The following is a 72,089-nucleotide window of genomic DNA, read 5'->3' on the forward strand; positions in this document are numbered from 1 at the left end:
TATCCGCTATCCAACCAACAACCTTTTGACACTGCTCTGGGTCAAATAGTGGTGTGCTGCGGTCCCCTAGAAATTGGGACAGGAAGGTCAGGCGAGAAGATGTGGGTGTTTGTTGTGGCACAATTTCGGTTTGCCCACGGCCTTGTCCTCGGCCTCTGCATGCACCATTATCATCACGTCCAGTTCCCCGTTTCTTGCCACGTGCCTTGCCCATTTTAAATAGAGGACAGTATCTTCCATGCTCACTACAAATGCCTGAGTTTGGAGCTAACTTAGATGTGATTCGTGTGATAGAGAAAACAGAGTTTTAAATACCTGGCCTGTAGGTAAGTAGTTTGAACAGCAAACTGCGGTGAATTGCTTCAATGACACACTAAAGGAATTTTTTAATGGAGGCCAGAAATGGCAGTATTTTCTGACAACGTATATGTGATCCGTTTGATGGAGGAAACACAGTTTTAAATACCTGGCCTGTAGGTAAGTAGTTTGAACAGCAAACTGGTGTGAATTGCTTCAATGACACACTAAAGGAAATTTTTAATGGAGGCCAGAAATGGCAGTATTTTCTGACAACGTATATGTGATCCGTGTGACGGAGAAAACACAGTTTTAAATACCTGGCCTGTAGGTAAGTAGTTTGAGCAGAAAACTTCGGTGAATTGCTTCAATGACACACTAAAGGAAATTTTGAATGGAGGCCAGAAATGGCAGTATTTTCTGACAACGTATATGTGATCCGTTTGATGGAGAAAACAGAGTTTTAAATACCTGGCCTGTAGGTAAGTAGTTTGACCAGCAAACTGCTGTGAATTGCTTCACTGACACACTAAAGGAAATTTTTAATGGAGGCCAGAAATGGCAGTATTTTCTGACAACATATATGTGATCTGTGTGATGGAGAAAACAGAGTTTTAAATACCTGGCCTGTAGGTAAGTAGTTTGAACAGCAAACTGCGGTGAATTGCTTCAATGACACACTAACGGAAATTTTGAATGGAGGCCAGAAATGGCAGTATTTTCTGACAACGTATATGTGATCCGTGTGACGGAGAAAACACAGTTTTAAATACCTGGCCTGTAGGTAAGTAGTTTGAACAGCAAACTGCGGTGAATTGCTTCAGTGACACACTATTGGGAATTTTTAATGGAAGCCAGAAATGGCAGTATTTTCTGACAACGTATATGTGAACCGCTTGACGGAGAAAACAGAGTTTTAAATACCTGGCCTGTAGGTAACTAGTTTGAACAGTAAACTGGTGTGAATTGCTTCAATGACACACTAAAGGAAATTTTTTATGGAGGCCATAAATGGCAGTATTTTCTGACAACGTATATGTGAACCGCTTGACGGAGAAAACAGAGTTTTAAATACCTGGCCTGTAGGTTACTAGTTTGAACAGTAAACTGGTGTGAATTGCTTCAATGACACACTAAAGGAAATTTTTAATGGAGGCCAGAAATGGCAGTATTTTCTGACAACGTATATATGATCCGTTTGACGGAGGAAACACAGTTTTAAATAGCTGGATTTCTAGCGCTCTAATATGGAAAGGACCTGGCTGTATTCTGCAGTGCCAACAAGCAAATGGCGCAGAAACAATGGTGTTCTCTGGATTGCTTTTTAAGCAAATAATGAGGATTAAGATCCAAAGAAAAGTATTCCTGGCCCCTGAGACCTGGGCCTTTGTATAGAAATATCTAACAGCAGCAGAAGGCAGAATTGGAATGCAGCCTTTTGTGCTATATGCACTGCAATCTGCTATATGCACTGCCTGCCTATGGACCCTGTCTGCCTGATATCTCTGCAGATAGATTAGTCCTCAGAAGGACTGTTTGTTAAGATGGATATGTGTAATGTACTGTTTTTCTCCCTACACTACCTAATACATAAGCAAATCTGTCCCTGACGCAGCAGCACCTCTCCCAAAACAAGCAAATAGCGCAGAAAAATGGTGTTCTCTGGATTGCTTTTTAAGCAAATAATGAGGATTAAGATCCAAAGAAAAGTATTCCTGGGCCCTGCCTACACTGTCTGATCCAGAGTGACTGTGACGAGCATGGTGGCGCCAGGTCTGATATAGACCTGATGATGCTGTGTGGCCAGCCAATCACTGTAATGCCCACAACCAACATGGCTACAGCATTACAGTGCATGGCAGGCAATCCCTGCATGTTCATTGGCTTTCTAAAGAGCGCCAAACATGCAGGGAGTGGACCCGAGTTCCCGCCCGAGCAACCCGGAAATACTCGGTGAGCGCCGAGCATCTCGAGCAATGAGAGGCTCGGGCGAGCACCGAGCAGTAGCGAGCATGCTCGCTCATTACTAGTATTTAGCCTTAGTCCTCCTTCACACAAACTTTTTTTCTGTGTTTTTAAATACTTATAAAAAAGTCAATTGATATCTGTTGTTTCACAAATTTGTGGGCACCTATCCAATTCCTCGAACTAGGTGCACCCTAGGATATCCCTGTCCCTCAGGTTACCCCAGATGGTGGAGACGCCGGGGTCTCGTACCTTGCTATGCTCCTAGTGTATGTTAACCCTTATCTGTTCTTTCCCCCACCCAGTGAGGTGTGAGGCCAAAGTGAATTGGGAAACAGTAACCAGACAGACAGGGGTAAACAGACAGGGATAAAATAAAACTGCAATCATACAAATATACTCACAAATCAACAGAGTGGAAATTAAGGGTACCGTAGCATGGGTAAGCCAAATGGGATAGGATTAGGATAAGCACACAGTACCAAATCCACGCAAATATCTCCTGCAAACTACACCAACGACTGCTACTAATTCAGAACTCTCCTTCACCTCTAAACCAGGAAGTTGTAACCATCACTGGAACTCCCAAGTGCCAGTGGCGAGCATATATACCAGAGGGGAGTGGCCAACACAGAACAGCTGAGACAATTCAGGATGAAGAGCTCCAGGATACCAGCTGAACTAATTAACCCTTGCAATGACAGAGCAAGGAAAATCTGCACTGTTTATTAGGATGATTAAGCAGTTATAATTAGTGCAGGAGTTTGTGTAGCCAGACGCCGCAATCTTCTGGCCCCTCTCTGACGCAGTATCTCCGTGACACATTTTTGATGTTTTTTTTTTCTTTTTAGCAAAAAGCCAGAAAAAAAATGCCATTAAACCAAAACATGGCAGCATCACTTAACAAACCCAAATGCATTGTATGCAGAGTATTTTACATTTTTAGACAGATTTTAAAGAACATCTGCAATGAAAACAGCATTTTTAGCTTTAAATTTGTGCAGTTCATTTATTTATTCATTTATTTAACTTGCTTATTTAGCACCATTAATTCCACAGCGCTTTACATACATTATTGGCAATGTCCCCATTGGGACTCACAATCTAAATTCCCTATCAGTATGTCTTTGGAGTGCGGGAGGAAACCGGAGAACCTGTAGGAAACCCAAGAAAACATGGCAAGAACATACAATCTCCTTGCCGATGTTGCTTTACATCATTGCTCTCAACTGTATCGGCATCAAAGATGCCGATACAGTTGAACATGTGATGATGGGCGTGGCGGCCCAGTGCCAGTGCTGGTACCGTCCCCCCGGCTTACAAGCTCCATAGCAACCACGAGGCCTGCCACCATTGGCGATATGCCACTGGCTTCAAAAACTCCTTTAACATGTGTGCTGGGAGCTTTCGCCCGCGTATATATTTTCACAGACACAATGTAGTTACTCATAGAGCAGTTGCCAATGCAAAACAAAGTTGATTAAAGGGAATCTGTCAGCAGGTTTTTGTTACCTCATCTGCGAGCAGCGTAATGTAGGAAAAGAAACCCTGATTTCAGCGATGTGTCACTTAGATTACTGGGTGCAGCAGTTGTGAAAAAGAGTTTTTAGATTTAGCATGTAGCAGAGCTGAAAAGCTGCCCCCGCCCACATCAGGCTCTGTATGTATTGTCTATTGACAGTGCGTTGCTAAGCAGTGCTGGGGCGGAGTTTGACCAGGACGCACAAAAGCTTTAGTCCTCTACTGATAATCTTGCTGATAAAACACTCATTTTATATACACAACAACACACAGCCTAATAAGGCTAATATGTGACACATCACTGAAATCAGTGTCTCAACCCCTACCTTATGCTATCCTAATGTTACATAGCAAAAACCTGCTGACAGATTCCCTTTAAATATTGCCGGGATTAGTTCAGCACAGAATGACTGTTCAACCCAACTACAGGCGCTTGGTGCACCCTTGGCGTGGCCAAACATTTCAGTCCACTTTCCCACCTGCTTGTTTCCTCTTACCCCCACCCTCCTCTTTGACAGCTCTGGCTTTATAGAGAGAGGAGATAGGGGGGAAACAAATAGATGAGAAGGTTCACTTAAATGATTGGTTTCGCCAAGGTTGCACCGATGTTACATGCACACCGCTAAGTTCAGATAGGGGCCAGACAGGTTACATGAATTATTTCGAATCCTGGGGGAACTGTTACTCAGGGCGACCATAGATCATGTTCGGCAGCTTCTCTCAGTCAGACAGGGGTATTGACCCTCAGGCACAGACACGTAGGTTGTTTCACTTGATGACCAGACACACTTGACATGAGTCCTTATAAACGATAGAACAGTAGCATTTAATAAGAAACTTGCCAGTGCAAGTTAAGTCTTATGAGCAACAGGCTCCAGTGACAAACAGTACAGTTTCCTTAGCAGCACAGCAGTTCAAAGTCTTCCCAGTAGTACAGGACAGCACAGTTCTAATGCAAAGGCACATTAATGAACACAGTATTCTTTACAGCACAGTGAGATGAAGGAGGGGGGGGGCTTGCTGAGGGAGATGATCCCTGTGACACCATTTCTTCCAGTCCTTATCTTTCTGCCTGACAATACTGTGCACTGTTAGATCAGGAACTCTACCTGACCTGTGCTTAGCTTCACTCCTGACTTGAATCCTTTTCACTTGCAGGGGCGCTTCTGTGAGATACAGAACACACACACAACCTTTCTCTTCTGCTCCAGCCAGACAGTAAACAACTTCCCCACAATACTACTGGGCCTCTGCTAAAACACTCCCCTTCTACTGTGACTGTGTTAACCCCTCTAGCTGCAGGATACTTCTGGAGCACAACACTTCCTGTCTCATGTGCTTCCATACAACCTCTCGGTAGTGAATACCACTCAAGTGGGCTTACCTGGTCGACAGGCAGAGATACCGGTTTCCAGTCAACTGTCCTTTGCACTTGACTCAGTTCACCAAGTGTCTCATACGTCAGCATCACGGGCCTCCTCACTTCTCGAGTCGACATCCTCCTGGTGGGTTGTTCCTCAGAGACCACGGGTTCTTCGGTAGCAGAAGTTTCTTCCGCCGCACTCATTTCCCATGCTTCCTCAGATGCTCTTGGAGCTACCTCTGTAAGTTCCTGTACTTCTCTTGAGTAGCTTGGTTCCGAACGGTCTGGTAATTCCGCTCCTCCTGAGTGTCAATCAATCTCTTCAGGGACCGGTGTTTGATCATCAGATCTGAATTGGAATTCATCTGAACTCCGTGGTACGAACTCTGGAGCCTCAGGACTTAGTTCATTCTCCTGAGGATGGTACATCCCTCTCCTTGCCGGTCCGAGAAATACAACAGTGTGTGTTCTTCTTCATCGGAACTTTCAAGGTCACTATCCACCTCCAGAGCTTCAGTCGATCTCGGACGATGTCGGTCTACTTCTGGGAAGTCTTGTTGTGGTGGGAGATAATCACAGGGTAGTAGTAAATTCTGATGGACTATTCTGGTTTTCTTGTCCCCCGTTTCCAATCAGATTTCATACACTGGGCTGTCATGAGCTTTCCTCCATACACTGGTCTTCCCAGTACGAATGAAGTTTTCCTGGACCGCCTTTATCGCATGCGTTCTTAACTAGCATCCGGCTTCCCAGTGCCAATTCTGCTCCATAACATTTTCAAGCATAGTACTCCTTATTTTTGCTCTGTCCTCGCGTAACCATTTTGGACGCTATGTTGTATGCCTCTGCCATTCGTTCCTTCCATTTCCGAACGTACTCCGAATATGTTCTGTAAGTCTCTGACACGGGAGTATCGAACATGATGTCATTTTGCAGTCTTGGCGATCGTCCATACAATAGTAAAAAGGGTGAGTAACCCATTGCCTCATTCTTTGTACAGTTATAGGCATGTACCACTTTTGACAGAGAACTAGTGTTGAACGAACATGCTCGACACTGCTGGGTACTCGCTCGCGCATCACGCTACTCGGGATGTTCGGCGAGCACCAAGCATTTCCGGGTTACTCAGGCGGGAGCTCGGGTCTCCGCCCTGCATGTTTGGCGCTCTTTACAGTGCCAATGAACATGCAGGGATTGCCAGCCAGTCACTGTAATGCCGCAGGCATGTTGGTTGTGGGCATTACATTGATTGGCTGGCCGCACAGCGTCACCTCGAGTATTTAAAACCGGGCGCCGCCATCTTGGACACAGACGGCTGGGATCAGACAGTGTAGGGACAGCGCTGCTGATTTAGGGAGAGATATATACTGTGAAATAGTGAGTGTAGGGTCTGTAAAGGCTGCCAGATCAAGCAAACAGTCCTTCTCGGGACTAATATCCATCCCAGATATCAGGCAGGCAGGCAGGCAAGCTGTATAGGAGACGCAGTGGTTATACCAGCAAACGCTGCATTACAGTCCTGTGTGCTCCTGTTGCTGAAATTGCTGGACTTAGCTCCAGGTCTCGGGGGCCAGGAAAAATCCTTTTTTTTTCATCTAAATCCTCTTTTTTTTCCTCCTTCACACTGTACAAATACCTATCTTATTAACCTTTCGGTGCCCCCCTCCCAAAAAAAATAAATAAAAAGTGTGTCTGTGACAGTTCAGACACAAATATATCTGTTGAAAATAGTCTGGTGTAGGCCAGAGAAACAGAAGTGTGGTTTTGCAGTTCCACGGTTCAAACCTCTGTATTATCCAGTTTTGGGCCATTTGTATCTAAAAAAAAACAGTTTGAGTGTGTCGCTCACTGTTCAACCGTATATATATATATTTAAAAAAGTCTGGTATACACCAGTAATTTCTTACTGTGGTTTTGCTGTTCCACGGTAAAAAATCTCTATTATCCTGCTTTTGGAATTTCTTGCCGTTAAAAAAAAAAACCTAATAGTGTCTCCCTGATTTTTCAGACACAAATATATCTGTTGAAAATAATCTGGTGTAGACTAGAGATGAGCGTTGTTCTACTCGAGCTGTTCGCCAATCTCAAATTCGAGCTGTTTTGGGCGGTGTTCGAGCCGTTCGGCGAACACGAACAATTTGAGAAAAATTCGGCTGTTCGAGGTTATGTTCGATAACTGTTCGTGCACCAAAATCATAACTGGATTTTTTCTCAGTAATGATGAAAATTAATGTTAATACGCAGTTTGAGTGTACAGCGGGGTGGGGGGAGGGGCAGGGGATGGATCTCTGCAGGAACAATGAAGATCTCCATTTTTTTTTCTCTTTCCCGCATTTGCAGTGGGGAGGTGCAATCTGTCAGCCTATCATCAGCGCACACACGGAGCGAAGTGCTTTTTTTCACACAAGCAAGGGCATGTGTCATTGGCAGTGTATGTCACATGTCCTTGCCCTATAAGACCAAGCCATTTTCCCCGTCGCCACCATTTTCTCACTGCTGCAGCTGCGTGTTAGACGGCACCGCTGTTGCTGTGTGCGCTATACCTTGTTAATTTCAAGCCAATTTTCGCACAAATATACAGATAGCTTGGGAGTAGGGAATAGTTGTGATTGCAGTCCTTTTAAGGACTAGGTTACAGCATTTCCTACGACTTTTATCAGGGAGGTCTGTGCTCTTAAATAGATAGGTTGTGGGAGTAAAGACTAATTGTAATTGGAGTCCTTTTCAGGACTAGGTTACATGAGTTCCTATCAGTTTTTGCCAGGCAGGTCTGTGCCAGTGCTGTGCAAGTTTTTTTCACAGCATTTGGCTGAATCTAGCAAAGCTAATCCTTTTTGGCCTATTGCAGAGTGTGTTAGTCAGTGGAGTAGCCTATCTGTGTTGCAAGATATAACACCTGTGTATAGAATACCAATTTTTTCACTGCACCTAGTGAAGTAAAATCTTTTGGGCATAGCATCATTCTATTAGTCCATCTATACTGACCTCCATCAGGTTGCAAACTGAATATAATTTTTTTCTGCATCTAGCTCTGAAAAAATATTTGGGCTTCTAGCAGTGTGTGGGACTTGGTCTATTAGTCCATCTATACTGACCTCCATCAGGTTGCAAATTAAAAATAATTTTTTTCTTCATTTAGCTCTGAAAAAATATTTGGGCTTCTAGCAGTGTGTGGGACTTGTTCTATTAGTCCTTCTATACTGACCTCCAGCAGGTTGCAAATTGAATATAATTTTTTTCTGCATCTAGCTCTGAAAAAATAGTTGGGCTTCTAGCGGTGTGTGGGACTTGGTCTATTAGTCCATCTATACTGACCTCCATCAGGTTGCAAATTAAAAATAATTTTTTTCTGCATCTAGCTCTGAAAAAATATTTGGGCTTCTAGCAGTGTGTGGGACTTGGTCTATTAGTCCATCTATACTGACCTCCATCAGGTTGCAAATTAAAAATAATTTTTTTCTGCATTTAGCTCTGAAAAAATATTTGGGCTTCTAGCGGTGTGTGGGACTTGGTCTATTAGTCCATCTATACTGACCTCCATCAGGTTGCAAATTAAAAATAATTTTTTTCTGCATCTAGCTCTGAAAAAATATTTGGGCTTCTAGCAGTGTGTGGGACTTGGTCTATTAGTCCATCTATACTGACCTCCATCAGGTTGCAAATTAAAAATAATTTTTTTCTTCATTTAGCTCTGAAAAAATATTTGGGCTTCTAGCAGTGTGTGGGACTTGTTCTATTAGTCCTTCTATACTGACCTCCAGCAGGTTGCAAATTGAATATAATTTTTTTCTGCATCTAGCTCTGAAAAAATAGTTGGGCTTCTAGCGGTGTGTGGGACTTGGTCTATTAGTCCATCTATACTGACCTCCATCAGGTTTCAAATTAAAAATAATTTTTTTATGCATCTAGCTCTGAAAAAATATTTGGGCTTCTAGCGGTGTGTGGGACTTGGTCTATTAGTCCATCTATACTGACCTCCATCAGGTTGCAAATTAAAAATAATTTTTATCTGCATCTACAGTACCTCTGAAAAAATATTTGGGCTTCTAGCAGTGTGTGGGACTATTTGTATTAGTCCATCTATACTGACCTCCATCAGGTTGCAAATTCAAAATAATTTTTTTCTGCATCTAACCCAGCCAATAGTTTTGGCCTAATACCACAGTTTGGCCACTCAGCTCTGCTCGGTTACCATCCATTGTTTTTTTGTGCAAACAACTCCAGAGTTGTGAATTAGTTAACCACCAAAATGAGTGGAAAAAGGCCTGCTGCTGGTGGAAAGGGGAATAGGCGTGTTGGGAAGGGGAAAAAAGGTTGTGTCCGTGGGGTAGGTGTTAAAGCAACAGTAACATCTGCAGAAGAAAGACCATCTTCCAGCCAAACTAAAATGTCTACTTCTTTTAGCGGACAATGTGATAAGATCCCTTTCTTACGGCCACGCCAAACGCTACAAATTCCAGATGAGGCACAAAAACAGCAGGTGCTTCAACGGATATCAAGTGCTCCTTTAAGTGGGCTCTCCTCCACATCAACTTCAACATCACAAATACTCCAGTCCTCAAAGGTGTCACCCAAATCGCACTTGCTTCCTCACAGCTCCCAAATCTCCAGCTGCCCATCTGAGTATGAGGTAGAACAGATGGTTGAGTCTGCAGAGCTGTTTACTCATACTATAGCCTGGGAATCAGAGGTCGACTCCAGCGCTTCTGTGAATCCAGACGAGGAAATGATCTGCACTGATGCCCAGAATCTTTATGAGTCGGATCCAGGACCAGACGCAGAAGGTTCTGACCATAATGTAGACCCTCATTCCCAAACTGTAACTCCTGTTGGTGGAGACAATCAGGAAGACGATGATAAGACTCAAATACCTGATTGGAGCGACAACTTTAGTTTTTTGTCAGGGCAGGAACAGGTTGGCTCTGAGGACGACGGGTGTGATAACGCACAGGGTGATGATGATGAGGTCGGAGATCCCACTTACTGTCAACCCACAGTCAGCCAAGAGATGAGGTCAGCAGAGGAGGTGGAGGAAGATGCTAGTGACGACGAGGTCAGGTTGCGCCTTCCTGGACAGAGACGTAGTACTGGAAGCACGTCAACAACTGCATCCTCAAACACAACTCTGCCTCTCACCACAAGTCGTGGTGGCTCTTCAGGTCGCATGGGTGCTAAGCCTTGCATAGCCTGGGCATTTTTTCAGATCGATAAAGATGACCCAACTCGTGTTATCTGTAACATTTGTCAGCAAAAGCTAAGTAGAGGCCAAAAAATACATAGTTTGAGTACTTCATGCATGAACCGGCACATGGACATGGAGCATAAGTTGCAGTGGGAAGCTCAGTGTGCTACAATGCGGCCTAGCCGGCCGGGCCAATCTCCGTCTGCCATATCTTGTGCATCCGTGGCCTCTTCATCCTCTGTGACTGGGGGGACAGCAGTCACACCTGTTTTGGGGCGCAGACCTGCCACCTCTTTACCCGCAACAGCCAGCGTGATTGGCAGGTCATCATTTTCTTTGGATGTGGTAACACCAGCTGGTGTTGAGCGCTGTCCGACATCGATAGCACCACCTTTGGATGAAGGCAACCAACATGTCCGCCTGCATCTTCCTCACAGACCGGCAGTTTGCCGGGGACACCCTTATCAACCCCGTCTAAGCACAATAGCCAGCCCTCGGTCCCTCAGATGTGGACAAGTAAAAGACCATTTCCTCCTAGCCATGAGAAAGCTAAGAGGTTGAATTTCACCATCTGCAAGCTCTTGGCTACAGAAATGCTGCCTTTCCGCCTGGTGGACACAGAGGATTTTCGAGACCTTATGTCCGTCGCAGTGCCCCAGTACCAGATGCCCAGTCGGCACTACTTCTCAAAGAAAGGTGTGCCTGCGCTCCACCAGCATGTCGCACACAACATCACCGCTTCTTTGAGAAACTCTGTGTGTGACAGGGTGCATTTCACCACAGACACTTGGACGAGTAGGCATGGACAGGGGCGTTACATGTCGCTGACTGGGCACTGGGTAACTATGGTGACAGCAGGACAAGGGGCTGCTGTCCAAGTCTTGCCGTCCCCACGAGTTGTGCGTCAATCCTCTTTATGTCAAAGTTCCTCCACTGCTTATGCCTCCTCAACCTCCTCTCGGTCTTCCACCTGCACCCAAAGCCTGTCTGGTCATGCCACAAGCTTTCTAACTGCGCAGAAGGGATCCTGCACACCTCCTTACTATGCTGGCAGTAGGGCTCAACGTCATCAGGCGGTTTTTACATTGAAATGTCTGGGAAATGTGAGTCACACAGCTGAGGAGTTGTGGTCAGCTCTGGAGAACCAATTTCATGAATGGTTGTCTCCACTGGACCTGAAACCAGGGAAGGCCGTGTGCGACAATGCTGCAAACCTGGGTGCGGCCCTTCGCCGGGGCAATGTCACACACGTGCCTTGTATGGCTCACGTGTTGAACCTGGTTGTCCAGCAATTTTTAGCCCACTATCAAAGACTAGATGGCCTTCTGCAGAGGGCACGGTCGCTGTGTGCTCACTTCCGCCGTTCGCATCCCGCAGCTCAGCGACTTACATCTCTACAGAAGTCGTTGGGCCTGCCACTTCACCGGCTAAAATGCGATGTGCCTACCCGGTGGAATTCAACTCTGCACATGTTGCAGCGACTGTGGCAGCACCGACAAGCCCTGGTGCAATACGTTCTGACGTATAGCCTGGGCCAACGAGATTCAGAGGTGGGGCAAATCACACTGGAGGAGTGGTCTCAGATCAGGGACCTATGCACCCTTCTGCACAGTTTTGAAATGGCGACGAAGATGTTTAGTGCTGACGATGCCATTATCAGCATGACTATTCCGGTGATTTACATGCTGGAGCACATGTTAAACAGAATTCGGAGTCAGGTGGTGGCACAAGAGGAGGTGGAGGAAGTAGAGGAGGAGGAGTTGTATGCGGAAGGGCTAACATCTGCAAGGTCCAGACGGTCGGCAGCACCAAGGCGGCAGGCATGTGAGGGTGGGGGAGATGGTTTTACCAGGGCGCATGGTAGCAGCCAAACTAGTGAGGAAGGTGCAGGAGCCCAGGAAGAAGTGGAGGACGAACTGATGGAAGACTCATCAGATGAGGGAGACCTTGATCACATTTCTGTTGTGCGAGGTTGGGGGGAGAGGACAGAGGAAGGAAGCATGATTGTTACCTCGCCACCAACACAACAGGGACTTGGTGCTCCTGGATGCGCAACACACATGAGTGCCTTCTTGCTGCACTACCTGCAACATGACCCTCGAATTGTGAGAATTAGAAATAATCCTGACTACTGGGTTGCCACACTGTTAGATCCCCGGTACAAAAGTAAATTTGCAGAAATTATTCCTGCCATAGAAAGGGATGCACGCATGCAGGAGTATCAGCAGAGACTGTTGCAGAATCTTACATGTGCTTTTCCACAAAATACCAGTGGTGCACGTAGTGAATCTCACAGTTCCAACTTGCCAACCGTGGGACCGTCAAGTGTTCAGCACTCAAACCGTAACAGAACCACAGTATCTGCTGGTAACATCAATTTTGCGGAATCATTTCACCACATTTTTAGCCCATCCTTTGCAAGGCCACAGGAGACAAGAAGTCTGACACATAGTCAACGCCTAGAGACGATGGTACAGGAGTATCTCCAAGTAAACATTGAAGCCACGACTGTGTCACTGGACCCTTGCTCTTTTTGGGCTTCCAATCTGGATAAATGGCCGGAGCTAGCCACTTACGCCTTGGAGATCTTGTCATGCCCCGCAGTCAGCGTTCTGTCTGAACGTGTGTTCAGCGCTGCTGGTGGTGTGCTGACAGATAAGCGCACGCGGCTCTCCACTGATAATGTAGACAGACTCACGTTCATAAAGATGAACAAATCATGGATCCGAAACGACTTTTCTACCCCTGTGTCATCCTGGGGAGAGTAAAAGCTTGATGATTGGTTAAAATCACCCTACCAACCGTTTTAAGCTTTCAAATTACTAATCATGTTTATCTGTATCTTGACTGGAAAATAATTTGGGCTTTGTAGCAGTGTGCAGCACTGATCCTATTAGGCCATCTAAACTAAAGCTTCACCAGATTTAAAATTAAAAATAATTTTTAGCTGCATCTAGCCCGGAAAATAATTTTGGGGCTCCGAGATGCGCAAGGCACATAAGTGCCTTCTTGCTGCACTACCTGCAGCATGACCCTCATATTGTCAGAATTCGAAGTAATCATGACTACTGGGTTGCCACACTCTTAGATCCCCCAAACTTTTCGATCAACCTTTTCATTTTAATAAAGACCAAAAAAATGGTCATTTTTGAAATTATAAGCATTAGCAGGTTGTTAGAAACTGAAATCAAACAGTTTTCAACTCAAAACTTTATTCTAGGTGATGTTACATTTTCACATAGGACCCCTTGTTCGAAAGGAGCTTCTGAACTCTCTCGTCCATTGAATTTGTCAGGTTTTGGATGGTTTCTGCTTCAATTGTTTTGCATGAGGACAGAATACCCTCCCAGAGCTGTTGCTTAGATGTGAACTGCCTCCCGCCATCATAGACACTCCTTTTAATGATGCTCCAAAGGTTCTGAATGGGGTAGAGGTCAGGGGAGCATGGGGTCACACCATAAGTTTGTCCCCTTTTATGCCCATATCAGCCAGAGATGCAGATGTTTTATGTGCAGCATGAGATGGTGCATTATCATGCAGAAAAATGATCTTGCTGTGAAATACACGGTTCTTCTTCTTGAACCATGGCAGGAAGTGCTGTTTGAGAAAATCCACATACATTATGGAGTTCATCTGTAGCGCCTTCAGGGATCCTAAAGGGGCCGACAATCTCTCTCCCCATGATTCCAGCCCAAAACATTACTCCACCTTCTCCTTGTTGGCGCTGTAGCCGTGTTTGCGTGGGGTGTCCATCAACCAGCCATCCTCCACTCCATCCATCTGGACCATCGAGCGCTGCACGGCACTCATCCGTGAACAAAACAGTTTTGAAATCAGTCTTCATGTAATGTTTGGCCCACTGGAGCCGTTTCTGCTTGTGTGAAGTGGATAGAGGAGGTCGACAGGATGGCGCATGCACAGCTGCAAACCTCTGAAGGACCCTGCATCTTGTTGTTCGGGGGACGTTGGAGGCACAAGCAGCTTCAAAAACTTGTCTGCTGCTATGACAAGGCTTTTTTGCCGCTGCTCTTTCAACCTGACGTAATTGCCTGTAGGAAAGAGTCCTCAATTTTCCCTTATCAGCACGCACACGTGTGTACTGTGAATCAGCTACATACTTCTTGATTGCCAAGACACTTCATCCTGATCATCGCACAATGTTGATTGTAGTCATGCCTTGACCTAAACACTCCACAATTTGTTGCTTCTCAGCAGCCGACACATCCTTTTTCTTTCCCATTTTGGCAGAAAATGTAGGCTGCTTAATAATGTGAGAGAGCCTTCTTAAGTAGTCTTGCCTTTCATTGGACACACCTGCCAAACTAATTAGCACAGGTGTCTGCAATTGCTTACAGTGATATAAAGAGCCCTGACACACATCACCATCAATGAGTTTAACTGACAAACAAACAAATTCTTCCCTTATCACTCCTAAACACTTTTTGTATAATAATTTGGAACGCAGTGTACATGTGCTTTTCCACAAAACACCAGTGGTTCACGTAGTGAATCTTACAGTTCTAACTTGCCAACCGTGGTCTGTATGGAGTTGTTCAATAAAGGGCCCAAAATTAAGATAACATAGATGGGAGAGGTCTCTATGAATAGGAATTCCTAAGTATTTGATACCCTGTGAGGGCCAGGCAAAGGGAAAGTTGGACTGGATGGAATCCTATATGGATTTGGGGAGGGAGACATCGAGGGCCTCAGACTTCGCTGCATTGATTTTAAAATTTTACCATGTAACAAAGTGATCTATTTCAGCCATAACAGCATGGATGGATATATGTGATTGAGTGATATATACTAGGACATCATCAGCAAATAGAGAGCACTTGTACTCGGTGCCTCCCACCTCAATCCACCTAATATTGGGGTTATGGCGAATTGATGAGAGCAGGTGCTCCGTCACTAGGATGTATAAGAGAGGGGACAGAGGACATCACTGCCTTGTCCCATTGGTGATTGTGAAAGGTGATGAAAATGTTCTGACGCACCCCCTGGGCCTTGGGACACCCGGAGCCGGACCCTTTTTGGTGGATGCTGGTGGTTGTAGTCTTCGTGGCGGCGACCCAGTTCCGTGGCTCAGGGCGGTCAAACCAGTGGCGGAACTATTTATGTGGTTTTCATGTTTAAATGTCCGACTACGCCACCCGTGGATTGCGGTCAGAGTGAACCGCCGCTACAGGGCAGACCACTGAGGCTGGTGTTGTGGGTGCAGCAGAGCGTAGCATAACTCCCCACGGGAGGAGTATAGCCTCAGGGCAGTGTATGCGGAGGATGGGGGTGATGGTGCAGGGCAGCAGCAGTAACGACACGGAGTCAGTGATGCAGTTCAGGGCCTTTACTCACAGTTCTTATTATCCAGACCACGTCTGCAGGTAACGGCTGCCCACGTCGTACTGTGCTCACCAGGTGAGGGGCTCAGACAACTCCCAGATAACTTTGGAGCACTTCACAGGACCCCCTTTGTGTGTCCTTTGTCTGGCCTTTCTTACCAACACTTCTGTCCGGCTGCCTCGGGCCTCCTCTTGGTAAACTTGGCGCCAGTTTCCCTGACCCTATGTGGTGCCTTCCTAGCGGGTGTAGCGAGGGGCTGCGCCACATAAAATGTCAGAGCCTCCGGTTTCTAGCTGAGGGTCGTTTCCTGCCTCCACTAGTTCGGGGACCTGTCTCCCCCTTTGGCCTGACCCCTCCACGCAGGTGGATTCGGGCGTGCGGTGGCGACTCGCCCGTCCGCACCCCTGGGATCCCTTCATTCCTCGTTCCTGGAGCCTTCTCCGCTCCTCTTCCTTCCTTCTCCCTCTTCCAGGCCTGGGCCTCTGTTACTAGGCCCGCCTCCGGAGCAGAGCTCATGCAGAGCCCCTGCTCCCTGCCACTTCTGCTCAGACTTCTCTGCACTGAACTAAGATGGTGCCCACCTTTTATACTCCCTTCTCAATGCACCCAGGAACTGCTTCCTCCCTGCTCCTGCACTACAGGGTTCCCCTTCCTCAGTGTTCCCTCCCCCCACTCCAGCCAGGGACAGGGACTGTCGTGCCCATCTCAGGGGCATATTGGTCGCCCTGCCCCACGGCAATGTGGTGTAATGCATGCAGGTGTCGGGTCCTGATCCACACTCCATCCTTACCTGAGAGTGAGATATCACACCTCTGGGTGAGGTGCAATACGTCTGTAGCAACCGAGCCCTCAGGGTGCTACAGTTCCATTTATCTTCAGCCTAGGTGACGTATTGCGATACAGGGCCGTGATTTTGGCTATAAAAGGGTCCCCTAGACCCCTACCCCAAGCTTTTTAAGAGAATCATATATGGCGTGCCAGGAGACTCTATGGAAAGCTTTCTCAGCATCCAACGAGAGTATCTAATTACAAATTTTTAATTGCATCTAGCCCAGGAAATACTTTGTGCCTAGTAGCAGTGTCTGCTAGTGAGCGGATTATCCCGGCTGTTAAGCAAGCTGCACCACCTGTAGTTTAGACACTTAATTTTTTCAAAGGAAATGCTTCGGGACCATGGGATACTTAGTGAAGAGCATCAGGAGGCACCCCAAGGCATAGGGGCTGGGACTGGCAGTAGGATGCCTTGCGGTGGACAGCCGAGCTCGATCCTTATAAAAGCTTTTTAACTGCAGCAGCTTTAGTGGACGCTACTGGAGCTGGAATTACCGCGGCTGCTGGCATGAGACTTGCCCTCCAATAGATCCTTGTAAATGGATTTAAAGTGTATTCATTCAAATTAGAGAGACAATTTAAATTAAAAAGCTTAGAGCTGCCTCCACCACAGGGGGGCTCGCTCGACCCACCAGCGGACAGGCACCAGTATTGGGAGAGGGGGGCTGGCCGTCAGGTTTCACCGCGGCTCTGGCACAAACCCGGCGACACGGAGGTGGCACGGGCAGGAGCGGACTGGCCGTGTCGGCTTCTCACTTTTTGGATTTTAGAAGGGCATGACATGCCTATATCTGTGTCTCCCCCTCCTTTTACTCCTCCACCTCTTTTATTTTCGCATGAATATATGTACTTGTCACTTTTCCATGTGTTAGTTATGTCTTCTGAGCAGTTTGTCAGCTTTTGGACACCTTTGAAGGTGTTTTCTATGTGTTTCTATGTGTTTTTGTTTGCCTGCCATTGGTTTTAACGGTGTTCGAAGGTGTTCGACGAACAGTTCGACGAACAGTTCGGCGAACACACGGGTGTTCGACGAACCGAACCGAACTCGAACACTACGGGGGTGACTCAACACTAGTGTAGACTAGAGAAACAGAAGTGTGGTTTTGCAGTTCCATGGTTCAAACCTCTGTATTATCCACTTTTGGGCCATTTGTATCTAAAAAAAAACAGTTTGAGTGTGTTGCTCACTGTTCAACCGCAAATATATATATTTTAAAAAGTCTGGTATACACCAGTAAATTATAACTGTGGTTTTGCTGTTCCACGGTAAAAAATCTCTATTATCCTGTTTTTGCCATTTTTTGCCGTAAAAAAAAACTAATAGTGTCTCCCTGATTTTTCAGTCACAAATTTATCTGTTGAAAATAGTCTGGTGTAGGCCAGAGAAACAGAAGTGTGGCTTTGCAGTTCCACGGTTCAAACCTCTGTATTATCCACTTTTGGGCTATTTGTATCTAAAAAAAAAACTGTTTGAGTGTGTCGCTCACTGTTCAACTGTATATATATATATTTAAAAAAGTCTGGTATACACCAGTAATTTCTTACTGTGGTTTTGCTGTTCCACGGTAAAAAGTCTCTATTATCCTGCTTTTGGCATTTTTTGCCGTAAAAAAAAACCTAATAGTGTCTCCCTGATTTTTCAGACACAAATATATCTGTTGAAAATAGTCTGGTGTAGGCCAGAGAAACAGAAGTGTGGTTTTGCAGTTCCACAGTTCATACCTCTGTATTATCCACTTTTGGGCCATTTGTATCTAAAAAAAAACAGTTTGAGTGTGTTGCTCACTGTTCAACCGCAAATATATATATTTTAAAAAGTCTGGTATACACCAGTAAATTATAACTGTGGTTTTGCTGTTCCACGGTAAAAAATCTCTATTATCCTGCTTTTGGCATTTTTTGCCGTAAAAAAAAACCTAATAGTGTCTCCCTGATTTTTCAGACACAAATATATCTGTTGAAAATAGTCTGGTGTAGGCCAGAGAAACAGAAGTGTGGTTTTGCAGTTCCACAGTTCACACCTCGGTATTATCCACTTTTGGGCCATTTGTATCTAAAAAAAAACCTGTTTGAGTGTGTCGCTCACTGTTCAGCTGCAAATATATATATTTAAAAAAGTCTGGTACACCAGTAAATTATAACTGTGGTTTTGCTGTTCCAAAGTAAAAAATCTCTATTATCCTGCTTTTGGCATTTTTTGCCGTAAAAAAGAAACTAATAGTGTCTCCCTGATTTTTCAGACACAAATATATCTGTTGAAAATAGTCTGGTGTAGGCCAGAGAAACAGAAGTGTGGTTTTGCAGTTCCACGGTTCAAACCTCGGTATTATCCACTTTTGGGCCATTTGTATGTAAAAAAAACAGTTTGAGTGTGTCACTCACTGTTCAGCCACAAATATATATATTTAAAAAAGTCTGGTACACCAGTAAATTATAACTGTGGTTTTGCTGTTCCACGGTAAAAAATCTCTATTATCCTGCTTTCGGCATTTTTTGCCGTAAAAAGAAAAACTAATAGTGTCTCCCTGATTTTTCAGACTCAAATATATCTGTTGAAAATAGTCTGGTGTAGGCCAGAGAAACAGAAGTGTGGTTTTGCAGTTCCACGGTACAAACATCTGTATTATCCACTTTTGGGCCATTTGTATCTAAAAAAAAAACAGTTTGAGTGTGTCGCTCACTGTTCAGCCGCAAATATATATATTTAAAAAAGTCTGGTACACCAGTAAATTATAACTGTAGTTTTGCTGTTCCACAGTAAAAAATCTCTATTATCCTGCTTTTGGCATTTTTTGCCGTAAAAAATAAACTAATAGTGTCTCCCTGATTTTTCAGACACAAATATATCTGTTGAAAATAGTCTGGTGTAGGCCAGAGAAACAGAAGTGTGATTTTGCAGTTCCACGGTTCAAACCTCTGTATTATCCAATTTTGGGCCATTTGTATGTAAAAAAAAACAGTTTGAGTGTGTCACTCACTGTTCAGCCACAAATATATATATTTAAAAAAGTCTGGTACACCAGTAAATTATAACTGTGGTTTTGCTGTTCCACAGTAAAAAATCTCTATTATCCTGCTTTTGGCATTTCTTGCTGTAAAAAACAAACCTAATAGTGTCTCCCTGATTTTTCAGACACAAATATATCTGTTGAAAATAGTCTGGTGTAGGCCAGAGAAACGGAAGTGTGGTTTCGCAGTTCCACAGTTCACACCTCTGTTTTATCCACTTTTGGGCCATTTGTATGTAAAAAAAACAGTTTGAGTGTGTCACTCACTGTTCAGCCGCAAATATATATATTTAAAAAAGTCTGGTACACCAGTAAATTCTAACCTACAGCCACATCTTCTCGCTCCCACTTCTTGACCGAATTACTAGGGAAGCACAGAACAACACCATTATTGCGAACTGATTCAGTGTGAACAGGTGATTAATTGAATAGCAGATAATACTTCCAGTTACCTGGGCACCACCACCTCCGGTCTGTCTTCCACACAGTCAAATCTTAATAGCCGTGAGTCTCGACCGCATACTCCTCCTCACCCTGATGCTCCTTCATCCCACTATGCCGAGTATCGTCAGACAGCAACTGATCCCACACTTGGACACTCTGAAGAGCTGTTCACTGGTCCATTTCCAGATTTGTGCCCCTCGCCTGCTCCGCTTGAAGTGGTGGAAGAGGTGATCCCATGTAGCGATGTCCAAATATTTGAACAGCCACGGCCACAGGAAGTTGACGCTGGCAATTTGTCATAAGAGGTGGACAATGACGAGACACAATTGCCAGGAAGTGAGGAGGAAGATCGTGGTGTGAAAGTGGAAGAGGAGGAGGTGGTGGATGATCTAGTAACTGACCCAAAGTGGCAGGAGCACATGCAGAGCGAGGCCAGCAGCACACAGGGTGAGGGAGGCAGAGTACCCCAACAGGCAGGAAGAAGCAGTGTAGTGGCCGCACAAAGAAGGCAGGCAACAGTTCTCCGTAACACCAACATGAGGGACGTTACCAGTACAACCTGTAGGTCTTCCAGAGTCTGGAATTTTTTTAAAGACTCTGCTGATAACCCCAAAAAGGCCATTTGTACCAGCATCAGCAGGGGTGACAAAACTACCAGCCTGACCACCACCAGCATGATCAGGCATATGGCAGCAAATCACCCGACTTTGTGGGGCGAACCCAGGGTCCACGACCAATGTCAGCGGGTGTCACCACTGCATCTTCCGCTGTTGTGCGTGCAATAGAACCCCCCGTTGTGTGTGCAAGGCAATCCCCTGTCTATACTGCATGCAAAGATGCCCCCTCTTCTCAGTCTTCACTTGTTATGGCAGTTTCTCAAGAAACAGCATCAACGTCCACGTCCACGTCCCACCGCAGCATTCAATTGTGCATATCCCAGACCTTTGAACGAAAACGGAAATTCGCAGCTAATGCCCCACAGTCCTAAATTCGCACATTTCACGACTGCTTGCGTTGGAAATGCTGCCTTTTAGGCTGGTGGAGATGGAATCCTTCCGCAACCTTATGGCGGTGGCTGTCCCTCGGTACTCGGTCCCCAGCCAACACTATTTTGCCCGGTGTGCCATCCCCGCACTACAAAAGCACGTGTCCCAAAACATCTGCCGTGCCCTCAACATTGCAGTTACTGGGAGAGTCCACCTGAAAACGGACACGTGGACAAGTGCTTGTGGCCAGGGACGGTACATCTCCCTGACGGCACACTGGGTAAACATAGTGGAAGCCGGGACCCAGTCGGACCTTGGGACGGAACACATCCTCCCCACACCGAGGATTGCGGGCCCTATGTCAGTCAGAGTTGCCCCCACAGTGTACAGCTCCTGCGCATCATCCTCCTCTTCCTCCTCATGTTCAGCCTCCATCACAGATATCACCACATCAGTTACAAGCTGGAAGCACTGCAGTACTGCCTCCGCCAAGCGGCAACAGGCTGTGCTGAAACTCATAAGCTTAGGTGAGAAACCTCACACTGCTTGTGAGTTGTGGACAGCTGTGAAAGAGCAGGCAGATCTGTGGCTGAGACCACTGAACCTACATCCAGGCATGGTCATTTGTGACAATGGACGTAACCTGGTGGCGGCTCTGAGGCGAGGCGAGATCACACACGTACCATGCCTGGCTCATGTGCTTAACCTCGTGGTTCCGCGGTTTCTTAAATCGTACCTCGAGTTGCCAGATCTGCTCATCAAGGTACTCCGCCTGTCTGCTCATTTTCGCAAGTCGGCTACAGCTTCCGCAGCCCTTGCTGTGTTGCAGCAGCGTTTGCAGCTTCCGTCATACCGACTGGTGTGTGATGTCCCCACACGTTGGAACTCTACCCTCCACATGTTGCAAACGATTTGTGAGCAGAAGAGAGCAGTTGTGGAATACCAGCTGCAACAAGGCTGTCGATATTCAGGTCAGACTCCACACATAAGACCTCAGGAGTGGACCTGGATGTCTGACATATGTACCATCTTGACAAACTTTGAGGAGTCCACCAAGATGGTGAGTGGTGATGACGCCATCATTAGCGTCAGCATTCCACTTGTCTGTCTTTTGCAACACTCTCTACAGAGAATTAAAGAGGAGGCATTGCTGCCAGAGTATGATGAGATGGATCAAGAAGCCATAGCGGTCGATTACACACAGCCCAGCCTCATCTCATCCCAACGTGCATTGTGCGACAATGAGGGAGAGGAAGAACAGGAGCTTATATCATGCGCTGTAGACGGTAGTACCTGTACAACTGTCATACCGTCAGTTCAGCATGGGTGGCCTGAGGACAGGGGGGAGGAGGAGGAGGAGGAGAGCATGGTCAGTCGTCATCTTGGTGAGGACACGGAAGTCTTGCCCGTTACCAGTCTGGCACGCATGGCTGACTTTATGTTACGCTGCCTTAACCGTGACCCTCGCGTTGGTAAAATATTGGGTGACAGTCATTACTGGTTGGTGACACTTTTAGACCCCCGCTACAAGGAGAACTTTCACTCTCTTATTTCTGAGGTGGAGAGGTCTACAAAAATGGGGCAGTACCAGAAGGCCCTTGCTGCAGAAGTGTTAAAAAATTTCCCATCTGAACACGCTAGCGGCAGAGGTCACAGTTCGTTGCCCAACCAAGGCGTACATGCGAGAAAGACGCAACTCCAATCCAGCAGAGGCAGGGGAACACTGTCAACGTTCTGGGACAGTTTTCTCAGACCCTCCGTTTGGACAGACCCTGAGGCGCGGGGTACTCTCACAAGGAGTGGAAAGTTTCAAAAGATGGTGAGGGAGTACCTTGCTGACCGTACCAGCATCCTCCGTGATTCCTCTGTGGCTTTTAATTATTGGGTATCCAAGCAGGAAACTTGGAATGAACTCGCTCTGTACGACTTGGAGGTCTTGGCCTGCCCTGACACTAGCGTGTTATCGGAGCGTGTTTTTAGTGCCGCTGGGGGAATTATAACTGATAAGCACACTTGCCTGTCAACTGACAATGCTGACAAGCTGACCCTTATCAAAATGAACAAGGGCTGGATGGGGCCAGACTTCTCATCACCACCAAATGACAGCAGAGTAACAAAAAGTCAAATCCACTGTGTTATTTCAGGAGGTGTATTCACATGCACCGCTTCACACCCACACATGGGTATACGCTTCCTCATTTCGGCTGTTTTATGTTCTTCTCCTTATCCTCAGCCTCCACCACCACTATACAAACAGGGTGACCGTGGTGCGTGTTGCCATTATTGAAAGTTCCTCTGTCCTTATTTTTGTTAGCTTTTGCTTGGAAGGCATAAGCAAAGACTGTGGGAGACCCACTCCACAATAATGGGAATAATATTTTTAAGATGCTGTACTGTATGGCTCTTGTAAGTGGTATTAAAACCGTCTTGTTAAGCTACTGTGACCTCCACGTCTCTTCCGAGGGGCATTAAAACCGTCTTGTTAAGCTACTGGGACCTCCACGTCTCTTCCGAGGGGCATTAAAACCGTCTTGTTAAGCTACTGTGACCTCCACCACTTTTCCAAGGGGCATTAAAACCGTCTTGTTAAGCTACTGGGACCTCCACGTCTCTTCCGAGGGGCATTAAAACCGTCTTGTTAAGCTACTGGGACCTCCACGTCTCTTCCGAGGGGCATTAAAACCGTCTTGTTAAGCTACTGTGACCTCCACCACTTTTCCAAGGGGCATTAAAACCGTCTTGTTAAGCTACTGGGACCTCCATGTCTCTTCCGAGGGGCATTAAAACCGTCTTGTAAAGCTACTGTGACCTCCACGTCTCTTCCGAGGGGCATTAAAACCGTCTTGTTAAGCTACTGTGACCTCCATGTCTCTTTCGGGGGGCATTAAAACCGTCTTGTTAAGCTACTGTGACCTCCACCACTTTTCCATGGGGCATTAAAACCGTCTTGTTAAGCTACTGTGACCTCCACCACTTTTCCAAGGGGCATTAAAACCATCTTGTTAAGCTACTGCGACCTCCACCACTTTTCAAAGGGGCATTAAAACCGCCTTGTTAAGCTACTGGGACCTCCACGTCTCTTCCGATGGGCATTAAAAGCATCTTGTTAAACCACTCTGAACTCCACAGCTCTACCAAGGGGCATTGAATGTTGTTATTAATTAACTCTAACCTCCACGACTCTTCGAACGGGCATTGCATTTCCTCCTAATTTTTGGCAGCTTTTGCTTGGAAGGCATAAGCAAAGACTATGGGAGACCCACTCCCCAATAATGGGAATAATGTTTGTAATATGCTGTACTGCATGGCTCTTGTAAGGGGCATTGCAAGTTCCTCCATCCTAATTTTTGGCAGATTTTGCTTGGTAGGCATAAGCAAAGACTATGGGAGACCCACTCCCCAATAATGGTAATAATGTTTGTAATATTCTGTACTGCATGGCTCTTGTAAGGGGCATTGCAAGTTCCTCCGTCCTAATTTTTGGCAGCTTTTGCTTGGAAGGCATAAGCAAAGACTATGGGAGACCCACTCCCCAATAATGGGAATAATGTTTTTAAGATGCTGTACTGTATGCCTCTTGTAAGGGGCATTAAAACCGTCTTGTTAAGCTACTGGGACCTCCACGTCTCTTCCAAGGGGCATTCAAATCGTGTTGTTAAGCTACTGGGACCTCCACGTCTCTTCCGAGGGGCATTAAAACCGTCTTGTTAAGCTACTGTGACCTCCATGTCTCTTCCAAGGGGCATTAAAACAGTCTTGTTAAGCTACTGTGACCTCCACGTCTCTTTCGAGGGGCATTAAAACCGTCTTATTAAGCTACTGTGACCTCCACCACTTTTCCAAGGGGCATTAAATCCGTCTTATTAAGCTACTGTGATCTCTACCACTTTTACAAGGGGCATTAAAACCATCTTGTTAAGCTACTGCGTCCTCCACCACTTTTCCAAGGGGCATTAAAACCGTCTTGTTAAGCTACTCCGACCTCCACCACTTTTCCAAGGGGCATTAAAACCGTCTTGCTAAGCTACTGTGACCTCCACGTCTCTTCCGAGGGGCATTAAAACCGTCTTGTTAAGCTACTGTGACCTCCACCACTTTTCCATGGGGCATTAAAACCGTCTTGTTAAGCTACTGTGACCTCCACCACTTTTCCAAGGGGCATTAAAACCGTCTTGTTAAGCTACTGCGACCTCCACCACTTTTCAAAGGGGCATTAAAACCGCCTTGTTAAGCTACTGGGACCTCCACGTCACTTCAAAGGGGCATTAAAAGCATCTTCTTAAACCACTCTGAACTCCACAGCTCTTCCAAGGGGCATTGAAATGTTGTTTTTAATTTCCTCTAACCTCCACGACTCTTCCAACGGGCATTGCATTTCCTCCTAATTTTAGTCAGCTTTTGCTTTTCAATGCAAAGGCAAAAACTAAGGGAGACCCACTCCCCAATAATGGGTAGAAGGTTTTTAGTACGCTGTAATTCACGTCTGTTTCAAGGGGCATTGCAGTTCCTCATAATTTTTGGAAAGCCTTCCATTCACTGCTTAGGCCAGCAATGTACAGGAGACCCAGTTGCTATAAATGGAAAAAACGGTTTAGTTAAGGCCCTCTGACCTCCATATCATTTCCAAGGGGCATTGGAGTGCCTCGGAATTTTTGGTAGGCATTCCACTCACTGTATGCCCTATAACTGTTTAGCCCAACCGCTCCTTTTGTTACAGAAACATATCCTACAAGACATATGTGGTTGACTGGCCTGATATTGATGTGAATGGTCCCTGTTCCTCCTGCTCTTTCTCCTTTGCCATCACCTCATCCATCATTTATCACCTGAAGCTTTGTTTTAACGGGAGTCATAGAAGTGGGATAGTAGCAGGAAAACATCCAGCAATCCTCGGAGGAGGTAGGATATGCGCCAAAACGCTGACCACCTCAGGCCTAGCCGTTACTACATACATGCGCTTGCATTCCAAGAAAACAAAGCAGATGCTAACTTCTATCATCATCATCATGCTCCTCACCTTGGCACTCTTAACTCCCCTGATGGAGAAGCCAGGACCCTCCGGAGGAGTCTGGTTCTATGGAGGGCTCGTCCAATGCTGCCCTAAAGCAGACCAGGCGAAGAAATGTGTGTGGGAAGGTGACAGGAGAAATAGGGGCTGCTGGGGACCGTTTATGGACAACCAGCCGCCCCCAGGTGGCTGGGGACCGTGTGTGGACACCCGGCTGCGGGGTGGCTGGGGACCGAGCGTGGACACCCGGCCGCCGGGCGGCTGGGGACTGAGTATGGATACTTCGCTGCCGAAGCAGCCATGAGGTAGTGGCCAGCTTCGACCTCCTCCAAACTAAAAGGCCCCATTTCAAGTGCAATCTAGCAGTATGGCATTGCAGCCTGGGGGTGGGTGGGTGGCAGGCTGCACACTTACGCTTGCATTCCAAGAAAACAATGCAGATGCTAACTTCTATCATCATCATCATGCTCCTCACCTTGGCACTCTTAACTCCTATGATGGAGAAGCCAGGGCCCACCAGAGGAGTCTCTGGTTGTCTGGTGGGCTCGTCCAATGCTGCCCTAAAGCAGGCCAGGCTAAGAAAAGTGTGGGGAAGGTTCCCGGGACAAATAGTGGCAGCTGGGGACTGAGTATGGAGACCTCGCCGCCAACGCAGCCATGAGGTAGTGGCCAGCTTTCGCCTCCTCCAAACTGAAAGGCCCCATTTCAAGTGCAAGCTAGCAGTATAGTATTGCAGCCTGAAGGTGGGTGGGTGGGTGGTTGGCTGCATATTTGCGCTTGCATTGCAAGGAATGGAGGAGGTACACTTGAACACTGCCCTGGGACAAGGACTTGCACGGGGATAGTTGCAAGTCTGCATCTTCTGATGCGGCAAGGATCACTTCTGATGGGCACACTTTTAGGCAGTGACCTCGGTGTCAGAGATGCTTCCAGGGGTCTTCCCCATGCTGTTCCCATGTCTTTTCAGCACTGTATGCATGTGTCACACAGCACATGGCCAGATAAGGTTGCAAAATGTTAAAATGACATTTCCCGGTGAATGCATTTGTCACGGTTGAAAGTAATACAAAAGTGCAAAAACACATAAAAAATGCTACTTGTGAACATTGCCCAAGGTGTGGAGGAGTATTTTTTTGGGGTTATCTATTTTACCTTATACACAAGTCTTTACCATGGAAAGGAACTTCCTTAACATACTTCACAGGAAAGCAGTTTCAGTTTCGTTTTTGAACGTTTTATTGTGAGCCCTTAAAAGTGACTTAATACATCTGATCACGTTGTTGACAGCAGTGACCTGGGGGTCAGAAATGCTTCCTGGGGTGATCCCCATGCTGTCCCCATGTCATTTGAGCACTGTCACTATCGTTTTGGGCACTTGTTAGACTTTTAAAAGACTGCCGGGGGTGCCGCCGCAAAAATGCTCGGTCTCCCATAGAATAGCATTGGACTCGTTGCTTGGGTCGAGCACCCGAGCATTTTAGTGCTCGCTCAACACTACAGAGAACTCTTCTAGTCTTTCTTCTCATCAGCTATTAAAGTGCGCAACATCGACAATAATGGCCGGTTAAAACGTTCCACTAGCCTCTCTGGGTGCAGGGCCGGGATCAGCACCCGGCGCACCTGGGCAAGTGCCGGGGCCCTAAGCAGGCGGGGGGGGGCCCACTCACTGTCGGGCACCCCGCTGCGCTATGGGACCCATGAGTGGAGAAGAGCGGTGTCAGCGCCCACTGCCCCCCGCTTGCTCAGGGCCCTGGCAGCCATTGGCACAATACTTACCCCTCCCCGTGCCTCCGCAGCAGACCCGGGGTCTTCCGTAGCTGCTGCACTGTGATGTCTCAGGTCAGAGGGCGCAGTGACGTCTTTACACCGCGCTCTCTCCTGAGCCGTCACAGGCAGCGCAGAGCGGGAAGACGCCGGCGACACTGAGCAGTCCAGAACAGCGACAGCAGGTGAGAAGTGAGGTATTTGATTTTTTTTTTTTTTATTGTATGGAGGCATGAGGCAATATATGAGGGGAGGGTGACAGCCTGCGTGGGGTATTAAAAGGGGGAGGAGTGACATACTGCATGGGGCATTATAAGGGAGGGGGGAGAGGTGATATCCTGCATGGGGCATTATAAGGGAGGGGGGAAGTGACATCCTGCATGGGGCATTAAAAGGGGGGAAGTGACATCCTGCATGGGGCATTATATGGGGGGGAGACATCCTGCATGGATCATTATAAGGGAGGGGGGAGTGACAGCCTGCATGGGGCATTAAAAGGGAGGGAGTGACATCCTGCATGGGGCATTATATGGGGGGAGTGACATCCTGCATGGGGCATTATAATGGAGGGGAAGTGACATCCTGCATGGGGCATTAAAAGGGGGGGTGACATCCTGCATGGGGCATTATATGGGGGGGAAGTGACATCCTGCATGAGGTAGTAAATAACTTTCCCACAATACTACTGGGCCTCTGCTAAAACACTCCCCTTCTCCTGTGACTGTGTTAACCCCCCTAGCTTCTGGGTACTTCTGGAGCACAACACTTCCTGTCTCATGTGCTCCATACGGCCTCTCGGTAGTGAATACCACTCAAGTGGGCTTACCAGGTCGACAGGCAGAGATACCGGTTTCCAGTCAACTGTCCTTTGCATTTGACTTGGTTCACCAAGTGTCTCATACGTCAGCATCACGGGCCTCCTCACTTCTTGAGTCGACATCCTCCTGGTGGGTTGTTCCTCAGAGACCACGGGTTCTTCGGTAGCAGAAGTTTCTTCCGCCACACTCATTTTCTGTGCCTCCTCAGATGCTCTTGGAGCTGGGGTAGGGAGGGGGGGTAGTGACATCCTGCATGGGGCATTATAAGGGAGGGGGGGTAGTGACATCCTGCATGGGGCATTATAAGGGAGGGGGGTGTGACATCCTGCATGGGGCATTATTTGGGGGGAAAGTGACATCCTGCATGGGGCATTAAGAGGTGTGACATCCTGCATGGGGCATTATAAGGGGGTGTGACATCCTGCATGGGGCATTATAAGGGAAGGGGGGTAGTGACATCCTGCATGGGGCATTATAAGGGAGGGGGGGTGTGACATCCTGCATGGGGCATTATTTGGGGGGAAAGTGACATCCTGCATGGGGCATTAAGAGGTGTGACATCTTGCATGGGGCATTATAAGGGGGTGTGACATCCTGCATGGGGCATTATATGGGGGGGTGCCAGTAGCATATGCTTATCTCAAAGATTAAGCCATGCACGTGTAAGTACACACGGACGGTACAGTGAAACTGTGAATAGCTCATTAAATCAGTTAAATCAGAACTCGTGTAAGAAGTTCCAGGCCAATTTCTTCAACAAGAGCAAATGTCTGATTGTATGATCATCTGATGGATTTTTTGTCTGATGCTGATACATAGCAGCTCCCAGTCCAACTTGAGAAGCGTCACAATGAAGAACAAATGGTAAATTGAAATCAGGATATCCCAAGATGGGTGGTTTTACCAGGTAGTCTTCTAGATCTTCCAATACCTCCTGGTGGTCTGCTGTCCAGAGAATGGGCTGTTGGGATGAAACAACGTGGTTTCTTTTAAGCCCTGTCCTACCCGGATTCTTCTTTTTCTCCGTGCGTGTTGTTGTCTCTGTAGTCCCCCCCAAGAGGAGGTATAGTGAGGCGACAATCCTGCAGAAGTTCCGAACATAAGTACGATAGTAGGAGAGGAATCCTAATATCTGCCTCAACTCCCCAACGGTAGAGGGCCGCTTGTCTTTTAAGGCCAGTACCGGAGCTATTTCTGCTGGGTCCATGGTATATCCTTCTCCGGACACAATTTTCCCTAGAAATCGGACTTGTCTTTTGAACAGTTCACACTTCTTTGGGGTCAACTTAACTCCGTGTTGTTGATACCGTTGTAATACGATCCTCACGTGTTCAACAGTTCAACATGCTCCTGGAAGGTTTTGCTGTGTACCACATTGTCATCCAAGTACGGCTGGCGGATATCATTCCTCAATTCTTCTAAACATGCCTCCATGCTCCTCTGGAATTCTGCTAGAGCTGAACTGAGCCCAAACGGTATGCGGATCCATTCATATAATGCCCACAGTGTGATGAATGCTGTCAAGGGTCTACTTCACTCTTCGACAAACCCTTGGTTGTATGCCTTAGCCTGATCGAGGACAGAGAACAAGATGCTTCCTGATAGGCTATCCAGCTTATCTTGGATCTTTGGTATTGGGTGTCGATCAGGTACTGACTTTCGGTTTAGTTCCCGGTAATCACAACAGAGTCTCAACGTATCATTTTTCTTCCTAACACAGACAATAGGAGAGGAATAAGACAACTTTGACTTTTGGATCCAACCTCTGTTGATGAGATCTTGTAAATATTCTTTCACTTCATGATGTAATGGTTTTGGCACAGACATGTAACTTCTGGTTACTGGGGTCGTGTCTTTCAAATTGATTTTCAAATGCAACGACAGGATACAGCCTACATCAGAGTCATCTTTGGAGAACGCATGACACTCTTCTCTCAGCATCTGTTTTGCTACCGCTAGATCTTCAGCAGACAAGTGTCCCAGGGGTACTGGGGGATCTCAGGACCCCGAGGTGGGTTGCACAATTTCCTCCCCTGGGCAACTCTTGTTCCTTGGTGGGGAGACAGAATTCACTGAAGACCCCTGGGCTGGTCTCACACTGGCTGGATATACCGTTTTAACGATTTTGATGTGACCTGACACAGTCTTTGGATCCAGTCTAATTTCATGTTTCGTAGTATTCATCACAGGTATGGTCACTCGAACAAACCCACCAATAGGAATCGTAAGCACAGTCTCACCTTGAATTAGGCCTTCTGGAAGTTCTGAGGAGTCTTTTGGCACCAACAGTCTTTTCTGGACTTTTCTTCCCGGTTCTACCCGGACTCCACACCTCACCCCCACCATTTGGTTTGCAGGGATGATGGTTGGGCGCAAGCCTACCTTGACTTCTTTTAGGTCCATTGTATTTTCCACCACGGCATTGGGTATGGCTAGCAATGTGGCGATTGCATAAACCACCCCCTCAGCGATCTCATCATTCTGGTAGCCTTTCTGTAAACCTGCATCGATCTGGTGCAACAAGTTCCTATAAGACAGTCTCTTTTTCTGTTCACACTCTCCAATCTGTCCCAGGATCTTGAATTCTTTCCTTATGGTGATTTGTGGTGTTAGAGAGGAATGTCTCTCTGATTTATCTAACCCGAGCAGGTTAAAGGTCCTGTCTGAGTCAACCATTCAGAGATTTTGGTCGATTCCTGCAGGGCTGTTGTTAGGGTTTTGAATTGTTGTGTCAATTTTGGTAATTTTTTGGTTATTGGTGCCACCCCTCCATCCTCCAACTTCAACCTGGTTAGAAACTGTGTTAGTTCCTGGAGGAATGTCCCCATGATGTCTTCAGCTTCTTTTTCCCCCAGCTCATCCATTTTTGCATTAATGGCAGCTAACAGTTGCCTGCGGTTGTATGCTTTGGAAATCTGTTCTACTGACATCTTTATATGTTCTTCTACTGTTCTCAATTCTTCACAGGTTAACTGAAGAAGCAGCTCACTAATTCTGTCCATTTGTATTTCCCCATTCATTGCTGCTAGTGCTGCTAGTTAGCGCTGGTCCCCTTTAACTGGTGTAGTTGAGTTGCGGTGCTGTGCTGCTGTGTTTTTCCAGACACTTTTCTTCTTCTCCCTCTACACACTAATTCCCGCTCAGGATTCCCCGTATGAGCCACGCACACTGCTAGGTTCAGATAGGGGTGAGACAGGTTACATGAATTCTTTGGAATCCTGGGGGAACCGTTAGTCAGGGTAACCATAGACCATGTGCTGCAGCTTCTCTCAGGCACACAGGGGTATTGACCCTCAGGCACAGACACATTGGTTGTTTCATTTGATGACCAGACACACTTGACAAGAGTCCTCATAAACGGTAGAACAGTAGCATTTAATAAGAAGCCGCACAGCCAGTGCAAGTTAAGTCTTATGAGCAACAGGCTCCAGTGACAAACAGTACAGTTTTGTTAGCAGCACTGTCTTCCCCGTAGTACAGGACAGCACAGTTCTAATGCAAAAGGCACATTAATGAACACAGCATTCTTCACAGCACAGTAAGATGGAGGAGGGGAGGGGGGGTTTGCTGAGGGAAATGATCCCTGTGACACCATTTCTTCCAGTCCTTATCTTTCAGCCTGACAATACTCTGCACTGTTAGTTCAGGAAATATACCTGACCTGTGCTTAGCTTCACTCCAGGCTTGAATCCTTTTCATTTGCAGGGGCGCTTCTGTGAGGTTCAGAACACACACACCACCTTTCTCTTTGGCTCCAGTCAGACAGTAACAACTTCCCCACAATCCCCCTGGGGCTCTGTTAAAACATTCCCCTTCTCCTGTGACTGTGTTAACCCCTCTAGTTGCTGGATGCTTTTGGAGCACAACACTTCCTGTCTCATGTACTTGTGTTACTTCTAATAGTTGCTGAATTATTTTAAAGCAACAGCACTCCTTCTGCATGTCACACCGAGCGTCTGTACTTGATTTGAACAGTTATTCTGTGCCCTTTAACTATCAAATGACTTTATATAACGGTATAATTTCCTGGGAACAGCGCTTCCTTATTAGTGTTGACGTAAGTACAGGAATGTACAGCAGTCCTTGGTGACTCACTAAAATCCAGTGATGAATGAAGAACATTGTGTGAAGAGCAAAATCATTTTCCTGCCAATCCCGTACTAATCACAACAGTAAACAATGCTATATCACTCCACTGATAAAAATATTTCAATGAATCCGACAATTGGAAATGTCCGATTGATATCCTTTTAAAATATAATTGTGGTTATTTTTCCCCTTTTGTTCTAATCTTTATGTGTACATCACTAAGATTTTTTAAGAATGTTTCATTAAAGGCTATATTTAATATAGTACATTGTAGGGTGAGCTTCTCAACAACTCTATATGTTTACTTTAAACTGGTAAGAAGCACACACCTAGAAGCACATAGACAAAGCCTCTGCTTCCTGATGACGCTTTGTTTGACTATCCCAGCATGCACTGGGGTTCTCAAACAAAGCTTAATCAGAAAGGAAGCAGGAAAAAAAATAGAATAGCAATCACATAGTGTAGTTGGGGAAGGATAGGGAATTTTTAATGAAAGCATATTAGAAAATTGTTTAGATTATGGAACTAAATAGATAGGGATTTAAAATGAAAATTGTTTTGCCTTTAAGTCACCCCTTTAATTGTCGAATTTCAAAAGAACTAACATTTTATTTTTCAGGTTAGATAGCAAGCGGCGCTGAATTTATCCTCATTAAACACCAATCAAACAACAGGCAAAGGTGTCTAATGACTCCAAAGTCAGTAAATTAAGTGATCAATTGTTGCACTACATCTAGGATTCAGATACAAATCAATCATGAGTAGAGTTGACAAGTCACACAAGCCTGTTCCAGTATTAACCCCTTAACAACCTTGGACATATAGGTATGTCCAAGGTCGCATCCCCCTATTTGGCATAGGCTCCAGCGATGAGCCCGCACCTTTTCGGGCACATGACAGCTGATCTGATCAGCTGACATGTGCCCCTAACAGCTGCGGGTGGAATCGCGATCCCCCTGTGGCTGTTAACATGTCAAGCTCCGACAGCGGCAATTAACATGCACGCGCAGGAATCACATCATAAAACCCGCCCATCGGTGGCCCACGATCATGTGATGGGTGCACCGATGGGGGGTTGGCAGTTGGCATGACAACCCAGGGTCTGCAGGACCCCTGTCATTATCATAGCCAATCTGCTATGAGCGCCGCCCAGCGGTCGGCATTCATGGCAGATGAGCACTTTTGTTACACATAGCAGGGCTGATGCCCTGCTATGTGTAGCAAGCCGATCGGAAAATCGCAGCTTCTAGACTATTGAAGCAAGAGTAAAGTGAAAAAAAATGTTTTTAAAAATATTAAAAAATATAAAAGTTCAAATCACCCCATTCAAAATAAAACTATTAAAAATCAATCAAAATACACATATTTGGTATTGTCGCGTTCAGAATCGCCCAATCTATCAATATGAAAAAATAATTATCCCGATCGGTAAACGTCATAACGAGAAAAAAAATCAAAACTCCAGAATTAAGTTTTTTTGGTCGCCGCAACATTTCATTAAAATGCAGTAACAGGCGATGAAAACATTGCATCAACCCCAAAATGGTATAAATAAAAATGTCAGCTCAATGAGCAAAAATTAAGCTCTCACACAGCCCCAGATCCTGAAAAATAGAGACACTAAGGGTCTCGGAAAATTGCACCAGTTTTAATTTTATTTTTTACAAACATTGGATTTTTTTTAATCACTTAAACAAAATAGAACCTATACATGTTTGATATCTATGAACTCGTAATTACCTGGAGAATCATAATGGCAGGTCAGTTTTAGCATTTAGTGAACATGGTAAAAAAAAAAAACTATTGTGGAATTGCACTTTTTTGCAATTTCACTGCACTTGATATTTTTTTTCCTGTTTTCCAGTACATGATATGGTAAAACCAATGGTGTCGTTCAAAAGTACAATTAGTCCCGCAAAAATAAGTCCTCACATGGCCATATTGATGGAAAAATAAAAAAGTCATGCCTCTGGGAAAAAGGGGAGGAAAAAACAAAAACGCAAAAACAGAAAAACCCAAGGTAGTGAAGGGGTTAAATGCCACATTTTCGCCATAAATTGTATGCTAAAAAAAAATCAATTCTCCCATTGTTTTTGTACTTTTTTGCCCCACTAAGGGACTTAACCAAGTATACGTGAATGCTTTGAATAACATATTGTAAAGCACTATTGATTGCAATGCTATTATGATATGAGCAGGCAATCTATTAAGACTGATATGGTCTAATAGTTGACATATTCATGGAATATAGTCATTTGAAAGGTCTGTAAGGCCATAATAGAACATTGGATTTCATCACATGGGGCTGATAGAGGGAGCCCCTACCTTCATCAAACACCTTAGATGCTGAGGTTGCCAAAGACCAGGGCATCTAAAGTTTTATGATTAGAGACCAACTTTATTGTATAGCCATAAAAAGGCAGGTGATCAGAAAAAACACCCTTAATGGTCATCGTGGTAAAAACACAAGTGGGTGATGTTAGCATTGTGACAAAGTCACTGGTAAAGTGTTGGAGGGGAGATAGGTTTCCCTGAGGTTATTAGCCTCAGTGAATTAAAACCATTAAGTTTCCTCCAGCATGTTATGTGCAAGGAGGGGTTAAGTCACCATTTTTAAAGGGCGTGTTTTTATGAGAGCAACCATAGAGTGGGCGGGAGGTTGTTCTTCCTATCTCCACCCCAGGGTGTGGTATGGGGTTTAAATACTCGGCTGAGGCATTGAGTGTTCAGTGTTTGGAGAAGAAGCTAGCTCCAGAGAGGAGCTTGTGTGTTCTGTCTCAAGCTGAACCCTGTGTTTGCTGGACTCTGAATGGGTGGATCCCCGCTACCACAAGGACAGTGTTTGGTATCACCACTTTGTTTTGTTTTCCTGTTTTGCCCAAAGGACCGTGTTTGTTTTACTTCCCATGGTTTAGGCAGCCTAATAAATCTGGGAAGAATTTAAAGAGACAGTGTTCCTGTATACCTCTATGTGAAACCAAGTGAACCGATCTACCACAGATGGCTGTAGAAGTTCAGGCAAGATCCCCAGGAGGCACGTGTAATGGCTGAGGACAAACCGCATGTCCTGAATAAAGGAGGCCATAAGCCAGGAAACGAAGACAGACAGTATGGAGGACCTGGTCAAGAATCTTGTGCTAGCCCAGCAGGAGACAAGCAAGCTAATATTGCAACATATCCACCAACAGCAGCAGCACCAACAAGACCAGCTCAGACAGCAGCAACAGCGGATGAAGTTGCTCGCAGAGGCGGTTCGTGGGAGGCCGAAGACCCCTCCCCCAACTCCAGGTGATGGCTCGTATGTCCGGAAAGCGGTAAGACGATGTCACGGGTGTGTCAGAGGTGACAGACAGTCGCCCTGCAGTGGGTTGCAGGAGATCTCCACGGCCACGTTTGGCATTGCAGACAGCTGCTTAGATAGGAGGCTGTCTTTAGGACCGAGCAACTACCTCTCTCTTGCTAGTTTGCTCTCTGGCCTGGGTGTATATTTACCTGGTGTGTCTGAGAGGGCTTCTCCGGTTATATTCATTTCTACTTGTGAAGCTTAGTGTGGCACCCCAGGGGTCTGGTCTCCACAGTAATAGCAATGTTATGTCTGAGAGCAGGTGGGAGGTCTCTTGGTCAGGAATCCTATGCATGCCACACCTCCTGCCCAGTCCTGGGAGGGGAAGAACTCCCCCTATATAAAACTGGGGCTGAGGCAGGGTTAGTGAGGAGAAGAGTAGAGAGAAGAAGAGGAGCAGCTTAGGAAAGAAAGATCAGGAGCTCAGTGGGAGCAGTGCTAAAAGGAATCAGGGGCTGGCAGCTGAAGAGCTCGCCCTGATTGAAGAGTTACCACCGGACCCGGAGTCCGAGGCTGTGGGGATTAACCCAGACCCAGCAGCAGAAACCGACCGGCAGGGGATTTCAGGTCCTCTGGCCAAGAAACCCGAAGGCACGGTCACACGCGTGGGACCAGCACCGCCGTCGTGGAGCGGAAGCCACTAGAAGGCCCCGAGTCACCGGCCATACGGGTGAGCACCACACGGTACACTCAGGGACGTGGGCTACCTTTACCCGCCTCTAGCAAGGAAGCCAGAAGAGTACAATTAGTTGGGGAGGCCTACAACTCCGCCTGGCCAAGGGGGATCCCATCTGCTCAAGGACTGACCAGGCCCCGACCGCTAGCCAGTACTCCGGGAGGGTCTATCTTTGTCACCAGTAAAGACCCTGAACTACACCGCATCGTCTCTGAGTGGTTCCTACTACCCCCATCATCCACGTCGGCTGCCCTGAGGCCATACCCCTCCCGTTGGGGGTTATACCATCCACGCTGCACCATCCTTCCACCGGCCTCAGCGGTCTGCCCTGCAGCGGCAGCTCCATAGCTGCATTCAACGGGTGGCGTAGTCGTCCTACATCTACTGCTAAAATACCGCCACTCAGCTTGACTCCCTGGGCACGGACCGGGTCACCGCCACGAGACTACTACCCCTATCAGATCTGGCTCCGGGTAGGCTCCCGCGTGCGCAACGCTACTCAGCACAGGCCCAGGGGCGCGTCAGCTTTTGGCGTAGTCGGCAGGATTACGTGCCCGCAACCGCCGGGTACTGCGTGCCTGAAAAAGAGACTTTTAAATTAACCTGTGGTGAAGATTCCCGCCATCCGGCGCCATCTTCAGCCTTCTTCCCGCCATCCGTGAAGTTTTCCCGCCATCCGGCGCCATTTTCAGCCTTCTTCCCGCCTTCCGTGGAGTTTTCCCGCCGTTGGATGCCATCTTGAAGACGCCGCGCGGGAAGAAGAGGGGCGTGGACTCCAAAAGCGCGCGAGAACTGAAGCCCCGCCTCACGTCCAGACGTCGCGTAAGGTCCTGGAAGGAGCCCAGCAGATGCTGACGTCACAGGAGCGCAACGGAAGGTCCTCAACCCTGACGATCCACTGCGGAGCCGCGGCCTACGGAAGAGGATCATCGCAAGGTAGGCCACGGTCCACTAGGGGGGAGGAAGATGTCGGATACGGAGGAGAGCTTCACTGCCTCAAACCCCGCCAGCGCCAGCGCTGCTGCAGTCATGCCTTTTACCATGCCCTATATCCCGGGAGCAGCCTGGCTACCCCAATACTCAGGGGAGTCACATACCCTGAATGACTTTAGAGAAAAGCTGGATAGCCTTTTCCAGGTGTACCCCCTCACAGAAGAGCAAAAAGTGAGCATCCTGGTGGCCCAACTAACCGGGACAGCCCAAAGGGAGGTAAAGTCCTGGCCACCTGGGAGGAAGAGGACTGTCGCAGGGATACTAACCCGGCTGAGGGACACCTTTGATACCCGCACCTCAGCCGAGATTAAGCTTAAATTCTATGGGTGCAAGCAGCGAGCACATGAGAGTATAAGGGACTATGCACTAAACCTACAAGAGGCCCTGAGAGCCATTAAGCAGACCGACCCCGACAGCGTGGGAAACGAGGACAGGCTGTTGACCGAACAATTTATAGAGGGACTATATTGCAATGTCCACCGAACCCAGTTGCGGGCCATAGCCTTACAGGATCCTCATCTGGACTTTGCACAGTTCAAGGACAGAGCCATCCGGGTGCTCCGAGAACCGGCACCGGGTGGCGTTGTGACCCACAGGCGCCCAGCTATCACTTACCACCAGGAGGCGGCGCCCTTGTCGGCAGGGCCTGTGGGGGCTGATGCGCAGGCTTTGAACAATGACCCGGCTCCAGACCTGCACCATCAGGTCCAAGAGCTAGCTAAAAGCGTTGCTGCGCTAACCCGAACTGTGCAGTCTTTACAGGTTTTCACTCCAGGGAAGATCCAGCTGGCATCCGGACCGGATGACATCCCGTGGCGTCGACCAAGGAGGACCCCACCGGCCAGAGGAAGACCCAGCGACCGATACAACGAGGACGGACAACCTATCTGCCGCCGCTGCAATCAACCCGGACATATGGCAAGGTACTGTCCTTTAAACTGGCACAACCTGGGGTAGAGGGCCAACCCCCAGGAAAAAGATCACCAGGCCCATCGAGCTGGCGCGACAAATATGTGGGAGGACGTCCAGTCTTGCCTGTGGTACTGGATGGCATTCCTATGAGTGCCCTACTGGACACCGGGTCACAGGTCACCACCATCCCGTACGTGCTCTTCAAGCAGTACTGGAATGACTCGGATATAACCCGCTAACCTGACGACGACTTGAGTATCATTGCCAGCAATGGTCAACCCGTGCCGCAGATCGGATTTAAAGAGATGACCATTAAAATCGGTAGAGTCGAACTGGCAGCACAGGGGCTGATCATTGTGGACATTGACAAGCGCGAGAGTCACCCAAAGATAACTCTAGGAACTAATGTGATTGAAAATTGTCTTGCAGAGGTGATTTTCATTTTACAGCAGGTTGCCAAGAACGCCAGCTCCGGCCAGCAGCGAGTGCTCCAGAAAGAGATCCGGGCACTGATGCGACGGCAACAAGTGGAACTCTCCGGCGGTGAGATTGGTAGCGTAAGAATGTGTGACCCTTTCCCTATTGCCATGCCCCCGAAAAGTGAAATGATGATTTGGTGCCGGGCAGCTATTGGTCTGAGAGGTAGAGATTACCAGGCCATGGTAGAGCCAGTCTACTCAGACAGTAGGCCCACCATTTTGACAGCCCGGGGGGTAGTTGATGTACGCCATGGGAGGGTACCCGTTCGCATAATAAATATTGGGAAAAGGGAAGTATACCTGCCCCGGTATGCTACGCTAGCCAAATTATATACTATCAACCAAAATTCTATACAGTCTGTGGAACCCTTGCCTCCATCTCATCCGGAGGAAGGTAACGGCTCTGAGAAAATAATGGAGGATTGGTGTCAGCAACTACATTTGGGTACTGACTCCACTCCCTCCCACCAGAAACAGGGAGTCTACCGGGTGGTTCAAGAGTACGAGAGAGTGTTTAGTAAACACCCGTTAGACTTCGGGCGAGTCAAGGGGGTAGAATACCACATCCCCACGGGAGACCATCCTCCCATAAAAGAGAGGTATCGGCCCGTACCCCCTGCACACTACCAACACGCCAAGGGGATGCTTAGAGACATGAAGGAGGCTGGGGTAATCAGGGATAGCTGTAGCCCCTGGGCAGCTCCACTAGTCTTGGTCAAAAAGAAAGACAACACCATGAGAATGTGTGTAGATTACCGGAAAATTAACCGTATCACACACAAAGATGCGTACCCCTTACCAAGAATAGAGGAGTCTTTGGCTGCTTTAAAATCTGCTAACTTCTTCTCCACCTTGGATCTCACTAGCGGGTCCGCATTCACCACCCCGATGGGACTTAGCGAGTTTACCTGCATGCCGTTTGGACTCTGCAACGCACCAGGAACCTTCCAGCGATTGATGGAGTGCTGTCTGGGACACCGGAACTTTGAGACGGTCCTGTTATACCTGGACGATGTCATCGTCTACTCCAAGACCTACGAGGACCACCTGAAGCACCTGGCGGAAGTGTTTGAAGCTCTGGCAAGTTACGGCCTAAAGGTGAAACCTTCCAAGTGTCACCTCCTGAAGCCAAAGGTGCAGTACCTGGGACATGTGGTGAGTGCTGACGGAGTGGCTCCCGACCCTGATAAGATCACCGCAATTAAGGAATGGCCAAGCCCCTCCAGCGTAAAGGAAGTGAGGCAGTTCCTCGGGTTGGTAGGCTACTACCGAAGGTTCATTCCCGGTTTCACCAAAAAGGCAGCTCCTATGCAGGACCTCCTGATAGGCCAGTCCAGGAAGGCCAAGAACCAGAAGCCGCCCTTCAGATGGGAGAAGTTGGAAGAAGAGTCCTTCCGCCAGCTGAAGATGGCCCTCACGGGGGATGAAATCCTGGTGTACCCTGATTATAGCCAGCCCTTTATCCTCTACACCGACGCCAGTAACATCGGGCTAGGAGCCGTACTATCCCAGATCCAGCAGGGGAAAGAACGGGTAATTGCTTACGCCAGCCGAAAACTGCGACCCACCGAAAGAAACCCTGAGAATTACAGCTCATTTAAGCTAGAGTTCCTGGCAGTGGTGTGGGCAGTCACCGAACGCTTTAAGCACTACCTCGCTTCTTCCCGGTTCACCGTGTACACGGATAACAACCCGTTGACACACCTGGACACTGCAAGACTCGGTGCCCTAGAGCAGAGATGGATGGCCCGCTTGTCCAACTATGAGTTTACAATCAAATACCGGGCAGAACGCTCCAATACCAACGCAGACGCCCTGTCCAGGATGCCAAACCTACCGGACGTAGGGGAAGATTCAGAGGAACTGGAAGAAGTTGAGCTCCCCGCGTTCCACCGTCATGGGACTATCCAGTATTCCCACCGTGTAAGAAGTAAGCAAACCGCTACGTTCAACCCCTTACCTCATTACAACTGGGTTGAGACGCAAGACAGTGACCCTGCCGTCCGTCTGGTAAAGGAGATGCTGACTCGGCCAGATGCACGCCTTGACCCAGACGCTCCGGAGGAAGCCAAGCAACTGTGGGCTGAGAAGAGTCGACTGTTCCTTTACAAGGGAAAGTTGTGCCGCAGAATGGTTAACTCCCGGACGCATGAACTAATCTGGCAAGTAGTGGTGCCAAGAAGAGACGCAGCTATGGTGATGGAGGCATACCACGACGGAGCTGGGCATTTCGGATGGAAGAAGCTGGAGTTCCTGCTGCGCGGGCGGTTCCATTGGGTAGGCATGAGAGGAAACATCGAGAGGTGGTGCAGAGACTGTGGCCCATGCAACTTAAGAAGGAGGGACCGTGCCAGCCAGAAGACTCCCCTGCGGTCCATCATCACCAGACAGCCGTTGGAACTGGTAGCCTTGGATCATGTAAAACTGACCCCAAGCAGAAGTGGCTACGTCTACGCGTTAACCATCGTGGATCACTACTCCCGGTTCTTGGTTGTCGTCCCCGTCAAGGACTTAACGGCTCACACAGCAGCTAGAGCCTTCCAGCAGCACTTCTGCCGTCCGCATGGATACCCGGAGCAGGTGCTGACGGACCAGGGACCTGCCTTTGAAGCGGAGGTCTTCCAGGAGTTCTGCACCCTGTATGGATGCCGGAAGATAAGAACAACACCCTATCACCCGCAAACTAATGGACTTTGTGAGAAAATGAACCAGGTGGTGATAGATCTCCTGAAAACATTGCCCCTGGAGGAACGCAGTCTGTGGCCTGAGAAGCTGCCCGACCTGGTGGACCTATACAACCACATCCCTGTAGGTTCCACCAACTGTACCCCGGCTTACCTAATGAGGGCAAGACCTGGTAAGCTTCCTGTTGATCTGGAGATGGGAGTCCTGACTAGTGTTGAGCCACCCCCGTAGTGTTCGAGTTCGGTTCGGTTCGTCGAACACCCGTGTGTTCGCCGAACTGTTCGTCGAACTGTTCGTCGAACACCTTCGAACACCGTTAAAACCAATGGCAGGCAAACAAAAACACATAGAAACACATAGAAAACACCTTCAAAGGTGTCCAAAAGCTGACAAACTGCTCAGAAGACACAACTAACACATGGAAAAGTGACAAGTACATATAGTCATGCGAAAATAAAAGAGGTGGAGGAGTAAAAGGAGGGGGAGACACAGATATAGGCATGTCATGTCCTTCTAAAATCCAAAAAGTGAGAAGCCGACACGGCCAGTCCGCTCCTGCCCGTGCCACCTCCGTGTCGCCGGGTTTGTGCCAGAGCCGCGGTGAACCCTGATGGCCAGCCCCCCTCTCCCAATACTGGTGCCTGTCCGCTGGTGGGTCGAGCGAGCCCCCCTGTGGTGGAGGCAGCTCTAAGCTTTTTAATTTAAATTGTCTCTCTAATTTGAATGAATACACTTTAAATCCATTTACAAGGATCTATTGGAGGGCAAGTCTCATGCCAGCAGCCGCGTAATTCCAGCTCCAGTAGCGTCCACTAAAGCTGTTGCAGTTAAAAAGCTTTTATAAGGATCGAGCTCGGCTGTCCACCGCAAGGCATCCTACTGCCAGTCCCAGCCCCTATGCCTTGGGGTGCCTCCTGATGCTCTTCACTGAGTATCCCATGGTCCCGAAGCATTTCCTTTGAAAAAATTAAGTGTCTAAACTACAGGTGGTGCAGCTTGCTTAACAGCCGGGATAATCCGCTGACTAGCAGACACTGCTACTAGGCACAAAGTATTTCCTGGGCTAGATGCAGTTAAACATTTGTAATTAGATACTCTCGTTGGATGCTGAGAAAGCATTCCATAGAGTCTCCTGGCACGCCATATATGATTCTCTTAAAAAGCTTGGGGTAGGGGTCTAGGGGACCCTTTTATAGCCAAAATCACGGGCCTGTATCGCAATACGTCACCTAGGCTGAAGATAAATGGAACTGTAGCACCCTGAGGGCTCGGTTGCTACAGACGTATTGCACCTCACCCAGAGGTGTGATATCTCACTCTCAGGTAAGGATGGAGTGTGGATCAGGACCCGACACCTGCATGCATTACACCACATTGCCGTGGGGCAGGGCGACCAATATGCCCCTGAGATGGGCACGACAGTCCCTGTCCCTGGCTGGAGTGGGGGGAGGGAACACTGAGGAAGGGGAACCCTGTAGTGCAGGAGCAGGGAGGAAGCAGTTCCTGGGTGCATTGAGAAGGGAGTATAAAAGGTGGGCACCATCTTAGTTCAGTGCAGAGAAGTCTGAGCAGAAGTGGCAGGGAGCAGGGGCTCTGCATGAGCTCTGCTCCGGAGGCGGGCCTAGTAACAGAGGCCCAGGCCTGGAAGAGGGAGAAGGAAGGAAGAGGAGCGGAGAAGGCTCCAGGAACGAGGAATGAAGGGATCCCAGGGGTGCGGACGGGCGAGTCGCCACCGCACGCCCGAATCCACCTGCGTGGAGGGGTCAGGCCAAAGGGGGAGACCGGTCCCCGAACTAGTGGAGGCAGGAAACGACCCTCAGCTAGAAACCGGAGGCTCTGACATTTTATGTGGCGCAGCCCCTCGCTACACCCGCTAGGAAGGCACCACATAGGGTCAGGGAAACTGGCGCCAAGTTTACCAAGAGGAGGCCCGAGGCAGCCGGACAGAAGTGTTGGTAAGAAAGGCCAGACAAAGGACACACAAAGGGGGTCCTGTGAAGTGCTCCAAAGTTATCTGGGAGTTGTCTGAGCCCCTCACCTGGTGAGCACAGTACGACGTGGGCAGCCGTTACCTGCAGACGTGGTCTGGATAATAAGAACTGTGAGTAAAGGCCCTGGACTGCATCACTGACTCCGTGTCGTTACTGCTGCTGCCCTGCACCATCACCCCCATCCTCCGCATACACTGCCCTGAGGCTATACTCCTCCCGTGGGGAGTTATGCTACGCTCTGCTGCACCCACAACACCAGCCTCAGCGCTCTGCCCTGTAGCGGCGGTTCACTCTGACCGCAATCCACGGGTGGCGTAGTCGGACATTTAAACATCAAAACCACATAAATGGTTCCGCCACTGGTTTGACCGCCCTGAGCCATGGAACCGGGTCGCCGCCACGAAGACTACAACCACCAGCATCCACCAAAAAGGGTCCGGCTCCGGGTGTCCCAAGGCCCAGGGGGTGCGTCAGAACATTTTCATCACCTTTCACAATCACCAATGGGACAAGGCAGGGATGTCCTCTGTCCCCTCTCTTATACATCCTAGTGACGGAGCACCTGCTCTCATCAATTCGCCATAACCCCAATATTAGGTGGATTGAGGTGGGAGGCACCGAGTACAAGTGCTCTCTATTTGCTGATGATGTCCTAGTATATATCACTCAATCACATATATCCATCCATGCTGTTATGGCTGAAATAGATCACTTTGTTACATGGTAAAATTTTAAAATCAATGCAGCGAAGTCTGAGGCCCTCGATGTCTCCCTCCCCAAATCCATATAGGATTCCATCCAGTCCAACTTTCCCTTTGCCTGGCCCTCACAGGGTATCAAATACTTAGGAATTCCTATTCATAGAGACCTCTCCCATCTATGTTATCTTAATTTTGGGCCCTTTATTGAACAATTCCATACAGACCACGGTTGGCAAGTTAGAACTGTAAGATTCACTACGTGAACCGCTGGTGTTTTGTGGAAAAGCACATGTACACCGCGTTCCAAATTATTATGCAAAAAGTGTTTAGGAGTGATAAGGGAAGAATTTGTTTGTTTGTCAGTTAAACTCATTGATGGTGATGTGTGTCAGGGCTCTTTATATCACTGTAAGCAATTGCAGACACCTGTGCTAATTAGTTTGGCAGGTGTGTCCAATGAAAGGCAAGACTACTTAAGAAGGCTCTCTCACATTATTAAGCAGCCTACATTTTCTGCCAAAATGGGAAAGAAAAAGGATGTGTCGGCTGCTGAGAAGCAACAAATTGTGGAGTGTTTAGGTCAAGGCATGACTACAATCAACATTGTGCGATGATCAGGATGAAGTGTCTTGGCAATCAAGAAGTATGTAGCTGATTCACAGTACACACGTGTGCGTGCTGATAAGGGCAAATTGAGGACTCTTTCCTACAGGCAATTACATCAGGTTGAAAGAGCAGCGGCAAAAAAGCCTTGTCATAGCAGCAGACAAGTTTTTGAAGCTGCTTGTGCCTCCAACGTCCCCCGAACAACAAGATGCAGGGTCCTTCAGAGGTTTGCAGCTGTGCATACGCCATCCTGTCGACCTCCTCTATCCACTTCACACAAGCAGAAACGGCTCCAGTGGGCCAAACATTACATGAAGACTGATTTCAAAACTGTTTTGTTCACGGATGAGTGCCGTGCAGCGCTCGATGGTCCAGATGGATGGAGTGGAGGATGGCTGGTTGATGGACACCCCACGCAAACACGGCTACAGCGCCAACAAGGAGGAGGTGGAGTAATGTTTTGGGCTGGAATCATGGGGAGAGAGATTGTCGGCCCCTTTAGGATCCCTGAAGGCGCTAAAGATGAACTCCATAATGTATGTGGATTTTCTCAAACAGCACTTCCTGCCATGGTTCAAGAAGAAGAACCGTGTATTTCACAGCAAGATCATTTTTCTGCATGATAATGCACCATCTCATGCTGCACATAAAACATCTGCATCTCTGGCTGATATGGGCATAAAAGGGGACAAACTTATGGTGTGACCCCCATGCTCCCCTGACCTCTACCCCATTCAGAACCTTTGGAGCATCATTAAAAGGAGTGTCTATGATGGCGGGAGGCAGTTCACATCTAAGCAACAGCTCTGGGAGGGTATTCTGTCCTCATGCAAAACAATTGAAGCAGAAACCATCCAAAACCTGACAAATTCAATGGACGAGAGAGTTCAGAAGCTCCTTTCGAACAAGGGATCCTATGTGAAAATGTAACATCACCTAGAATAAAGTTTTGAGTTGAAAACTGTTTGATTTCAGTTTCTAACAACCTGCTAATGCTTATAATTTCAAAAATGACCATTTTTTTGGTCTTTATTAAAATGAAAAGGTTGATCGAAAAGTTTGGGGGATCTAAGAGTGTGGCAACCCAGTAGTCATGATTACTTCGAATTCTGACAATATGAGGGTCATGCTGCAGGTAGTGCAGCAAGAAGGCACTTATGTGTCTTGCGCATCTCGGAGCCCCAAAATTATTTTCCGGGCTAGATGCAGCTAAAAATTATTTTTAATTTTAAATCTGGTGGAGCTTATTATAGATGGCCTAATAGGATCAGTGCTGCACACTGCTACAAAGCCCAAATTATTTTCCAGTCAAGATACAGATAAACATGATTAGTAATTTGAAAGCTTAAAACGTTTGGTAGGGTGATTTTAACCAATCATCAAGCTTTTACTCTCCCCAGGATGACACAGGGGTAGAAAAGTCATTTCGGATCCATGATTTGTTCATCTTTATGAACGTGAGTCTGTCTACATTATCAGTGGAGAGCCGCGTGCGCTTATCTGTCAGCACACCACCAGCAGCGCTGAACACACGTTCAGACAGAACGCTGGCTGCGGGGCATGACAAGATCTCCAAGGCGTAAGTGGCTAGCTCCGGCCATTTATCCAGATTGGAAGCCCAAAAAGAGCAAGGGTCCAGTGACACAGTCGTGGCTTCAATGTTTACTTGGAGATACTCCTGTACCATCGTCTCTAGGCGTTGACTATGTGTCAGACTTCTTGTCTCCTGTGGCCTTGCAAAGGATGGGCTAAAAAAGTGGTGAAATGATTCCGCAAAATTGATGTTACCAGCAGATACTGTGGTTCTGTTACGGTTTGAGTGCTGAACACTTGACGGTCCCACGGTTGGCAAGTTGGAACTGTGAGATTCACTACGTGCACCACTGGTATTTTGTGGAAAAGCACATGTAAGATTCTGCAACAGTCTCTGCTGATACTCCTGCATGCGTGCATCCCTTTCTATGGCAGGAATAATTTCTGCAAATTTACTTTTGTACCGGGGATCTAACAGTGTGGCAACCCAGTAGTCAGGATTATTTCTAATTCTCACAATTCGAGGGTCATGTTGCAGGTAGTGCAGCAAGAAGGCACTCATGTGTGTTGCGCATCCAGGAGCACCAAGTCCCTGTTGTGTTGGTGGCGAGGTAACAATCATGCTTCCTTCTTCTGTCCTCTCCCCCCAACCTCGCACAACAGAAATGTGATCAAGGTCTCCCTCATCTGATGAGTCTTCCATCAGTTCGTCCTCCACTTCTTCCTGGGCTCCTGCACCTTCCTCACTAGTTTGGCTGCTACCATGCGCCCTGGTAAAACCATCTCCCCCACCCTCACATGCCTGCCGCCTTGGTGCTGCCGACCTTCTGGACCTTGCAGATGTTAGCCCTTCCGCATACAACTCCTCCTCCTCTACTTCCTCCACCTCCTCTTGTGCCACCACCTGACTCCGAATTCTGTTTAACATGTGCTCCAGCATGTAAATCACCGGAATAGTCATGCTGATAATGGCATCGTCAGCACTAAACATCTTCGTCGCCATTTCAAAACTGTGCAGAAGGGTGCATAGGTCCCTGATCTGAGACCACTCCTCCAGCGTGATTTGCCCCACCTCTGAATCTCGTTGGCCCAGGCTATACGTCAGAACGTATTGCACCAGGGCTTGTCGGTGCTGCCACAGTCGCTGCAACATGTGCAGAGTTGAATTCCACTGGGTAGGCACATCGCATTTTAGCCGGTGAAGTGGCAGGCCCAACGACTTCTGTAGAGATGTAAGTCGCTGAGCTGCGGGATGCGAACGGCGGAAGTGAGCACACAGCGACCGTGCCCTCTACAGAAGGCCATCTAGTCTGGGATAGTGGGCTAAAAATTGCTGGACAACCATGTTCAACACGTGAGCCATACAAGGCACGTGTGTGACATTGCCCCGGCGAAGGGCCGCACCCAGGTTTGCAGCATTGTCGCACACGGCCTTCCCTGGTTTCAGGTCCAGTGGAGACAACCATTCATGAAATTGGTTCTCCAGAGCTGACCACAACTCCTCAGCTGTGTGACTCACATTTCCCAGACATTTCAATGTAAAAACCGCCTGATGACGTTGAGCCCTACTGCCAGCATAGTAAGGAGGTGTGCAGGATCCCTTCTGCGCAGTTAGAAAGCTTGTGGCATGACCAGACAGGCTTTGGGTGCAGGTGGAAGACCGAGAGGAGGTTGAGGAGGCAGAAGCAGTGGAGGAACTTTGACATAAAGAGGATTGACGCACAACTCGTGGGGACGGCAAGACTTGGACAGCAGCCCCTTGTCCTGCTGTCACCATAGTTACCCAGTGCCCAGTCAGCGACATGTAACGCCCCTGTCCATGCCTACTCGTCCAAGTGTCTGTGGTGAAATGCACCCTGTCACACACAGAGTTTCTCAAAGAAGCGGTGATGTTGTGTGCGACATGCTGGTGGAGCGCAGGCACACCTTTCTTTGAGAAGTAGTGCCGACTGGGCATCTGGTACTGGGGCACTGCGACGGACATAAGGTCTCGAAAATCCTCTGTGTCCACCAGGCGGAAAGGCAGCATTTCTGTAGCCAAGAGCTTGCAGATGGTGAAATTCAACCTCTTAGCTTTCTCATGGCTAGGAGGAAATGGTCTTTTACTTGTCCACATCTGAGGGACCGAGGGCTGGCTATTGTGCTTAGACGGGGTTGATAAGGGTGTCCCCGGCAAACTGCCGGTCTGTGAGGAAGATGCAGGCGGACATGTTAGGTTGCCTTGATCCAAAGGTGGTGCTATCGATGTCGGACAGCGCTCAACACCAGCTGGTGTTACCACCTCCAAAGAAAATGATGACCTGCCAATCACGCTGGCTGTTGCGGGTAAAGAGGTGGCAGGTCTGCACCCCAAAACAGGTGTGACTGCTGTCCCCCCAGTCACAGAGGATGAAGAGGCCGCAGATGCACAAGATATGGCAGACGGTGGTTGGCCCGGCCGGCTAGGCCGCATTGTAGCACACTGAGCTTCCCACTGCAACTTATGCTTCATGTCCATGTGCCGGTTCATGCATGAAGTACTCAAACTATGTATTTTTTGGCCTCTACTTAGCTTTTGCTGACAAATGTTACAGATAACACGAGTTGGGTCATCTTTATCGATCTGAAAAAATGCCCAGGCTATGCAAGGCTTAGCACCCATGCGACCTGAAGAGCCACCACGACTTGTGGTGAGAGGCAGAGTTGTGTTTGAGGATGCAGTTGTTGACGTGCTTCCAGTACTACGTCTCTGTCCAGGAAGGCGCAACCTGACCTCGTCGTCACTAGCATCTTCCTCCACCTCCTCTGCTGACCTCATCTCTTGGCTGACTGTGGGTTGACAGTAAGTGGGATCTCCGACCTCATCATCATCACCCTGTGCGTTATCACACCCGTCATCCTCAGAGCCAACCTGTTCCTGCCCTGACAAAAAACTAAAGTTGTCGCTCCAATCAGGTATTTGAGTCTTATCATCGTCTTCCTCATTGTCTCCACCAACAGGAGTTACAGTTTGGGAATGAGGGTCTACATTATGGTCAGAACCTTCTGCGTCTGGTCCTGGATCCGACTCATAAAGATTCTGGGCATCAGTGCAGATCATTTCCTCGTCTGGATTCACAGAAGCGCTGGAGTCGACCTCTGATTCCCAGGCTATAGTATGAGTAAACAGCTCTGCAGACTCAACCATCTGTTCTACCTCATACTCAGACGGGCAGCTGGAGATTTGGGAGCTGTGAGGAAGCAAGTGCGATTTGGGTGACACCTTTGAGGACTGGAGTATTTGTGATGTTGAAGTTGATGTGGAGGAGAGCCCACTTAAAGGAGCACTTGATATCCGTTGAAGCACCTGCTGTTTTTGTGCCTCATCTGGAATTTGTAGCGATTGGCGTGGCCGTAAGAAAGGGATCTTATCACATTGTCCGCTAAAAGAAGTAGACATTTTAGTTTGGCTGGAAGATGGTCTTTCTTCTGCAGATGTTACTGTTGCTTTAACACCTACCCCACGGACACAACCTTTTTTCCCCTTCCCAACACGCCTATTCCCCTTTCCACCAGCAGCAGGCCTTTTTCCACTCATTTTGGTGGTTAACTAATTCACAACTCTGGAGTTGTTTGCACAAAAAAACAATGGATGGTAACCGAGCAGAGCTGAGTGGCCAAACTGTGGTATTAGGCCAAAACTATTGGCTGGGTTAGATGCAGAAAAAAATTATTTTGAATTTGCAACCTGATGGAGGTCAGTATAGATGGACTAAGAGAGAAAGTCCGACACACTACTAGAAGGCCAAATATTTTTTCAGAGGTAGATGCAGAAAAAAATATATTCAGTTTGCAACCTGATGGAGGTCAGTATAGATGGATTAATATAACAAGACCCACACACAGCTAGAAGCCCAATATTTTTTCAGAGGTAGATGCAGAAAAAAATATATTCAGTTTGCAACCTGATGGAGGTCAGTATAGATGGACTAATAGAACAAGTCCCACACACTGCTAGAAGCCAAAATATTTTTTCAGAGGTACTGTAGATGCAGATAAAAATTAGTTTTAATTTGCAACCTGATGGAGGTCAGTATAGATGGACTAATAGAGAAAGTCCGACACACTACTAGAAGGCCAAATATTTTTTCAGAGCTAGATGCAGAAAAAAATTATATTCAGTTTGCAACCTGATGGAGGTCAGTATAGATGGACTAATAGAGAAAGTCCGACACACTACTAGAAGGCCAAATATTTTTTCAGAGGTAGATGCAGAAAAAAATATATTCAGTTTGCAACCTGATGGAGGTCAGTATAGATGGATTAATAGAACAAGACCCACACACAGCTAGAAGCCCAATATTTTTTCAGAGGTAGATGCAGAAAAAAATATATTCAGTTTGCAACCTGATGGAGGTCAGTATAGATGGACTAATAGAACAAGTCCCACACACTGCTAGAAGCCCAAATATTTTTTCAGAGGTACTGTAGATGCAGATAAAAATTAGTTTTAATTTGCAACCTGATGGAGGTCAGTATAGATGGACTAATAGAGAAAGTCCGACACACTACTAGAAGGCCAAATATTTTTTCAGAGGTAGATGCAGAAAAAAATATATTCAGTTTGCAACCTGATGGAGGTCAGTATAGATGGATTAATAGAACAAGACCCACACACAGCTAGAAGCCCAATATTTTTTCAGAGGTAGATGCAGAAAAAACTATATTCAGTTTGCAACCTGATGGAGGTCAGTATAGATGGACTAATAGAACAAGTCCCACACACTGCTAGAAGCCCAAATATTTTTTCAGAGGTACTGTAGATGCAGATAAAAATTAGTTTTAATTTGCAACCTGATGGAGGTCAGTATAGATGGACTAATAGAGAAAGTCCGACACACTACTAGAAGGCCAAATATTTTTTCAGAGGTAGATGCAGAAAAAAATATATTCAGTTTGCAACCTGATGGAGGTCAGTATAGATGGACTAATAGAACAAGTCCCACACACTGCTAGAAGCCCAAATATTTTTTCAGAGGTACTGTAGATGCAGATAAAAATTAGTTTTAATTTGCAACCTGATGGAGGTCAGTATAGATGGACTAATAGAGAAAGACCGACACACTACTAGAAGGCCAAATATTTTTTCAGAGGTAGATGCAGAAAAAAATATATTCAGTTTGCAACCTGATGGAGGTCAGTATAGATGGATTAATAGAACAAGACCCACACACAGCTAGAAGCCCAATATTTTTTCAGAGGTAGATGCAGAAAAAACTATATTCAGTTTGCAACCTGATGGAGGTCAGTATAGATGGACTAATAGAACAAGTCCCACACACTGCTAGAAGCCCAAATATTTTTTCAGAGGTACTGTAGATGCAGATAAAAATTAGTTTTAATTTGCAACCTGATGGAGGTCAGTATAGATGGACTAATAGAGAAAGTCCGACACACTACTAGAAGGCCAAATATTTTTTCAGAGGTAGATGCAGAAAAAAATATATTCAGTTTGCAACCTGATGGAGGTCAGTATAGATGGATTAATAGAACAAGACCCACACACAGCTAGAAGCCCAATATTTTTTCAGAGGTAGATGCAGAAAAAAATATATTCAGTTTGCAACCTGATGGAGGTCAGTATAGATGGACTAATAGAACAAGTCCCACACACTGCTAGAAGCCCAAATATTTTTTCAGAGGTACTGTAGATGCAGATAAAAATTAGTTTTAATTTGCAACCTGATGGAGGTCAGTATAGATGGACTAATAGAGAAAGTTCGACACACTACTAGAAGGCCAAATATTTTTTCAGAGGTAGATGCAGAAAAAAATATATTCAGTTTGCAACCTGATGGAGGTCAGTATAGATGGATTAATAGAACAAGACCCACACACAGCTAGAAGCCCAATATTTTTTCAGAGGTAGATGCAGAAAAAAATATATTCAGTTTGCAACCTGATGGAGGTCAGTATAGATGGACTAATAGAACAAGTCCCACACACTGCTAGAAGCCCAAATATTTTTTCAGAGGTACTGTAGATGCAGATAAAAATTAGTTTTAATTTGCAACCTGATGGAGGTCAGTATAGATGGACTAACAGAACAAGTCCCACACACTGCTAGAAGCCCAAATATTTTTTCAGAGGTACTGTAGATGCAGATAAAAATTAGTTTTAATTTGCAACCTGATGGAGGTCAGTATAGATGGACTAATAGAGAAAGTCCGACACACTACTAGAAGGCCAAATATTTTTTCAGAGGTAGATGCAGAAAAAAATATATTCAGTTTGCAACCTGATGGAGGTCAGTATAGATGGACTAATACAACAAGTCCCGCACACAGCTAGAAGCCCAAATATTTTTTCAGAGGTACTGTAGATGCAGATAAAAATTATTTTTAATTTGCAACCTGATGGAGGTCAGTATAGATGGACTAATAGAGAAAGTCCGACACACTACTAGAAGGCCAAATATTTTTTCAGAGGTAGATGCAGAAAAAAATATATTCAGTTTGCAACCTGATGGAGGTCAGTATAGATGGACTCATACAACAAGTCCCACACACAGCTAGAAGCCCAAATATTTTTTCAGAGGTACTGTAGATGCAGATAAAAATTAGTTTTAATTTGCAACCTGATGGAGGTCAGTATAGATGGACTAATAGAGAAAGTCCGACACACTACTAGAAGGCCAAATATTTTTTCAGAGCTAGATGCAGAAAAAAATTATATTCAGTTTGCAACCTGATGGAGGTCAGTATAGATGGATTAATAGAACAAGACCCACACACAGCTAGAAGCCCAATATTTTTTCAGAGGTAGATGCAGAAAAAAATATATTCAGTTTGCAACCTGATGGAGGTCAGTATAGATGGGCTAATAGAACAAGTCCCACACACTGCTAGAAGCCCAAATATTTTTTCAGAGGTACTGTAGATGCAGATAAAAATTAGTTTTAATTTGCAACCTGATGGAGGTCAGTATAGATGGACTAATAGAACAAGTCCCACACACTGCTAGAAGCCCAAATATTTTTTCAGAGGTACTGTAGATGCAGATAAAAATTAGTTTTAATTTGCAACCTGATGGAGGTCAGTATAGATGGACTAATAGAGAAAGTCCGACACACTACTAGAAGGCCAAATATTTTTTCAGAGGTAGATGCAGAAAAAAATATATTCAGTTTGCAACCTGATGGAGGTCAGTATAGATGGACTAATACAACAAGTCCCGCACACAGCTAGAAGCCCAAATATTTTTTCAGAGGTACTGTAGATGCAGATAAAAATTATTTTTAATTTGCAACCTGATGGAGGTCAGTATAGATGGACTAATAGAGAAAGTCCGACACACTACTAGAAGGCCAAATATTTTTTCAGAGGTAGATGCAGAAAAAAATATATTCAGTTTGCAACCTGATGGAGGTCAGTATAGATGGACTAATACAACAAGTCCCACACACAGCTAGAAGCCCAAATATTTTTTCAGAGGTACTGTAGATGCAGATAAAAATTAGTTTTAATTTGCAACCTGATGGAGGTCAGTATAGATGGACTAATAGAATGATGCTATGCCCAAAAGATTTTACTTCACTAGGTGCAGTAAAAAAATTGGTATTCTATACACAGGTGGTATATCTTGCAACACAGATAGGCTACTCCACTGACTAACACACTCTGCAATAGGCCAAAAAGGATTAGCTTTGCTAGATTCAGCCAAATGCTGTGAAAAAAACTTGCACAGCACTGGCACAGACCTGCCTGGCAAAAACTGATAGGAACTCATGTAACCTAGTCCTGAAAAGGACTGCAATTACAATTAGTCTTTACTCCCACAACCGATCTATTTAAGAGCACAGACCTCCCTGATAAAAGTCGTAGGAAATGCTGTAACCTAGTCCTTAAAAGGACTGCAATCACAACTATTCCCTACTCCCAAGCTATCTGTATATTTGTGCGAAAATTGGCTTGAAATTAACAAGGTATAGCGCACACAGCAACAGCGGTGCCGTCTAACACGCAGCTGCAGCAGTGAGAAAATGGTGGCGACGGGGAAAATGGCTTGGTCTTATAGGGCAAGGACATGTGACATACACTGCCAATGACACATGCCCTTGCTTGTGTGAAAAAAAGCACTTCGCTCCGTGTGTGCGCTGCTGATAGGCTGACAGATTGCACCTCCCCACTGTAAATGCGGGAAAGAGAAAAAAAAATGGAGATCTTCATTGTTCCTGCAGAGATCCATCCCCTGCCCCTCCCCCCACCCCGCTGTATACTCAAACTGCGTATTAACATTAATTTTCATCATTACTGAGAAAAAATCCAGTTATGATTTTGGTGCACGAACAGTTATCGAACATAACCTCGAACAGCCGAATTTTTCTCAAATTGTTCGTGTTCGCCGAACGGCTCGAACACCGCCCAAAACAGCTCGAATTTGAGATTGGCGAACAGTTCGAGTAGAACAACGCTCATCTCTAGTCCTGACACCCGAGGACACTTCACCAGAAGCCAACAGGGACACAGAGAGGCAGCAGCAATACCGAAAAGTACAGGAGAGCGTGGAGCGTAGTCTCTGTCAAGCTAGGGAAAGACAAGAGAAAACTTACAACCAGTATGCTCCCGCTGTTCCCCTGGTGCCCGGAGAGCAGGTCTTGAAGAGGAAAAGACGGCTCCACAAGTTGGACGACCAATGGGAGAAGGACCCGTACACCGTACTGCCCTCAAGCCACGACAACCCAAAGATCTGTACAATCAGTAAAGACGGAGGGGAAACCACAGCCATTGTATCCCGGGATCACCTAAAGAAGTGTCCCGAACAGCTACGGAACCCTGAAGAGGAACAAGAGGACCCTCGACCCGTAGAGGAAAGGGAAGATATGGTTAGTACTGTGCTCGGAGACTTCTCTCGGTCTTGGACTCAAGTCAATGGTGCTGTTGTGGTACCCGTCCTCACGTTCCTCCAACCAGCATCCCAAGTGCCTACGGAGACACAGGTAGAACTGGAAGAACAGCCGGTCCAGGAGGCAGAAGGCCCCACACAAGCAGACCAGGAAAATCAACCCTCTGCTTATAGTGAGCCTGCCATACCCCTAGTGAGCCAAAGAGTCCGTAGACGGCTGCCCAGTTTACCCTTGACAGCTCCTATACCCTGTAGCTCAGGACCAATCAACCAGCTCCGTAGGTCCACTAGGGTCACTAGAGGCCAGCTGCCCATACGGTGGAGGATCTAAATGTTCAAGCTATTTTATTAATGTTTACCTGTTTATTGTTGCTTGTGTATAATTATGTGTTTCTAGTTATTTATAGGAGTCTTTGGTGGATTTACCGGGAATCCTTTGTGCATATAGTTGGAGCGTAACCCAGGACGGACTGAAAGACTGTTAAGGACTCGGGGCAGGACAGACCCCTACCTGGTTGCGTCTACCTGTGTTGGTGAAATGGACACCCTTGTTTTCCTCAAAAGTTACACCCGGTTGCGGACACGCCGTGACCACCTTATGTGTTGTCTCTATTAGAATGTTATTGTTTGCACCTTGTTATGTTTACAAAAGTATGTTTAGTCCCGGAGTACTAACTATCACTAGGGGGGAATGTGGCACCCCAGGGGTCTGGTCTCCACAGTAATAGCAATGTTATGTCTGAGAGCAGGTGGGAGGTCTCTTGGTCAGGAATCCTATGCATGCCACACCTCCTGCCCAGTCCTGGGAGGGGAAGAACTTCCCCTATATAAAACTGGGGCTGAGGCAGGGTTAGTGAGGAGAAGAGTAGAGAGAAGAAGAGGAGCAGCTTAGGAAAGAAAGATCAGGAGCTCAGTGGGAGCAGTGCTAAAAGGAATCAGGGGCTGGCAGCTGAAGAGCTCGCCCTGATTGAAGAGTTACCACCGGACCCGGAGTCCGAGGCTGTGGGGATTAACCCAGACCCAGCAGCAGAAACCGACCGGCAGGGGATTTCAGGTCCTCTGGCCAAGAAACCCGAAGGCACGGTCACACGCGTGGGACCAGCACCGCCGTCGTGGAGCGGAAGCCACTAGAAGGCCCCGAGTCACCGGCCATACGGGTGAGCACCACACGGTACACTCAGGGACGTGGGCTACCTTTACCCGACTCTAGCAAGGAAGCCAGAAGAGTACAATTAGTTGGGGAGGCCTACAACTCCGCCTGGCCAAGGGGGATCCCATCTGCTCAAGGACTGACCAGGCCCCGACCGCTAGCCAGTACTCCGGGAGGGTCTATCTTTGTCACCAGTAAAGACCCTGAACTACACCGCATCGTCTCTGAGTGGTTCCTACTACCCCCATCATCCACGTCGGCTGCCCTGAGGCCATACCCCTCCCGTTGGGGGTTATACCATCCACGCTGCACCATCCTTCCACCGGCCTCAGCGGTCGGCCCTGCAGCGGCAGCTCCATAGCTGCATTCAACGGGTGGCGTAGTCATCCTACATCTACTGCTAAAATACCGCCACTCAGCTTGACTCCCTGGGCACGGACCGGGTCACCGCCACGAGACTACTACCCCTATCAGATCCGGCTCCGGGTAGGCTCCCGCGTGCGCAACGCTACTCAGCACAGGCCCAGGGGCGCGTCACTTAGCAGGAGCAGTATCTCGTCCTCTCTGGAGCTTGAGGCCATATGCACATTTGGAGTTCATCTAAAGCTAAGCCATTTTCCCCTGTTTTGTCTACCCTTGTTGTCTTTAGAGTTTTAGTGGAGGTTGACTAGTGCTCATCTCCTTCCATCCCTAGCCGTAGCCTTACGCCAGGGAGGCTATATAGAGACGTTAGTTGAGACAGGGTGACGCTAGACCAGACTAGGAGGTCTCCACTTCCCCCTTTCCCTAGTGTCTGGGCTTCCTCTCCATTTTCCCTCTGTGTTGCACTTACACCTGGCGTGACAGACGAGCCATGCAAAAAATGACCCCGGGGGATGATGTGGAAGCATTTTTGACTGTTTTCGAGCAGGTGGTAGAGCGGGAGAAGCTGACACCGGAACAGTGGGTGGAGGTGCTGGCGCCCTATCTGACTGGCGAGCCCCAAAAGGCTTATTATGATCTATCCTTACAGGATGGCCAGGAATATTTAAATTTAAAAACTGAGATACTGGCATGTGCTGGAGTGACTATGTCAGTCAGAGCCCAAAGGGTTCACCACTGGTCATATTGAGGTGATAAACCCCCTCGCTCCCAAATGTTCGATCGTCTCCATCTTGTACAGAAGTGGTTGCAGCCAGAGTCCTCCACCCCAGCCCTTATGATAGAACGGGTCATGATACAGGTTTATTCACTCTCTCCCTAGGCCTGTGCAGACCTGGGTTGCGCAGGGAGACCCGCGGAATGCAGACGACCTGGTAGGCCTCGTCGAAAGTACCAGGTGGTCGAGAGGTCCCTAAGGAAGCTGGGAGGTACTGCATCCCCATACTGGGTAACCCAGAGGGAGCCCGAATCCCAAAAGAGGGGTATTAGAGGCACCACTGGGGGAGTTCGAGGCTCCAAGGGGTTGCTGAGGGTCTGCCGAAAGCTGCTGGTAAAGACTTGATCTGCTGGAGGTGTCACTGTCCTGGACACATTGCCCCCCATTGTCCTATCTCCTCCAAGCAGATGGACTGCAGCCTAGGAAAACGCTGTTCATACTATGCCTACCCTGCCTGCAGTGTGGACTCTCAGTCCTGTGAGGGGCCAAAGTCATGTCCCGTGACCATAAATGGAGCGTTAGTGTCGGGACTTCTGGACACAATAGGTTCAGGGATCGGTTCAGGGACCTGACAACTAACTTGCAGGAATGAACACAAACACTAAGAATGGCATTGTACAGGCACCTCCCTACAGTGGAGTGTGCCTTAAATATTAGATGCCTCCCAGCTATTAGCTGGGAGCATTTTAAAAGTGTGCGCTGCCCCATTAAAAATCGGGGAGAGCGCACTAGGTGCGCTATCGGGAGACCTGCACGGCGTGTGCAGGCCCAAGGGAATCAGGAAGCCATGGAGGGCCCGGAGACAGCGCTGAGCAGCCGGGACAGTGAGTACGTCGGCGTCTCTGCAGGGAGGAGGGAGAAGAGACATGCAGGGGCGCCATCATTAGCATTACAAAAGGATTCAGCTAGTCAGTTTTTAATCATGTGATGTCATAGACCAAACGGAAAAGAGAAGAATTAGTTGGGTAGGAAGGCCAAAATGAGCAATTGTAAGTACACAGTACTAGATAATATGATGATTGCAATATATTAAGAGGATAAAAATGTTGATGAGAGTGCTTCTTCAATCTAGAACAAAGGTGCAAAAGCAATGATAAATTGGCACCAAATTGTTTTACATATAAAAACTGCAAAGGGAAAAAAACACTTAGCAAAACTGTAACAATTCTTAAAATTAAAAAAAAAACAAAACAATATTGAATAACTGCGAATTGTGTAACAAATAGGTTTTTATTTATTTTCATCTTACTGCCACTCATCCCTCCCCCAAAAAAATGGCATACATAACCAGTGTCATGTCCAGAAATGTTGTCATTAAAAATACAATGCATCCTGCAAAACACAAGAATTGTTATGGCTATATGGCTACATCCACAGGTGAATTAAATAATTGAACAGGTTTCCAGGAATGCAGTGATGAAAAAAAATAAATAAATTGCTTTGTCCTTAAAGGGTTTGTTCCACAAATAAAGTAGATTTTAATCCATAGATCTTGGAATAATAAGTTCCACAATTGGATGTGTTAAATTCCTGGCTAGGGGAAGAAGAAAAAGTGATAAAACAAATGACGTAGCAGTGATATGCAGCTGCTTCTTTATGTGAAGTAAAACATTTCCCTGCCCATTTTATCAAACAAGCAATTGTCTCTGCTGCATCTCCAGTCCCCTGAGCTCTTCATAAATCAAGTCAGTGAGGTACGAGTTCCAGTGGCCTCTGAGCTCATATGTCATCGACTTGATTATGATGAGCTCAGAGTGTGAAGACACTGCAGAAACACTTGCTCCTGTGATAAAATGGGCAGGGAAATGTTGTACCTCACAGAAAAAAAAATCTGGTGCAATTCCATGCAGTCTTGTCTGTATACTCTTGTTTCCTGCCCTGCACAGGAGGTGTATTATGATGAAATCATGTTCCTGCATGGTCAGACACAGCCATTACACAGTACACAGCAGGGGCACACTGATAAGATTATCTCAGCAAGGGAACATTTTTTTAACACGTTAAATTGTGGAACTTATTTTTATTCCAAGATCTATTGATTAAAATGTACTTTGTTTATGGGACAACCCCTTTAAGACCCTAAAAAGCTGCATCCTAAAAGGGTTAAGAAAACAGAGAATTGATCTCTTCATGTCATTGATATAGTTTACATTCTCATTTTATCAGTGGGCACTTTAAATATCATTAAGTGCTTCATGGGATTTCATGCTCCTAAGGGAACTTGAACTGAATGGAGGGACATTTCTGCACTGTTATCTGTGGAAGAGAGGAAGTTTAGGCTCATCACAAAATATTCCTGTATGTTATTGAGCCCAGCTAGAGAAGTGGCAAACCTAAGGGGACAAACAGCTATTTCTCACTAGTAAACAGAGTGACTAAGCATAAGATAACTGGCTAATAACTTGACTGATTGACTGTACACTGAGGGCTCTGTTAACATCACATTTAGATTAACCCCTTTCTGACATGGGCCATACTAATACATATCTGTGCCCTGGGCCTTTTGGACCAGATACGTATTAGTATGCCCTGGCGATTTTGCCCTTACAGAGGCTGACACCTGTTACTATGTACAGTGTGGCACTGCTCCCTGCACATTAACCTCCGAAATCGATCGCAGCATTCCGGGAGCAAGGGCAGGTAAGCGTCGTTACTTACCCCCTCTCCGGCGTCCCGCGCTGTCTCTGCCGGGTCACGGTGGTTGTCATGGTGACCCGATGTCGTCATGACGACATCCAGGTCACCAGACAGCAGGAAGTTATTTTGATCATGCGCAGTGAGCGATCAAAGTAACTTCTCCCTGTGCAGCTCTGACAGACTGGATAGTATAGAGATGCTGCTGCATCTCTACGGCATACAGGCAATCGGACTGCAAAAAGTGAAAGTCCCATAGTGGGACAAAGTGTAAAAGTAAGAAAAAGTGTAGGTAAGTGAAAAAAAATTGTAAAAATATTTTAAAGAAAAAGAAAAAAATAATCCAAAAAAATAAAAATATACTGTACCCATAAATAAATATTATGAAAAAGGATAAAGAAAACAATAAAAGTACACATATTTGGTATCGCCGCGTCCGGAACGACCTGACCTATAAAATTGTACCAGTAGTTAACTCCTTTAGTGAATACAGTAAAAAAAAAAAAAAGAAGCAAAAAACGATGCTTTATCATCATACCGCCAAACAAAAAATTGAATAAAACGCGATCAAAAAGACGAATGTAAATAAAAATGGTACCGCTGAAAATGTCATCTTGTCCTGCAAAAAACAAGCCACCATACAGCTCCATCACCCCAAAAATAAAAAAGTTATAGCTCACAGAATAAAGTGATACAAAAAAAAATATTTTTTCTATAAAATAGTTTTTATTGTGTAAAAGCGCCAAAACATGAAAAAAACTATTTAAATGTGGTACCGGTGTAAACGTACTGACCCGAAGAATAAAGCTGCCTTATCATTTTTATCACACGCAGAACATCTTAAAGAAAAAAAAAAAATTCATGAATTGTTAGTTATTGTTTATTCTGCCTCCCAAAAATTGTAATAGAAAGCGATCAAAAAATGTCACGTGCCCGAAAATGGTACTAATAAAAATGTCAATTGTCAACTTGTCCCGCACGAGGAACGGCGTATAAAATAAACTCTAGGGTTAGGGTTGGGCTAGGGTTAGGGTTGTGTTGGAGTTGGGATTTTTTCAAAAGTAAAGAAAAAAATGATGAAGATATGGTGACTAGTGTTGAGCGCAAGTGCTCACTACTTGAGTTTGCATCAGGTGCTCGGGTATGCACCAAGTATCGCGGGTGCTCGAGTGACATGCTTGAGTCTCAGCCCCATATGTTTTGCGGCTGTTATGCAGCCAAAAAAAACTCCCGTGGATTGCCTGCCTTGCTTGAGCGATCCCCGCATGTTGTTTTTTTTTTGGGTGTCTAATAACCGTGAAACATGCGGGGTGGGGACTTGAGCACCCGTGATACATGGTGCATACGTGAGTACCCAATGAAAACTCAAGTAGCGAGCACTTGCGCTCAAGATTAATGACAACTTATTCAATATGATGACCTAATGTTATCAAATTCTGTGTTGTACCTCTGGGTTTTAAAATGTTCACTATACCCCTTGATAAAATCCTTGAGGGGTCTAGTTTCCAAAATGGAGTCACTTGTGGGAAGTTTCCGCTGTTTAGGCACATCAGGGGCTCTCCAAACTCAACATAGCGTCCACTAATTATTCAAGCAAATTTTACATTCAAAAAGTCAAATGGCGCTCCTTCCCTTCCGAACCCTGCCATGTGCCCAAACAGTGTTTTTCCCCACATATGGGGTATCGGCGTGTTCAGGAGGAATTGCACAACAAATTTTGGGGTCCATTTTTTTCCTGTTACCCTTGCAAAAATAAAAAAATTGGTCTAAAGTAACATTTTTGTGAAAAAAATTAAATGTTCATTTTTTTCTTCCACATTCCAAAAATTCCTGTGAAGCACCTGAAGGGTTAATAAACTTCTTGAATGTGGTTTTGAGCACCTTGAGGGGTGCAGTTTTTAGAATAGTGTCACTTTTGGGTATTTTCTGTCATAAAGACCCCTCAAAGTCACTTCAAATGTGATGTGGTCCCTAAAAAAAATGGTTTTGTAAATTTTGTTGGAAAAATGAGAAATCGCTGGTCAACTTTTAACCCTTATAACTTCCTAATAAAAAAAAAATTGGTTCCAAAATTGTGCTGATGTAAAGTAGACATGTGGGAAATGTTAGTTATTATCTATTTTGTGTGACATATCTCTCTTATTTAAGGGCATGAACATTTAAATTTTGAAAATTTAAAAATTTTCGCCAAACATCAAATTTTTTTCACAAATAAACGCAAGTCATATCAAAGAAATGTTACCATTATCATGAAGTGCAATATGTCACGAAAAAACAATCTCAGAATCAGTGGGATCCATTGAAGTGTTCCAGAGTTAACTCATAAAGTGACAATGGTCAGAATTGTAAAAATTAGCCTGGTCATTAGCGTGCAAACCACCCTCGGGGGTAAAGGGGTTAAAGGTATACATCAAGAGGATCTCCTGAAATTAACCTATGATGGAAGGCTGCAATGTAGCCCTATATACAGGAACATAGTCAGCAATGTCACTAATAGGATCTCATTAAAAAAATTAATTTTACCATGTGATACATGTTTTCCCAGTATAACATAGTCTACAACATTACTTTATAATACAAAAGAAAATATGTGTGGGGGGATATTATTACTGTATGTGAGGGGGACTCATTGACTTTTTTACTGTATGTGGGAGGACTTAAGGGGCATTATTACTGCATGTGAGGAAACTCTGGGGCCATTACTGTATGTGAGGGAACTCTGGGGCCATTATTACTGTGTGTGGGGGAACTCTGGAAACATTATTACTGTATGTATGGGGACACAGGGCACATTATTATTGTACATGTGATGACAGGGAACATTATTACTGTGTGTGCAGGGACTCTGCGGCCATTATTACTGTGTGTGGGGGAACTCTGGGGCGGTTACTGTATGTGTAGAGACTCAGGGGGCATTATTACTGTATGTGGAGGAACTCAGGACAGTATTACAGAATGTGGGGGAATTGGGCATTATTACTTTTATCTTAAATAAGATCCAAAATGACATTTTATCATTAGTATAAGGCCCATATAATTAAAATGACTCTGGACACATTTAAGCAAAGGAGGACAATGAGTCAATGCTATTACAGACTGAAAAGATATAGTTTATTTCATTAGAGATAAAATTGAACGTTGTACACAATATAAGTAAAAGGAAGGGAGGGCAGAAGAAGTATCAACAACATTACAAAAATAGAAGCCGAAACCCAGAGGAGGGTCTGGTGGTGTCAACCACTACTTAGGTGAACATAATGCTATTCATGACCATATATGGGGCAGAAAATACAATAAATCAAAATCCCTGTTAGAAATATGACGATAGGGCAGTATAATGCAACCATGCACTCAATGTCACAACAGTGTGTACTGGCATATATCACCAGTAGAGAACTGTTCGCCAATCTCAAATTCGAGCTGTTTTGGGCGGTGTTCGAGCCGTTCGGCGAACACGAACAATTTGAAAAAAATTTGGCTGTTCGAGGTTATGTTCGATAACTGTTCGTGCACCAAAATCATAACTGGATTTTTTCTCAGTAATGCTGAAAATTAATGTTAATACGCAGTTTGAGTGTACAGCGGGGCAGGGGGAGGGGCAGGGGATGGATCTCTGCAGAAATAATGAAGATCTCCATTTTTTTTTCTCTTTCCCGCATTTACAGTGGGGAGGTGCAATCTGTCAGCCTATCAGCAGTGCACACACGGAGCGAACTGCTTTTTTTCACACAAGCAAGGGCATGTATCATTGGCAGTGTATGTCACATGTCCTTGCCTTATAAGACTCAGCCATTTTCCCCGTCGCCACCATTTTCTCACTGCTGCAGCTGCGTGTTAGACGGCACCGCTGTTGCTGTGTGCGCTATACTTTGTTAATTTCAAGCCAATTTTCGCACAAATCTACAGATAGCTTGGGAGTAGGGAATAGTTGTGATTGCAGTCCTTTTAAGGACTAGGTTACATCATTTCATACGACTTTTATCAGGCAGGTCTGTGCTCTTAAATAGATAGGTTGGGAGTAAAGACTAATTGTAATTGCAGTCCTTTTCAGGGCTAGGTTACATCAGTTCCTATCACGTTTTGCCAGGCAGGTCTGTGCCAGTACTGTGCAAGTTTTTTCCACAGCATTTGGCTAAATCTAGCAAAGCAAATCCTTTTTGTCCTCTTGCAGTGTGTGTTAGTCAGTGGAGAAGCCTATCTGTGTTGCAAGCTACACCACCTGTGTATAGAATACAAATTTTTTTACTGCACCTAGTGAAGTAAAACCTTTTGGGCATAGCATCATTCTATTAGTCCATCTATACTATCCTCCACCAGGTTGCAAATTCAATATAATTTTTTTCTGCATCTAGCTCTGAAAAAATATTTCAGCTTGTAGCAGTGTGTGGGACTTGTTCTATTAGTCCATCTATACTAACCTCCACCAGGTTGCAAATTCAGTATAATTTTTATCTGCATCTAGCTCTGAAAAAATATTTTGGCTTGTAGCAGTGTGTGGGACTTGTTCTATTAGTCCATCTATACTAACCTCCACCAGGTTGCTAATTCAATATAATTTTTTTCTGCATCTAGCTCTGAAAAAATATTTGGGCTTGTAGCAGTGTGTGGGACTTGTTCTATTAGTCCACCTATACTAACCTCCATCAGGTTGCAAATTCAATATAATTTTTATCTGCATCTAACCCAGCCAATACTTTTGGGCTAATACCACAGTTTGGCCACTCAGCTCTGCTCGGTTCCCATCCATTGTTTTTTGTGCAAACAACTCCAGAGTTGTCAATTAGTTAACCACCAAAATGAGAGGAAAAAGGCCTGCTGCTGGTGGAAAGGGGAATAGGCGTGTTGGGAAGGGAAAAAAAGGTTGTGTCCGTGGGGTAGGTGCTAAAGCAACAGTAACATCTGCAGAAGAAAGACTATCTTCCAGCCAAACTAAGATGTCTACTTCTTTTAGCGGACAATGTGATAAGATCCCTTTCTTACGGCCACGCCAATCTCTACAAATTCCAGATGAGGCACAAAAACAGCAGGTGCTTCAACGGATATCAAGTGCTCCTTTAAGTGGGCTCTCCTCCACCTCAACTTCAACATCACAAATACTCCAGTCCTCAGAGGTGTCACCCCAATCGCACTTGCTTCCTCACAGCTCCCAAGTCTCCAGCTGCCCGTCTGAGTATGGGGTAAAACAGATGGTTGAGTCTGCAGAGCTGTTTACTCATACTATAGCCTGGGAATCAGAGGTCGGCTCCAGAGCTTCTGTGAATCCAGACGAGGAAATGATCTGCACTGATGCCCAGAATCTTTATGAGTCGGATCCAGGACCAGACGCAGAAGGTTCTGACCATAATGTAGACCCTCGTTCCCAAACTGTAACTCCTGTTGGTGGAGACAATGAGGAAGACGATGATGAGACTCAAATACCTGATTGGAGCGACAACTTTAGTTTTTTGTCAGGGCAGGAAGAGGTTGGCTCTGAGGACGACGGGTGTGATAACACACAGGGTGATGATGACGAGGTTGAAGATCCCACTTACTGTCAACCCACAGTCAGCCAAGAGATGAGGTCAGCAGAGGAGGTGGAGGAGGATGCTAGTGACGACGAGGTCAGGTTGCGCCTTCCTGGACAGAGACATAGTACTGGAAGCACGTCAACAACTGCATCCTCAAACACAACTCTGCCTCTGACCACAGTCGTGGTGGCTCTTCAGGTCGCATGGGTGCTAAGCCTTGCATAGCCTGGGCATTTTTTCAGATCGATAAAGATGACCCAACTCGTGTTATCTGTAACATTTGTCAGCAAAAGCTAAGTAGAGGCCAAAAAATATATAGTTTGAGTACTTCATGTATGAACCGGCACATGGATATGAAGCATAAGTTGCAGTGGGAAGCTCACTGTTCTACAGTGCGGCCTAGCCGGCCGGGCCAACCACCGTCTACCACATCTTGTGCATCCGCGGCCTCTTCATCCTCTGTGACTGGGGGGACTGCAGTCACACCTGTTTTGGGATGCAGACCTGACACCTCTTTACCCGCAACAGTCAGCATGATTGGCAGGTCATCATTTTCTTTGGAGGTGGAAACACCAGCTGGTGTTCAGCGCTGTCTGACATCGATAGCACCACCTTTGGATCAAGGCAACCTAACATGTCCACCTGCATCTTCCTCACAGACCGGCAGTTTGCCGGGGACACCCTTCTCAACCCCGTCTAAGCACAATTGATAGCCCTCGGTCCCTCAGATGTGGACAAGTAAAAGACCATTTCCTCTTAGCCATGAGAAAGCTGAGAGGTTGAATTTCACCATCTGCAAGCTCTTGGCTACAGAAATGCTGCCTTTCCGCCTGGTGGACACAGAGGATTTTCGAGACCTTATGTCCGTCGCAGTGCCCCAGTACCAGATGCCCAGTCGGCACTACTTCTCAAAGAAAGGTGTGCCTGCGCTCCACCAGCATGTCGCACACAACATCACCGCTTCTTTGAGAAACTCTGTGTGTGACAGGGTGCATTTCACCACAGACACTTGGACGAGTAGGCATGGACAGGGGCGTTACATGTCGCTGACTGGGCACTGGGTAACTATGGTGACAGCAGGACAAGGGGCTGCTGTCCAAGTCTTGCCGTCCCCACGAGTTGTGCGTCAATCCTCTTTATCTCAAAGTTCCTCCACTGCTTCTGCCTCCTCAACCTCCTCTCGGTCCTCCACCTGCACCCAAAGCCTGTCTGGTCATGCCACAAGCTTTATAACTGCGCAGAAGGGATCCTGCACACCTCCTTACTATGCTGGCAGCAGGGCTCAACGTCATCAGGTGGTTTTTACTTTGAAATGTCTGGGAAATGTGAGTCACACAGCTGAGGAGTTGTGGTCAGCTCTGGAGAACCAGTTTCATGAATGGTTGTCTCCACTGGACCTGAAACCAGGGAAGGCCGTGTGCGACAATGCTGCAAACCTCGGTGCGGCCCTTCGCCGGGGCAATGTCACACACGTGCCTTGTATGGCTCACGTGTTGAACCTGGTTGTCCAGCAATTTTTAGCCCACTATCCCGGACTAGATGGCCTTCTGCAGAGGGCACGGTCGCTGTGTGCTCACTTCCGCCGTTCGCATCCCGCAGCTCAGCGACTTACATCTCTACAGAAGTCGTTGGGCCTGCCACTTCATCAGCTAAAATGCGATGTGCCTACCCAGTGGAATTCAACTCTGCACATGTTGCAGCGACTGTGGCCGCACCAACAAGCCCTGGTGCAAAACGTTGTGACGTATAGCCTGGGCCAACGAGATCCAGAGGTGGGGCAAATCACGCTGGAGGAGTGGTCTCAGATCAGGGACCTATGCACCCTTCTGCACAGTTTTGAAATGGCGACGAAGATGTTTAGTGCTAACGATGTCATTATCAGCATGACTATTCCGGTGATTTACATGCTGGAGCACATGTTAAACAGAATTCGGAGTCAGGTGGTGGCACAAGAGGAGGTGGAGGAAGTAGAGGAGGAGGAGTTATATGCGGAAGGGCTAACATCTGCAAGGTCCAGACGGTCGGCAGCACCAAGGCGGCAGGCATGTGAGGGTGGGGGAGATGGTTTTACCAGGGCGCATGGTAGCGGCCAAACTAGTGAGGAAGGTGCAGGAGCCCAGGAAGAAGTGGAGGACGAACTGATGGAAGACTCATCAGATGAGGGAGACCTTGATCACATTTCTGTTGTGCGAGGTTGGGGGGAGAGGGCAGAGGAAGGAAGCATGATTGTTACCTCGCCACCAACACAACAGGGATTTGGTGCTCCTGGATGCGCAAGACACATGAGTGCCTTCTTGCTGCACTACCTGCTACATGACCCTCGAATTGTGAGAATTAGAAATAATCCAGACTACTGGGTTGCCACACTGTTAGATCCCCGGTACAAAAGTAAATTTGCAGAAATTATTCCTGCCATAGAAAGAGATGCATGCATGCAGGAGTATCAGCAGAGACTGTTGCAGAATCTTACATGTGCTTTTCCCCAAAACACTAGTGGTGCACGTAGTGAATCTCACAGTTCCAACTTGCCAACCCTGGGACCGTCGAGTGTTCAGCACTCAAACCGTAACAGAAACACAGTATCTGCTGGTAACATCAATATTGCGGAATCATTTCACCACTTTTTTAGCCCATCCTTTGCAAGGCCACAGGAGACTAGAAGTCTGACACATAGTCAACGCCTAGAGACGATGGTACAGGAGTATCTCCAAGTAAACATTGAAGCCATGACTGTGTCACTGGACCCTTGCTCTTTTTGGGCTTCCAATCTGGATAAATGGCCGGTGCTCGCCACTTACGCCTTGGAGATCTTGTCATGCCCCGCAGCCAGCATTCTGTCTGAACGTGTGTTCAGCGCTGCTGGTGGTGTGCTGACAGATATACGCACACGGCTCTCCACTGATAATGTAAACAGACTCACGTTCATAAAGATGAACAAATCATGGATCCGAAACGACTTTTCTTCCCCTGTGTCATCCTGGGGAGAGTAAAAGCTTGATGATTTGTTAAAATCACCTCACCAACCGTTTTAAGCTTTCAAATTACTAATCATGTTTATCTGTATCTTGGCTGGAAAATAATTTGGGCCTTGTAGCAGTGTGCAGTATTGATTCTATTAGGCCATCTATACTAAACTCCACCAGATTTAAAATTACTAATCAAGTTTATCTGTATCTTGGCTGGAAAATAATTAGGGCTTTGTAGCAGTTTGCAGTACTGATTCTATTAGGCCATCTATACTAAGCTCCACCAGATTTAAAATTAATAATAATTTTTAGCTGCATCTAGCCCGGAAAATAATTTTGGGGCTCCTAGATGCGCAAGACACATGAGTGCCTTCTTGCTGCACTACCTGCAACATGACCCTCAGATTGTCAGAATTCGAAATAATCCTGACTACTGGGTTGCCACACTCTTAGATCCCCCACACTCTTCGATCAACCTTTTCCTTTTAATAAAGAACAAAAAAATGGTCATTTTTGAAATTATAAGCATTAGCAGGTTATTAGAAACTGAAATAAAATAGTTTTCAACTCAAAACTTTATTCTAGGTGATTTTACATTTGCACATAGGACCCCTTGTTCGAAAGGAGCTTCTGAACTCTCTCGTCCATTGAATTTGTCAGGTTTTGGATGGTTTCTGCTTCAATTGTTTTGCATGAGGACAGAATACCCTCCCAGAGCTGTTGCTTAGATGTGAACTGCCTCCCGCCATCATAGACACTCCTTTTGATGATGCTCCAGAGGTTCTCAATGGGGTTGAGGTCAGGGGAGCATGGGGGTCACACCATAAGTTTGTCCCCTTTGATGCCCATATCAGCCAGAGATGCAGATGTGTTATGTGCAGCATGAGACGGTGCAGGAATATGATCTTGCTGCGGAATACACGGTTCTTCTTCTTGAACCATGGCAGGAAGTGCTGTTTGAGAAACTCCACATACATTATGGAGTTCATCTTTACCCCTTCAGGGATCCTAAAGGGGCCGACAATCTCTCTCCCCATGATTCCAGCCCAAAACATTACTCCACCTCCTCCTTGTTGGCGCTGTAGCCGTGTTTGCGTGGGGTGTCAATCAACCAGCCATCCTCCACTCCATCCATCTGGACCATCAAGCGTTGCACGGCACTTATCGGTGAACAAAACAATTTTGAAGTCAGTCTTCATGTATTGTTTGGCCCGCTGGAGCCATTTCTGCATGTGTACAGTAGATAGAGGAGGTCGACAGGATGGCTTACGCACAGCTGCAAACCTCTGAAGGACCCTGCATCTTGTTGTTCGGGGGACGTTGGAGGCACCAGCAGCTTCAAAAACTTGTCTGCCGCTATGACAAGGCTTTTTAACCTGACGTAATTGCTTGTAGGAAAGAGTCCTCAATTTTCCCTTATCAGCACGCACACGTGTGTACTGTGAATCAGCTACATACTTCTTGATTGTGCGATGATCAGGATGAAGTGTCTTGGCAATGTTGATTGTAGTCATGCCTTGACCTAAACACTCCACAATTTGTTGCTTCTCAGCAGCCGACACATCCTTTTTCTTTCCCATTTTGGCAGAAAATGTAGGCTGCTTAATAATGTGGGACAGCCTTCTTAAGTAGTCTTGCCTTTCATTGGACACACCTGCCAAACTAATTAGCACAGGTGACTGCAATTGCTTACAGTGATATAAAGAGCCCTGACACACATCACCATCAATGAGTTTAACTGACAAACAAAAAAATTCTTCCCTTATCACTGCTAAACACTTTTTGCATAATAATTTGGAACACAGTGTACATGTGCTTTTCCACAAAACACCAGTGGTTCACGGAGTGAATCTTACAGTTCTAACTTGCCAACCGTGGTCTGTATGGAGTTGTTCAATAAAGGGCCCAAAATGAAGATAACATAGACGGGAGAGGTCTCTATGAATACGAATTCCTAAGTATTTGATACCCTGTGAGGGCCAGGCAAAGGGAAAGTTGGACTGGATGGAATCCTGTATGGATTTTGGGAGGGAGACATCGAGGGCCTCAGACTTCGCTGCATTGATTTTAAAATTTGACCATGTAACAAAGTGATCTATTTCAGCCATAACAGCAGGGATGGATATATGTGATTGAGTGATATATACTAGGACATCATCAGCAAATGCAGAGCACTTGTACTCGGTGCCTCCCACCTCAGTCCACCTAATATTGGGGTTATGGCGAATTGGTGAGAGCAGGTGCTCCATCACTAGGATGTATAAGAGAGGGGACAGAGGACATCCCTGCCTTGTCCCATTGGTGATTATGAAAGATGATGAAAATGTTCCATTTATCTTCAGCCTAGGTGACGTATTGCGATACAGGGCCGTGATTTTGGCTATAAAAGGGTCCCCTAGACCCGTACCCCAAGCTTTATAAGAGAATAATATATGGCGTGCCAAGAGACTCTATGGAATGCTTTCTCAGCATCCAACGAGAGTATCTAATTACAAATTTTTAACTGCATCTAGCCCAGGAAATACTTTGTGCCTAGTAGCTGTGTCTGCTAGTCAGCGGATTATCCCAGCTGTTAAGCAAGCTACACCACCTGTAGTTTGGACACTTAATTTTTTCAAAGGAAATGCTTCGGGCCCCCGGGACACTCAGTGAAGAGCATCGGGAGGCACCCCAAGGCACAGGGGCTGGGACTGGCGGTAGGACGCCTTGCGGTGGACCGCCAAGCTCGATCCTTATAAAAGCTTTTTAACTGCAGCAGCTTTAGTGGACGCTACTGGAGCTGGAATTCCCACAGCTGCTGGCATCAGACTTGCCCTCCAATATATCCTTGTAAAAGAATTTAAAGTGTACTCATTCAAATTAGAGAGACAATTTAAATGAAAAAGCTTAGACCTGCCTCCACCGCAGGGGGGCTCGCTCGGCTCACCAGCGGACAGGCACCAGTATTGGGAGAGGGGGGCTGGCCGTCAGGGTCCACCGCAGCTCTGGCACAAACCCGGCGACACGGAGGTTGCACGGGCAGGAACGGACTGGCCGTGTCGGCTTCGCACTTTTTTGGTTTTAGAAGGGCATGGCATGCCTATATCTGTGTCTCCCCCTCCTTTTACTCCTCCACCTCTTTTCTTTTCGCATGACTATATGTACTTGTCACTTTTCCATGTGTTAGTTGTGTCTTCTGAGCAGTTTGTCAGCTTTTGGACACCTTTGAATGTGTTTTCTATGTGTTTCTATGTGTTTTTGTTTGCTTCCATTGGTTTTAACGGTGTTCGGCGGTGTTCGACAAACAGTTCGACAAAT

This window comes from Phyllobates terribilis, unplaced genomic scaffold, assembly GCF_046119375.1.
Source record: "Phyllobates terribilis strain yellow unplaced genomic scaffold, ASM4611937v1 Scaffold_9__5_contigs__length_417890890, whole genome shotgun sequence".
NCBI classification, from domain to species: Eukaryota; Metazoa; Chordata; class Amphibia; order Anura; family Dendrobatidae; genus Phyllobates; species Phyllobates terribilis.